We start from the raw sequence: 72,089 nt of genomic DNA, 5'->3' as shown, positions 1-72,089 counted from the left end.
GCTCAAGACACTAACCCTAATTTTTGCCTTTCATTTAATAAAATATTTCCCATGGCTTGGATGTGTTTGAGTTTATTCAGTGTAAGTCCCCTTTGCTCTGTTTTTCTCTTATAGTTGGCAATATCCATCAGATGATGACCTGCCAACCTAGCCTGACTTACTATGCAGAATAATCAAAGTAGGTGAATAGCAGCCTCTAGGAGAATCATATTTCCTGCTTCTCAGCTTAATGCATGTGTGTCATAGGAACTCCCTGCAAAATTGTGCCTAGGGGCTTTAGGATCCAAGTCAAAGCGATTCATAAAATGGATGCGTTGTAAATCTAGCTGTGGAAGATTGATGTTAAGGCTCCTTAAATGCTTGCTAAGTCCATTCACGAGCAGGGATGGTACAGTTATCTCCTTTTTAGTAGCCTGCCGTTTCATTGCTCTTTAAAGAAATCATTAAAGATATTTGAAGTTGTCAGAATCAGAGAGCTCGCATTTTGGAGGAATTCCAGGAAAGAAATGCCTTATACGGAAATGCTCCCAAGACGATTTAGGTATAGTAAAAGTCTATCCAGTAAAATAGACTAATTCAGGGTTTTTAAAATCACAAACATAATCGCATCGGTTTAACTCATTCATTTATCCATTCATGTATATATTTATTGTGCCTTATATAATTCAACTACAATTCTAGGTGCTTGGTTCTTTTTTTCTTTCTTTCTTTTTTTAAAATTAATTTATTTTATTTTTGGCTGCTTTGGGTCTTCGTTGCTGCGCGCAGGCCCTCTTTGGTTGCGGCGAGCGGGGGCTACTCTTCGTTGCGGTGCGCGGGCTGCTCACTGTGGTGGCCCCTCTTGTTGCGGAGCACGGGCTCCAGGCGCGCTCGCGGGCCCTAGAGCGCAGGCTCAGTAGTTGTGGTGCACAGGGCTTAGTTGCTCCGCAGCATGTGGGATCCTCCCGGACCAGGGCTCGAACCCACGTCCCCTGCATTGGCAGGTGGACTCCCAACCACTGCGCCACCAGGGAAGCCCCCTAGGTGCTTGGTTCTTAAGAGGGAACAAGACATACACTGCCTGCTTTCATGAAGCTTCTGGTACAATCAATGTATATCCTGTGGAAAAAGATGGTGATAATGTATCATGTCATTGGCAGCACATTATCATGTTGCACTTTTATGCATATTAGCACTGTTAAAACGCACGTCCTAAAATGGAAAGTGGTATCTCTGAAAAAATGTCACCAGAGTTAAGAGCAAATATTAGTAGTGAGAGGACTACAAAACAGTAATGTAGATTTAGTCAGAGAATTCAAGAAGTTCGTACATACCCTGACTATGCAGTAGGTCAGATTATTGCATGGAGGAATTTCTTAAGATGACTGTTAATGTTTTATTTACTGATTAAAAAACACATTTCATTCCAGTTCAGTAGAGTTGAAAAATGTATTGTCAGAATAATGGGGAATCCAGACCTCAAGGAAACTAGGGGGTATTGATGTTGGTGCCCCTCCACTTTCACTTCCACAACCCCCTAAGACCCTATTGCTGTCTGACTCCCAGGCTCCTTGGGCAAACCAAGTGGATAATTGATAGCTTTTAGGCTTTTAAGGAAAGGGGTATCCTCACCTATAAATTTTCCTGCTTAAATGCTTAAATCTCACCATTGGGCCACCATGCAAGCTTGCAAATGACGCTAGAAAATCACACAGACGTATACTGGTTGAGATCGTCCTAATGAAAATATATCGAGCTAGGCTTTGAAGGAAAAGAAAACAGATGCATTAGACAGTCTTTTACTCTTGAGATTCATATATTATGGCTCTTGAGATAAGAGAAACTATCAGGTTAAATGCTGATAAAAGATTGAAATAGCATTTTATGACTATAGATGCTTTTAAGTCACAGGATAGTAGCTGATGAATTGCCAAATGAATTGCCCAGCCAGGTCTTTGGCCCATTTTATTGGACATAGGAGGATGAATTCTATCATCCTTGTTGCTCAAGAGGGCTTCTTTTCATGAGTTAAAATAGCTGAGCTTCCTCTACACCCATTAAGAATTTGGTTTCCAGCTAACACAGCCCAGAGAAGGAAGAGCATTTTAATTATTTTCTCCATTTCTGCTTTACACTGCACATCTTTACAAAGCAAACATTCCTCTTTGGTAAAAGTTCCTTCCCACAGTTTGACAATTCATCACCCATCTCTGAGTGCTTCTCTCCTTTTTGCTTTTAAGCTGGATGTTCAGACATTTATCTTCACAGAGGTGAACAGAGAGAACATCTTTAAATATGGCATCGATATGTCCCAACCCAGATAAAAGCCTCTTAAGTCAGTTCCCCTCAATCCTGTTACTGCACATTAACTCTGAACAGGATTATCTACCAACCTGCCAGTCAAGGTGTTCTGAGGAAAGGGGAGGAAAAGGAGAGCAAGGAGCTTTTTTTGCTCATCAGTCTGCCGTGGGACCAGTGAGATGAAAATGTTTTTCTGACCTCACTTCATTCACATGGATACAAATTACAGTTACTGCTATAGATACTGCAGGAAAAAAATGATCAGAAACACACACACACTTCCTTCAGCTGACTTTCCAGAAAGTTAGACAGAAACTTAATCTTATTTATCTGCATATGTAATTCATAGCATATTTTTAATCAATAGTTTAAATACAGAAGAAATTCAGCAGTTGAGCTCTAAAGAAGTGACAATTTAGACTGGATTGGTTTGGAGTTAATGAAATAATTAGCACCATTTCAATGTGATTAATTTATAGCTGTATATTAAGTGCTCAATTAGTTTAAGAAATGTGAGCTCCCCACGTACTGGCTGAAGAAGGGAAATGACTCAGCAGTGCCAAAGTGTGATTGAAATTTGTCTTCCAAGTCATTGGAGTCAGCTATTGCCATATTTCCACCTTAACCACATTGACTCTAGGAAATGGCTTCTGGAGGGAGCTCTATAAGCAAACCTTGGAAGACCAGAGGGGTCCACTGTATAGTAACTGGATTGTGGAGCGAGAGAACAGGTGAGAAAGAGCTTTTCATGATATGATTCATGAGTATCCTATAGACAAACATAAAAGGCAAGATGTTTAGGAGCTTTTTAGTTACGGGTTATGGGGATAAAATATCATTGCTGTTTCGAAAGCCCTTCAAGTTTGTCTTAAATAATTGAAATAAAAATGCCCCTTTCACATCACAGAACATTCCATCTTTCCTTAATATATCCAATGATTCTGTTTTACTTTTTGCCAGATAGACTTTTTGACCACTATAACTCTGCTCCTTCTTTATACTTTATTTTTAAAGTGCTCAGATACAGTTTTAAGCTTCTCCAATTATATCTCGTTCAAAAATTTACAAGTTTGACATTTTTAGATTATAATCTCCTAGAGAATATGAACATATTTTCAACTCAGCTGTGTATATAATACCTGTCAGAAACTGGGAAAGGCCTGAGATTTTACCATACTTGCAAGCTCATTTGTTAGCTTCACAGTTTCATGGATGCTGGACCAGAGGTAAAGGACTACTAAAAGCAATAGTAGTAACCAGAATATCAGATTTTCTGGCAACTGTTTCCTAAGGCTGAGTTCCCACAAGGCAATGCAGAGAGGATCAGGTGACACCTGCACTTACAGTGGGTTGCTTTACAGGAGAAGAGCCCTAAGCTTAGGAACCCAAATCTTTTATAATGGGTAGTAGGGATGCTTGCCTTTTGTTGCAGAGAGAGACATTATTTATACCGTCTAAGACTTTTCATTGTACAACATTGTTGAAAAAATTGTCTGGAACAGTGGCAGTAAGTGCCTCTGCTCACCAGATGTGCAGAAATATTAGAGACCTCCAGAGAATTGGCTCCCAACAATACCCAGCAAAGTGTCTTGTGGAGGAACTGAGGCTGTCTATATAGAGAAGCAAAGACTGAGGAGAACTGGATCTCTGTTTTCATGCAACCAAATGGAAAGAGTTTCGGCTGTGCTCTTTAGAGCCCCTATGAGGTAAAACAAGGATATATGAGTGGAAAGTAAATGAAGTCAGATTTTGAATCACTTGTTATTTACTTATTTGAGTTACAAGCTCATATTGTCATTCAGAAAAATTCAATTAATATAGAAGTGAAAGCCCTCTTTACAACTCTTCCCCATCCCACCTCCCTAGTGGTAACTACTGTTAATTTTTTGGTTAAAGGAAAGAACTTCTAGTGATTAGATCTGTCCAATTATCATTGACTTTTCTGGGAAGTTTTTTCCTACCATAGACAAGTTGAACCACAACTTGCCAAGGTTTTTGGAGTGAACAAGATGCCCTTACAGCCCCTTCCAATGCGTAAATTCCACAACTCTAGTAAAAATTAAGATTTGATGCCATTATTCAGTTTATGAATTAGTTCTAGTATTATTTTAAGGAAAAATTAATGAGTGTGATATATGCCAGCTTAGCTATAAGCAAGTAATTATCATTTCTACTGGTGCAGAAACACCTGGGCAACAGAGAAATCTCGCATGGAAAGATTTCCATATCCTTTACTTGTTACCTTTCTTGTATCAGGGCAGAGACCACATGTCTAATGGTAAAGAGAAATTAGAACACTTTCTCGGTTTGTTCTATCGTGTAGACGGAATATGACGTTTCCACTTTCGTCAATGTTCCCCACTTGACAAAGATTGGTGGCTAGTGTCATGAAACAGAGGGCATTATCATATTCTTTCCTCTGAAAGGAGATTGTATATTGATTCTTTTTCTATGGCACTCTTCCCAGAAAGGAGAATGGAAGATTTTGAATATAAGCTATGGTTGCTCATAAGTGGAAGGGATGCCAGATAAGCAAAATAGGAATGAATTTCTTAAATACCAGTTTTCCAAAATTAGTTAGTTCTGGAGTTTTCTGGCAAAGTTAACTGAAATTACCGTATGTGCAAAGGGGCCTCAGCTTATTTTGAAGAATGGTACATTTTCCCACAACTTGGCATCACTGTGGAGAGGTGGGGATCTCAGGATGGGCTTGACAGCTGACTAAGACTGCAGGTGGGTGAAGGAGGTGTGGACAGCGCTGGACACTGAGTCTGACGCATGGTAATCCCACAATATGCATTCGTTGAATGTTGTTGGAGGGAGTGGAGCTGGGGAGTCGTTCTGCTGTATGTGGACTTGACCTTCTTCCCACTGATGAATGGCAGCTGAGGAGTTTGTTACAGCTGACTAGTGGCTTAGTAAAGCTTTGGGTATTAACAGTGTTTCCCAGTCTGTGAGATTGAATATACCTGATATTAAAAACAGTACCAACTCATAACCTAATGTGACCTTGTAATTTGGAATGCACAGCTTCAGGATCCTTTTTATGATCGTGTTTTTAATTTATCTTTAAAGTACTGTTTTGGGGCTTTGGCTATTTTGATTGAATTTTGAAAGGGAGTCATGTTTATAAGTGAGTCTGAACATGAACTTAGTGGCATCATCAACTCCAGGAATTTCTGTGGAGTAAGCTGGATGTAACTATTTCTACTACCCTGTCCTGAATGCTATGGAGTGGGCCACTTGAAATTTGTAATTTGTTTAATCATTATATCTGAGATGCTTATGTTCCCTCTTTCTCTCTCTCTATCTATATCTGTATCTCTATATATATATGTATATAACATATTTACTTCATATTTATACATGTATATGTATTTCCTCTTACTCTCATAGGTAGATAGGTAGATAGATCTTGACACTCTGTCTCCTTTTTTACTGATTCATAAAAACCCAGGTACTGAATTTTTATGTACATATAGGTTTTTCATTTCCTTTCACTATTTTTTTTCCATACCTTGAAATGTAAAGCACTTGTCTCCAACAGATGCACTCAGGATTTACTCATGAATCCATATTAACACATAATCCAGAAAAGCAGATGCAGATGATGTGAATTTCCTTTAAGCCTACTCCTTGATTTCCTTTAGCTCTCCTGTCCTGTGCTATGGACTCTGCAGAAGAACCAGTGTTTTCTTTGCTGCTTCAACAGTGGAATTAGGTGTTAAGTATGTTGACATCGGTGCCCAGTATCCTGGTGGTGAGCTCTATTTTCCTCAACTTTTTCTCATAATATAATCAAGGGAACTTGTAAAAAAATGTTTAAGGCTTGATGACTTAATTTAAATAATTAATTCAAAGAGGAAGTAGTTTTGACAACACAAGGGTTAAACAGGAGATAGGAAATTAACATATCTTAAAACTCCAGTGTCTGTCCAGATTTATTTTTCTTTTTAATGTAAATTCTGGTTAATATCCTGAAATCTGTATGAAGTCTTGTTCAAGTTTAATTTGGAGCATAAATGTGCTAAGTCAGCTTTTTAACAGGTGTTACGGGTGATTTATTTTAATATCTTTTATTCGTATGATCATATATATAGGAATATATGTAATATATGTTACATATATTCCTATTCAGAGTGTGCATGCATGACTTTCTATAACCCAGCTTAAATGGAAAATACCATTCTGGAATGTTTACCTCTCAGTAATTTGACACAAAAGCGTGGTGAGTCAAACATGACTGGTATAAATTATGCTCTGGTATTTTATTTTGTTAGTTGATTTTGGTCACAGGAGGCTGAGGGATAGATCTGTCATCACAAGCAGAGCTAAATGCAGTGGTCTCCGTTGTCTTGGGGCTGTCCTTTCTCTCACCATTCTCACAGACATTTGGCCAGCTTCTCCTTCGATCTCCTGGGCTGATACTCGCCTTCATCCAGCTTGATGTGCTTCACATTCATAGAGACATGTCCCGTGATGTCAGAGATTTAGAGCCTGCAGTGCCTTGCCATGTGTATGGATTGATTAACGGTGTTATGTGATATTTATTTGAGCAACCATGATGTGCTAGGTGCTGTAATACTGCCTGTGTGATGGGGTCCAGCTGTGAGCACAGTACAGCAAGACAAATTGACAGACTGGATTTTTTTCTAGCTTTAATTTCTCAGGCTGAGAAGGGAATATTGGCCCATTTTCCCCTCTCTCTGCAAGGAGCATTTAACTTTATTCTGTGTTGTGTTCCCTACATGCCTACTGACAATGTGAAGATAATATTACTTGGTGCTTGAAGCTAGAAATCCTTATTTGTTCTGATATTATATAATTTATGTTTGCAATTTCAGGCAGGTACAAATTTCTCAGAGTGTATGGTGTTTCTTGTATGAACATTCAGCAAATTCGTCTCAGCTTCTTTAAAACTAGAACTTAAAATCTCAAACGACTACATTTGGCTCGATAACCGCAGACAGTAATGACACCTCTAAGTAGCTAATGCAGGCGTGTAATATCCTCATAGCCCTGATTTAACTTTATTTACAGATTAAAATTGAATTGCAGTTGATTTATTGATATAATAGGCAGAAAGTGATTATCAAGCATCCGTCACTGATGGAGGAAAACCAATCAAATTATGCTTCACAGTTAGCTTTAACCTAACCTAACTCATCACCTTATAAAACTCAGAGGATTTGAGTCATACGCTCTCACTAAAGTCAATGAGCCACAACTTCCACTAAACTTATATCTGCTCCTTTCAAGGCATTCAGGAGTTATACTAATTTGCACAACTGCAAGTTATCATAAAAGAAAATGGCAATGGGCTGGAGATTTAGCGTCTGCACTTCTTCACTGTGCTTGCAGCCATGGGAATATTATTCTTTAATGTTTGTTGCAAATCCATAAAGGATTTGGTGCTGTGCTATCCGTGAAATGGTGTCAACCTGTGCTGGAAACTTGTGGGTAGTAGAGGCTGGTGGTGCCTTTGACAGTGACAAGCAGATTAGGAAAGGTGTCACTTTGAAGGGAGAACTGGGGTTAGTCTTTGTTTCAGAAAGCAATGAACACCTTGATTAGAAGCAGGTGACAATGATCACTTTGGTCTTGGACATTTATATCTCTCCTCTTTAGAAGTGGAAAAGGAATGGGGTGGAGAGAATATAGTGGAGCAGATTAATCTGTGCCATTTATTATTTCAGCATCTGCCCTTATAGCTTGTCCCTCAACCAGTGGCTGAGCAAGGTGCCCAGGGGGCGTATGGGTTTCCTTCCCTTCTGACCACTAAAAGCTGGCAAAATTAAGTTTTTAAAAACCCAGTGCCATCGTATTTCAGAGGGTGACTAATGTCATGTGGGAGCAGACAGCTGACGGCTGCACTTACTCTCATCACTTGGAGCATTCTTAAACAGAAAGCTTTAATGTTTATGCACTTGCATATCATATATCCTGAAATACATTTTTTAAAAAGCTATCATTCTGGGAAGCATCATGTGAAACTTTAAGATTTAATCTTTACATTTATCCTCATCTGTGTTGCTGCTAGTTATTTCTTATGTCTAAGATGGAAGATATTGATGTTGTCAGTAAGTACTGTTTTAATTGCACCTGAGGTTTGCAGAAAGGACATACTTATTAGAAATTGAAGGCCATATGATGGCAGATTCAAGTTTGTTTTTATTACACTGTTCATTTTTACCAGTTGTGTGGTATATTGTTAATTCTTAAGACATTCGTCTATACTTTAGAAAATGGAAGTCCTTTTGAGTGTTCTCAATATCATGTCCTCCATATCTGGTACACAGTGTTCATTGACTTCAAAGAATATTTCTTGTGTATGTAAGTGCCAAAAGGAATGGAGAAAGATGAAATACTTCCTCTAATTATATATAGGTACATATTCATTTTTATTCTCCCATCTAATATTGCTGATCCTATGTGATAACCTTTTTTTCTTAATGAGTATGTTTTTTACTCACATATAAACTTGTTCATCCTCTGCCATGTTATGCATATTTACTTTCCATGTCCAATATCCAAATATGCACAATTTAAAGAAAAGACAAGAAATGATATGATTTGAGTATTATTTTCAGGAGTTTCTGAGTTGGGAGTGGGGGTGCAGAGAAACACTAATTTGTCTCCTTTCATTTATAGAAGAATGCTATTCATTCAGGAGAATCCATAAGAGTTGTCTTGGTCAGCTCAGTTTGCTATAACAAAATACCATAGATTAGGCAGCTTAAGCAATAGACATTTATTTTTCACAGTTCTACAGGCTGGAAAATCCAAGATCAGGGTGCCAGCACGGTCAAGTTCTTGGTGCGAGGCATTTTCTTGCCTTGTAGATGGTCACCTTCTCTCTTGTGTCCCCACATAGGGAAGAGAAAGCAAGCTCTGGTTTTTTCCTCTTCTGATAAGGGCACAAATCACATCATGGGGGCTCCATCCTCATGGCAATGACTTCCCAAAGACCCCATCTTCAAATTCTATCATATTGGAGCTTAGGGCTTCAACATATGAATTTTGATGGGACACAAACATTCAGTCCATTACAAAATTTATAAGAGAGAAAGCTGCTATTCTCAAAATAAATATTTTCATTAAAAAACGGAGCCTGTGTATAGAGCACCCAGCCCATGCCCAGCGTATAGCTGAAGCATTGTCGTTCTTGGTTCCTAATCCCTCTATCCTTTTTTAATTAAATGTATTTCCCATTATGACATATGCCCCAGGAGGGCTATTCTCTCCCATTATATCCTATGGGTTTCCTTTGTTTTTATGCTTGTCCTCTCACCACAAATCTCTATTTTCATTCTTTTTACTGGAAAATCTGTGCCATTTATTATTTCAGCATCTGCCGTTATAGCTTGTCCCTGTAACCTCTCATTACACATTTCTTTGTGGCCCCTTTAAGACCTGGAATCCTCTGTGAGTTACCATAGTTCTCACTGTAACACTGTCACTAACATCTAGAGCAGTCTAAACAAACATCTGCAGCATTTAATCTTGGGAATTTAGAAAGCACAAGAAGTACTGCGGGGCATAAGATGCTCTATGTTAATTTGCATTAAAAAGATACTGGTTCTCCCTCAGTTTTACTTTGGGATGCTATCCAATGATTTGTTTATTTCGAGGTGGCTACATTTCATACCTTGCAGAATATTTCAGTAAGAAATCATATGAACTTTGACAAATATTCTTTTTTTACTGGGAGAATGTGGTAGTCAGGTTACTCTAAAAGAAAGGCGAAGGTCTAGCTTTAAATGCCGCTATCTGTGCACGCAATAGGATTTTAACTTTGGTGCAGTGCTTTCACAGATTACCATATCTCAGGGAACCTGGGGAGCATTAAGCACAGGCCATTGGCAGAATAAACCGTGCATGCTTTGTAGGCATGCACACCAAATACTCATATGAAAAAGCTCTCGCTTTATGTATTCAGTGATTGAGTTGTAAGCACCAGTACTTGAACTGCTTCGTGAGAAACTCATTTCATAATCTGTTTCATTCAACTAGTATTTTATTTAGCCCCTAGTATAATTCATTTATTGCTATAAGTCTTAGAAATATAAAGATGAATATGATAGACTTCTGGCCCTCAAGGAGTTTATGGTTTAGGGATGAGAAGAGCATCCATATAGCAGATATAGTGCAGTGAGATAAGTATTAGCCAATTAATATATATGAATGGACATTTATGCTGCACTAGGAAGAGCAAGTTAAGTTATGTTAGCAGGGAAGCTAGAAGGAAAGGGCCACCCATAAAGAGATCAGCATGATGACCAGCATGATTCAAAGGCAGGGATGAGAGAGCATGAGATTTCAGACTCATATAGCCAGGCTCCAGGGGGCCATCAGCTGGAAATATAAATTTGGGCAATTATTGGCTTTTGGTAGCTGCTGAAGCCATGGAAGAACATAACTGAAGGAAATAATGTAGAGACAGTGAGGAAACCCGCAATAATAATGGATAGTTAGAGGAAGAGAAGATAGTGAAGGGGACTAACAAAGAGAAATCAGAGAAGTTTAGAAGTGAGAACAGAGATGTTGATGTTAAGGGAAGAGCTTGAAGAAAAAATTGGTCAATATGTGTATTCTGGGGAAATATATCTAAAACAATATCTTAAAACCTTGGTTCTCCAGCACAATTTTTATTTTCATTTTTTTGTTATTGTTGTTAGTTCTAAGACATCACTAAAAATGTAGATGGTCTCATAAGAGATTTTGTTCCATGGAGATGCTGAATGTCAAATCAGTTTTTCCTCTTGAATGTTCAAGCCATGGCATAATTATAACTTTTTAAGAATGCTGAGATTTGAACTTTTTAAAAAAGTAGGCCTAGGGTTAGCCCTGACTGCACTGAGATGTGTATGAATCAGTTTTGGCACCCTTCCTTTATCCCCAGCCAAATTCTAGAAAAGATGGTCTGCTGGTACTTAAAAGAGAAAGTGCTAATAACTCACAGCTAAAGTGAAATTGCTCAGCATGGTCTTGCCAAATCCCTCTTTTGAATTTGATCAGGTTGTTACGCTGCAGATCAGGAATTTCAGGGAGCTGCTTTCCCACAGAGGACAGTACAATTAGGTGAGCCTTAGGTGATTAAGAAATGAATGTTGACCAAGTGATCATTGCATATCTGGAGGGAGGCCACTGACCCTGCCCTGTTCAATAGTTTCATCAGCAATTTGGATGAAGTCCCAGGGAATAAACCAATGAAGGGAAGCCACAGGGAGGCTGATATTGGTTCTGTGAAAGGTAGCACTTTCTCACAGTCACAGTTGTCCAAAACTGGCTTGGGTCTGTCGATGACAGAGAGCTCTTCATCACTGGAAATGTTGAGTGCTATAAAGTCCTGGATGTTTTCCAGTCATTCTCTGCTCATGGGAGGAATTAGATTAGGTGACCACTGCTTTCTTTTCCAATTTTCAGATTTTCTATTCTAAGGATATTCTCTATGTCTCTAAGTCGGGGTGTGCTTTCCTTACAATAAGAGTGAAACAAGAAGCTTGCTATAAGAATGGCTTTCCCTTTGACCTCTTTTCCCTAACTGAGCGTACCCCCCCTTCCCTACACACACACACCCTTTTTCTCCTTTGAGCCTGACTCTCTGAAGCAATCATAAATCACAGAGCACACTCCTGAAGAATTGTGGGAGAAAGTCTATGGCATATTTAGCATTTCTTTTCACTTATTATCTGGAGCAGATTATATCTCTGTGGCTCAACCTTTATCATTGTAGGAAAAAAACCCCTATTTTTGAAGCTCTGGAAAGCAGGCAAGTGTTAAGTAAATCATATATGCAGAGGGCTGAAACAGTGTCCTAGAAGTGATTCTTCTTAAGGTCAGGGACACATGCTTGTTTTATCTAACTTCTTTCCAGAATGTGTGTCTAGGGCACAGCCACTATTATGTAGCATCGGATCATAACCTACATGCTCCCATATTGTCAGGCTTTGAACTATCTGCATTAGGGCCACTAATTTACTTCACTCCACACCAATTAGTTAAATCAACTGTGGATCTAAATATATGCTTGCTCCTTGTGCAAAAAAAAATCCCTATTTCCTGACAATCCCTATGCTTCTCGCTTGATACATTTAGGGAAATATACTCATGCCAAGCTTCTGCACAAGAACTTCACTTTAGAATTTCAGACATTCTTGGATTCAGCAAATCAGAATACACTTCTTTCCTTTTCAGTTATATATTCAAGAAACCATATTAAGCTAAATAATCATATAATTATTGTGACAATTTAGAATTACTAAATACAGAATTTCAAACTTGCCTGATTGCCAGGGTTGTCTCTATGTCTTGTCTGACATGAATTTCTTGCAGAAGAGAATCAATGAAGAGCTAAATGAATTTTACAGGAATTCCATGGGTGTATTCTATTTCCATATTCCTTATTTTACTTCCAGGTGCATATAAAATGTCCAGTTAGTCTATTACCCCTTTAATCTACATGCTGTTTCTGGCAGCCACTTGGCATTGACATGTGTGATAGGTATTTGAAAAATTGGTGGCAAAGCAACTTTCTTGAAAGCCAGAACAAAAGAATTAGGAGGTTAGAGATCAGTCATCTTCTAATATCTTATACAATGGACAGTGATTTGTTCCTATTGTAGCTCTTCTCTGACCTTTTAGTGAAGGACAAAATTCTAAAGAAATGTTTAATTAACATGTGCATTTTGTATAACAAAAGCTCTTGCCTTAAAGTGCAGGCTGTATGGAGAGGCAGTCCCTGAAATAAAAAAGTATTTACCTCCTCCCGTAATTGTGGTGGCTTTTTGTACTAGTATCCTTCATCTTATTAACATCACTGTAGGATGGTATCTTTGACTGGTACTTGCAGGCACCCATCTGCCCTGCTCCCCGGGAGACTTTTCAAAGAGGTTCAGGGCTTCAAATACCATTTGTTTTCTCCTGTGAACTTTGTTCCATCATTTAAAAAAAAAAAAAGATCAAATTTACAAAACAGAAATGTTTCACTGATTGAGAGTCCTGGATTTGCTTCTTTTAAAACCACTTGGGCTTTACTATAATACATAAAGGCTTGTGTAGAAATTTTTGCGTTTATTGACACTTTATAAAAATCTTCATCAAATTTTTTGTTTCAGTTCAGACCAGAACTTAAACTCTGTCTATAACCCTCAAGTTCTCTCATAAAAATAATTTTTAAAATATCAAATGATTTGGTTTTGTTTCTTTTGTTTGCTTTTTAACAAAACTGTGGATCTCTTTAAATTGATGTATCATCAATGTATCTGTAAATTAAATGATTCTTTAACTATTTGAATGGTGTGAAATTAAAAAAGAAATTGTTATTCTCAAAGAAGATTGACTTTTTTTGCTTTGAAATATGGTCAGAGGAGTTTAGAAATTTTCTCACTGTGAAAACTGACTTCCTAAATACAATTTTGTAGCAGCATTTTAAAATGAGGAACTGAGACAGTTATACCATAATTTAGATAAAAATCATACTGTTGAGCAAGGAGGGAGCTTGGGCCTGAGTTACGTTTGATTATTTACATTAATTAAACAACTAGAGCACTTTAAAATTCTGCAGTTTTATAGCTAAGTATGAAGTTTTTATTTCATTAAATTATTATTTTTTCTGCTTCACAGGAAGGTGTAGCCCGAGTTTTACTCACAGTTTAATTGATTTGGGATATTAACCTTGACAGGGTGGATTTCTGGCTATGAATACTTACATAGGGACTGACCAATGCGTGATTCGAGCGCAGTGAGACAGTGAATAAAAAGTGACCTATTTAAAAAAAGCTTCATTCTTTTTTCATTGTAAAACATATACTTTTGAAGGGCATAGACAAATGTCCCTTATCACACCATGAAACACCATATGCACATTTACATTTCTCCTTAAAGTTAAAACTTTTCAAGAAATCGAAGAATTAAATTACTCGGTTCATTCACAATAGCCCTTTTCCTCTAGAAGGCTTTTCAATTAAAAATTCTTCTATAGACCTCTGAGTGGATAGTACAGGTGGAAGACAATGTGATAGAAGCAAAAGAATCACCCAATTTTAAGAAAGACTTAAAGCAGCTTCTTAAGATGAAAATGTTGGAGGTCCTTATAGGCACATGGAGGGCAGGTGAGCTGTAGAAAAGGTTAAGGGAGTTCTAGTGTAAGGGATTATTGCCTTCTCTGCATGCTGATGCTTTCCTTACCCTGTTTGGTAGTCGATTATCCCTTAATTTATCCTCTGCTCAAATAGCTTCTTTAGTCTTTATTTTATGATTATGTGTATTTGTTCCATTTGTCAGTCACTAAGGAGATGGAGAAACAACTAGGTCATGAGATCCAATATTGTTACCAGCAGTAGTTAATTGAACCTGACAGAACAGAATGGAGAATGCAGACATTTGAAGACAAACTCATTAGCTGTAAAAAGGTGAGAGATGTTGGGGAAAATGATACATACAAATACAGCAGCTATGTAGCAAACTCTGCAGTAATTAAGGGTGAGCAAACCTGGTTATGTAGAGGGGTGAGAGGAAAAGCATAAGCAGGATTAGGAAGACTTTATCTCACAAAGCATGGCAGGGTGCAAGTGTTATCGCTGAATTCTTAATTCCATCCTTAATTAATTTTTCTCATATAACACCTTATAAGCACATGTATAGGAGATACTGAGCTGGAGTTAGTTGAAAAATTTAGAAAATGTTGCACTGTCATTGAAGATATTTTACATTTCAACATTTTTTATTCATATCGTGTAATACATTCTTATTTTGATAATTAGATTGTAATTGTAGGAAGATTATATCATAGTGCTATGTATTGATATCCCCAAATATAGCATAGTTCTATGTACAGGTGATCAGTATATGTCAAGTGAATTAAACTTCAAAATTTTAGAGAGTTTATGCAGCGTCATTATTTAATCAATGAGCAGCGTACAGTGTTACAGAAAGCACTTGATTTTCTTGTTTTTTTTTTTGGAATCTTGTTAAATTATAGTTATAAGTTAAAAAAGCTTCAAGTTATAATTTTAACGCAATCTTGGAATAAACATGCAAGTAATATTAGAGCTTAATTTCTCCTTTGATACAACAAAGTATGAATACTAAGTTTAGTTTTACATTAATTAAATGATATTCTTGGAATGTACTTTTGGTTTATTTTCATAGTTTAGTGCACATTCATAGCTGCCATTATGCTTGATGCTGTTTGTTATGATACAGATTCTACAGTGAGCTATGCAGTAATTGGGTTGTTGGTTGGAGTTTGTATTTGTTTATTTCTATAGTCTAGCAGTTGTTCCACCCAGAGGGGATAATGTGTTTCGGTGCATGCTGGGAACAAAGGGAGTTCAAGCTTAGGGAGAGGGAGTTGTCAGGAAACAGAAAGATGCCAAAAACTTCAGTCCCTTGGGAAAGGGGTTATAGCCCGGTGATGCAGAATCAGTTCAATTGTAAGCTAGGCATCAAGACCTCAGGAATAAAAGAGGGTATAGGCTCTACTTCAGACTGCTAGAGTAAAGATGACTCTTGTGCTGGATAAAGCAGTAGATTCTTTCAGGAATTTTGTCTGAAATGAAGCAATGACACAGCTCAAGTCCCATAGATAGTAAAACAAATTACAAACATGGCTTCAAATATCTGATTATGACATAGAATAAGTAAGTTTCAATCAGTCCCTGGATGTGTCAGAAAAACTTTGTGCTCGGAAGTTCCAGATAGAATAGAACCATAGAGAGGATTTAGACATCTTGGAATTATTTAAGAGGAGGTCACTGCTTGGTACCACCATGGTGGCTTCAACATGATGGTTTCTACAGAGTAGCCTAAATTCATAGCTATTTAAAAATTCTTTAGTATAACCAATTTGGTTCCTTTTTCCAATCTAATTCACTTATGCATAATCTGGGTTGCCAGATTAAATGCGGGATACTCAGTCAAATTTGAATTTCAGATAAACAGTGAATTTACTTTAGCATAAGTATGTCCCAAATATTGTATAGAACATAGTTATACTAAAAAATTATGCTTTCTCCAGGAAAATAATTGGGTGATGAATATCCTGAATCTTTCAGATTTCAGAATGTCTTCCAGTTGCCTTTTTGAGGTAAGGGGCAGTTTAACTAGCATAAAATTAATCAGTAGAATACTCATTTTGAAATTGAAGGTTTTGTACATATAATTACATTCTGGAACTTATTTTTGCAGAGGAGAAGACTGAGGCTAGCAATATTTTAATTATTTTCCTTCAAGGATGCTTCTTGAATTACTTACTTATCCTTGAAATTTAAATTTTCATTGGGATATTTCTCGTTGTTGACTTCTGTTTTTAAATTTGCCTAGGCAAAAATTCAGTTTCTTTATTTTGTTCTAATCTGGAATGTTTCTATCTATGTCTTTGGCTATCACATCTGAATTATTTACTCTTGTAACTTCTCTAAGGAAGTGTATTATTTGCAGTTTGCATATCTGTTTTCTCTCCTCTCCATGCTGGGTATCTTCCTTCTCATTTTTTGACACCATTTAGTTTTCTCCTCCTAAGTCTTGGTTTGTTTTTCTCATACTGTTGATTTAATATTTTTTTTGTCATTTTATATCTAATTTTATTGTTCCTATAAGTGATTTCTTGTGTTTATTTTTATATTATTGAACACTATATTTTTTTATGTAATGAAAGTTTTTTTGTGTGTGTTGGGAGCTACTGCCATCTATTATTTTAAATATTGTGAAATAAATTCATTTCAGGGAAAAATGATCTTCCTTTTAAGTTCCTTTATTTTTCTGTGTTTATTTTTTATTTGCGAATGCTTTTCTGCTTGGTTACTATGACTCATAAAGAAGATATTTCAAAGAATGGTGATATTACATTGACTTAATTTACATTTTGGCTAAACACTTTGTGTGTGAACACTGCTTCAGACAGTTCAGGCAGTTATTTAAAGCAATTTTGATTTTAGTTCTATTGACTAACATATTAAAGACATATGGGAGGGGGATTAAAGTCACAGTTCTCTGCTCAAATGAAACCTGAAGAACAAAGACACTGTTTGAGTTCCTCCTCAATGCTTATTTCTATCATAAACCAGTGGTTGAAAATAAAACAAAAAAACTGGTGGATGGTTAAAAATTATACTTTCTTCATCAGATCATAGGTGCATGAGAGAAAATTTTTGTTTCAAGACTTAATTTTCTATGATGTTATCTTCATATTTGCCATATTCTTTCTTACACAGATTTCCTGAATTAAATCCATCATTATACTTCTATTGTGTCTTTACTTTTGGAGTTTTCAATAAGGGCAAACTAGATAAAATAGCTTTATTGCTATTATTCTCTTTTTCTTCATGGTTTGAATTCTGCTAGATTTCATAAAATCTCCCCTTGGCTTCAGAAGTTGAACTAATAGACTTGCTAAGTGGGAAAGGGTCTCTGACCCTCTTAGCTTTTCCTCCAATGAATCCGTGGCTTCCTATTCTCCACGCTGATCTTTGTCTCTATTGCAACCACTGCATTATTTATTTACTTATTAGAGCCCTGTTCTCCAAGAATCTCATTGCAAAAAGTAAAAACTGAAACAAGGATGCTTGAGTGTGAAATTTAAAACAGGTTCTAGAGAGGAAAGCAGGTGTACCAGGCATCACAAGCCATATTCTAATCCTCACCCCATTTCTCTGTGGGCTCTCTTCTGTGAACTGCCTTTCAGATGCCCACTGTTTATCCAAAGAATTTCTTTTGCTCAGAATCTTAGTAAGCTCCCTTTTTCTGTCTGTAACTGAACAACTTATTTGGACTCTGGTAATATCTCATTTCTATCAGAATCTTACTTTATCTTAAATACTTGTTGTCACCTATCAACTAGCAGCTCTGCCAGTGACAATGCCACTTTAATGTTCCCAAAGAAGGACTTGTCTTTTATCTGCTACTCTTATATCTAGTTCTTTAAGAACTACATTCTTAGTCTATGGTTCTATAGTCTTTTGGGGATGTATTTTTTTAAAACCTGGTAATGACATTACGATGGGTTCACTGATCTATTTATGGCCATTAACATCCTTTGGAAAGTGGGTTATACCACAAAAAATAGAATGTGAGCAGCCATTCCATGAACAAAAGCAAAGGAATTGGACTTTTAAGACGTAATCATTCTATATGGCACATATCTACCAACTTGATCATGACCCTTTACAGGAAAAAAAAAAGCTACCCAACCTAAAATCTAAAACATGACTTCATAAGAAATATAGTGGGGAAAAAATCTTCCTTTTCAAAGCTAATCTACCTCTTTCTTAGAAGCTCTTAGTTACTTTGAATCTCTTTTCCCATATCAATTAATATATATTTTTAATCTTTGTAAATTAAGGGGGTGCAGTATGATATCGTAGAAAAGCTTATCAACCAAAACTGAATTTTAGTCTCAGTTCTGCAACTAAATAAAATAGCTATGTGACATTAAGTGGCACTTCTTAATCTCTCTGGTCCTCAGTTTTCCTCATGTGTGGAACAAAGAGGATAAATTCTAAGACATCATCTGGAATCATTTTTAATTGTGGATATATATGCTACTTGGACTATCTGCTGTTATTGAATTTTCCCCTCTCCCTTACCACGTGAAAGTTCATCTAAAACAAATTATAGTAGTTGTTGGGTGGAAAAAATAATTCTAACTACTGACCAGAACCCTTTAAAGTAATTTGACCTATATCATTGGAAGCATAATTTCTATTTTACCATATTAAAAGAAACAACTCTATCATTTTAACCATACACATGGCATGGAACAAGCTGAAAAAGTACAAAGAAAATTATACTATCATGGTGAAGTTTAGACCAATGCAAATCTAAACTTATTCTAAAGCAATCTTCCAAAAATGGCAAATTTTATGTAATTGGTCTTTCTGAGATGTATACACAGTTAAAAATGTATAATTATGGTTGAATTATCATTTCAGTACTAGATTAGAATGGGTTTTCTGAAAATCTTGACTCTCTTAGAAACTTCCATATTTGAGGCATGGGAGGGGTCATCATTTTCATCACTGAAGAATTCATCTCTTCCTGATGAAACATGGTATTGAAGAAGCAGGGCGAGTTACTTTTTAGTTATTGTTCTTCTTTTTTCTCTTTAATAAGGGTTCAGATATATCAAAGAGAAGACTTTTAAAATTTTTCCATTGGCTAGCCTCCAATTTTGTTCAGGTCATTTTCTGTTTATCCTATTTTCACAGAGCACATGTTGACCCAGAGAAAAGACTAATTTTGTCATTTCCTCTCCCCTCTGAAACAACAGATACAAATTATTTATTTGCTTAAATACATCAGAATTTTCTGGGAACGTGATCAAAGAAAGATGAAAGTATGGCTTCAGCAATTTAAACAAAAAATGAGATCAAACTGTTTTGGGAAGAAGGTGCTGAGAAGTACTGTTTGCTTCATTCGCTACCAGTCATGGTATCTCTTGTCGGAGATCACATGCTGACCAGACTCTGTACTCATTATTAAGGAATACTCCCTATTAAAAAAGTAGGATGGGACTTCCCTGGTGGTGCAGTGGTTAAGAATCCACCTGCCAATGCAGGGGACACGGGTTCGATCCCTGGTTCAGGAAGATCCCACATGCCGAGGAGCAACTAAGCCCATGTGCCACAACTACTGAGCCTGTGCTCTAGAGCCCGCAAGCCACAACTACTGAAGCCTGCATGCCACAACTACTGAAGCTGCATGCCACAACTACTGAGACCGCGTCCTGCAACTACTGAAGCCCATGCGCCTAGAGCCCGTGCTCCGCAACAAGAGAAACCACCGCAATGAGAAGCCGGCGCACTGCAACAAAGAGTAACTCCCGCTCGCTGCAACTAGAGAAAGCCCGCGTGCAGCAATGAAGACCCAACACAGCCAAAAATTAAAAAAAAAAAAAAAAAAGTAGAATTATATGCTTTTTGACTCAAAACAAAGCACAACAAGACACCCTGTCACATACACAACTCTGAGGTGTTCTAAATTTTAAAAAAAATTCTGAATTCACAGACACTTGACACTTGACAGGCCCAATTCCCGTGGTGATATAATAGAAGACATTAACTTTCTTATGTTAACAGCTTGATATTTGTCATTTCATTGATTTACAATACCTCAGTGAATGACAGGCTTCTTAAGAATTTTGCTGATTTTTAGCCTATTAATTTATTATTTAAGCTGTGTATTCTTTCATATATGTTATATTAGTCCATTCATTAGAAACTATAACACTAAATTGTATTATGTGGATCATGTTCAAATTAATATAAACTCTGGACCTAAAGTATAAATATACTGGGGTTTTTTTAAGGAAATATATTCAAGTAAGATGAGATCAAAATGGTTCATGGTATTAAATACAGAATTGAGGATTCAAATTTATGTTCCTAATGCTGATTCACTGTAAGATGTGAGAAAATTTTTTTTCCTGATCTGTTGTGAGTAATTATAGTAATGAGGTACCTGGAAAATGTAAGCTGTTAATTAATAAGTCTATGTCTAATTGTAACTGCTTTATACCAGTGTCTGGCATTTTGAACAGTAATCAGATATTAATGTACCCTCACATATACAGAGTTTTAATCACTATTTCTCCATAATTTATTCTTTTTTTTCCCATAATTTATTCTTAACCCACCTCTCTGTTTAGCTCTCTGTATCTAGAGTCAATCAAATGCCTTCCATTTCTTGCAATAATTACTTTATTCTAATATTTTTATTCTCAATAAAGATGATATTTTTCCCCCAAGTAAGTTTAACCTATGTCACTGTCTTTTGCTGGCCACATTCCATCTTTGCCTGTTTCAGAAAATGAGACATTTCAGTTGTTTTTTGAGTTTGTCTATACTTCCTTTTCTTCTAGTTTTATTGAGATTTAATTGACATGCAGCACTGTGTAAGTTTAAGGTGTACAGCATAATGATTTGACTTACATACATCATGAAATGATTGCCACAATAAGTTTGGTGAACATCTGTAATCTCACGTAGGTACAAAATTAAAGAAATAGAAAGACAATTCTTTTTCTTGTGATGAGAACTCTTAGGATTTACTCTCCTTAACAACTTTCGGGTATATCGTGCAACAGTGTTAATTATATTTATCATGTTGTACATTACATCTCTAGAACTTCTTTATCATATAACTGGAAGTTTGTACCTTTTGACGTCCTTCATCCAGTTCTCCCTCCCCCATCCCCCCCCAAGTAACCTCAAATCTGATCTCTTTTTCTATGAGTTTGTTTGTTTTTGAAATATATTTGACCTACAATACTGTGTTAGTTCTTGTTACACAACACATTCAATATTTCTATACATTTCAAAATGATCACCACAATAGGTCTAGTTACAATCTGTGACCATACAAACATATTACATAGTTATTGACTATATTACCCACACTGTACATTTCATACCTGTGACTCATTTATTTTACAACTAGAAGTTTGTACCTCTTCATCTCCCTCACCCATGTCTTTCCCTTCCATATCCCCCTCCCCTCTGGCAACCACCTATTTGTTCTCTGTATCTATGACTCTGTTTCTATTTTATGTTTGTTCATCTGTTTTGTTTTTTTGATTCTACATATAAGTGAAATCATACAGTATTTATCTTTTGCTGTCTGACTTATTTCACTCAGCATAATACGCTCTAGGTCCATCCATGTTGTGGCAAATGACAAAATCTCATTCTTTTTTTATGGCTGAGTAGTATTCCTATATATCTATACCTATATATACCACATTTTCTTTATTCATTCATCTATTCTTAGGCACTTAGGTTGCTTTCATATCTTAGCTTTTGTAAATAATGCTGCAATGAACACAGGGGTGGATATATCTTTTCAAATTAGTGTTTTTGTTTTCTTCGGATAAATACCCAGGAGTGGAATTGCTGGATCATATGGTAGTTCTATTTTTATTTTTTTAGGAATCTTCATGCTGTTTTCCATAATGGCTGCACCAATTTATATTCCCACCAACAGTGCACAGGGGTTCCCTTTTCTCCACATTCTCACCAACACTTGTTATTTGTTGTATTTTTGATGATGGGTATTCTGACAGGTGTGAGGTGATAGCTCATTGTGGTTTTGATTTGCATTTTCCTGATGATTAGTGATGTTGAGCACCTTTTCATGTGCCTGTTGGCCATATGTAGGTCTTCTTTGGAAGAATGTCTATTACGGTCTTCTGCCCATTTCTTAATCAGGTTGGTTTTTTCATGTTGAGTTGTATGAGTTCTTTGTATAACTTGGTTATTAACCCATTGTTGAATGTATCATTTGCAAATATCTTCTCCCATTCAGTAGGTGGCCTTTTCATTTTGTTGATGGTTTTCTTCGCTGTGCAACCTTTCAAGCTTTTTTTTCAACATAATAAATTAAATCTAATATTTCAATCACAGTCATAACTAGATCTCATTCCCTGTCTGAAACAAAAAATTTTGATAGGGATTTTGTGGCAACTATGAAACTCAAATGTGAAAGGGGCACTGATTTAAGTCCAGGTGTTATGCCAATTAACATTAAAATTAATCAAGTAGTTGGAGGTTCAAGACCATAACTTGAGCATGTCAATCCATCTTCCTTCCTGCCAAAGATCTCATTGCAGTGATAGAAATTATATTTTTGAAAGAATGAAATCAAAATTGATTAGAAAACAAAACCTCATTTTGAGGAATTCCATGAAGATAGCGGATAGAATTGGAGTGATTCTATCACTGTGTAAGTGTATGATTTCATAATGATAACAATGATGAAAAAGAACTCATTTTAAAAAGAAAAAAAATCCATGTTCTTTGTCATAGGGTCAAAGAAAGCACTCTGCCTAACACAGGATAAGTATTCAATAGGATTAGCTATTACTATTCTGGTTAAAGGCTCAGGGACAGATGTCAGTAGCCTAGGTTCAAACCCAAGCATTGACATTTACCAGGGCATGGCTTAGTTACTTTATTTAATAGTAGCCACCTCACAGATTTACTCATGGATTTATATATTTATAAATAAATCTATGTATCTATCTATATAAATAAAAAGAGTTATCTCTTTTAAAAATTTTATAGATATTTCAGATTTTTCATAAACAATTGAAAGGGATCAAGGCAAATGATAAAAAGATGCATTATTAGGGAATGGAAATGGATAAACGCAAGGGGGGTTGGAGATTGAAATAATTACTCTAGATTAGAAGGAGTTAGAAACAAAATGGATTATGATCAGGCATCTGGTTCCTGCACCAAGGAGAATGTGACAAGCAGGCTAGGTTTTATAGCATAGGACCAGTGCAGTTGCTCAGGGCCCCATGCTCAGGAGCATCTTGTGCTTGGGGTTTAATGCTCCATGGCTGCAGTTTTAAAATGCTTAATCATTTTATTTTTGAATTTGTATTTTGTAAATGAAGTTCAATGCAATGATAGAGCGGGCCAGGAGCTCTGGGCCTTGGAGCCTTGGATTCTTGACTCAAGTGTGATCCCCTTTCTCTGCCTCCTCACGCCCTGGAATAGGTACTTGGCCTCCTGATCCTGGCCAGTAGGTGCTCTGGGCTACATTTGGCCTTCCCATTCCCTACCTCACCAAGACTGCTGCCCTCTGGGTCTTGTTGGTGGGAGATGTCTGCATTCTTCTGTTGCCCTCTGCTTCTGTGGGGGACTTGGGCATTGGTATGGGGAAGGTAGGGGTTCGGCAAATGCTTCCTGGTGTCTTAGAGTGGGCTAAAGGTATGACCACCTGTGTCCCAGGCTGGCAGTGCCTTGCTGTATTCTGCAGGCAACTTGGCAGGGGGACTGCAATGGACTGAATGTTTGTGTTACTCAAAATTCTTATGTTGAAGCCCTAAGGTGATGGCATTTTAAGGTGGGGCCTTTGGGAGGTAATTAGGTCATGAGGGTGGAGTCCTCATGAATGGAATTAGTACCCTTATAAGAAGCGACCAGGAGCTACCTAGTTCTCTTTCTACCATCTGAGGATGCAGCAGGAAGACAGCCTTCTGTAAACTAGGAAGAGGGCACTCACCAAGAACTTGACCTTGCTGGCTTCCTGATCTCAGACTTCCATCCTCCAGAACTGTAAAAAATAAATATTTGTTGTTGTTGTTGTTATTTTTAGTATGTACTTTATGTTTTATTAAAACTTTTATTTTATTTTTATTTATTTTTATTTTTCGCTGCTTTGGGTCTTCATTGCTGCGCTTGGGCTTTCTCTAGTTGTGGTGAGTGGGGGCTACTCTTCGTTGTGGTGCACGGACCTCTCATTGCGGTGGCTTCTCTTGTTGTGGACCACGGTCTCCAGGCACGCAGGCTTCAGTAGTTGCAGCACACGGGCTCAGTAGTTGTGGCGTGTGGGTTTCAGTAGTTGTGGCTCACGGGCTCTAGAGCTCAGGCTCAGTAGTTGTGGCACATGGGCTTAGTTGCTCCGTGGCCTGTGGGATCTTCCCAGACCAGGGATCGAACCCGTGCATTGGCAGGTGGATTCTTAACCACTGCGCCACCAGGGAATCCCATATTTGTTGTTTAAACCACTTAGTCTGTGGTAATTTATCATAGCAGCCCTTGACTAGAACAGAGCCTTTCCCATTCCCCATCCAGGTACCAAGTGCAGCACAGAATGAAAATTGCAATATGTTGGGGTACACCAATCTGCTGTGGCCTGGGGATGCAGGCCCAGGGGAAGGAAAAATCAACTTCCCTGTTCCCAGCACCACAAATTTTCATTTTGTACTAGGCCCTGCAAATTATGTAGCCATCCCTAGAAGTCAACTTCATGTAAAACAGTGACCAACATATCCTTGGATACTCTCCTATTTCTATTGAGGTCATGATTCTGTTTCCCTATTGCCAGGAGATGATGGAATGTCAGGAATTCTTGTTAATCTTCAGACTGGAACCCCTGGCACAACCGTAGTAACTTCCTGAGATTAATGTCTCCTTCTCATTCTCAATAATAGTTTCTTCTCTCAGAATAGTGACCATACTGCTGTAAGCTTCAAAAAGTCTTCCACTTATGTTTGTTGCCAGCCCCAATTCCAAATTACCCAGTGGATTCTTTCCTACCTAACTCATCTTTTTTGACATTTTTATTTCCATGCATTTTGCCTTCTGTTATAGGCTGCCCTCGCTTGTACTTTTCTGTCTCCCAGTTCCATTCTTTTATTCTTCGTACTTGCATAGTCTTTTCTTCCCCATTCCTACTCCAGTGGTAAGATTTAACCTTACCTTCTACAAGACCTAAAACTTGGTGGAATTTTAGTATTTATTCTTTCCCAAGCCATTTTTCATTTTGGCATTTTTCAACATGTCATTATTTGTTCATTGAGCTTATATTAGATGCTTTGCCTAAATCAAAATATAGGTCCCCTGAAATTTGGGAGTACATCTATTTTAATTCACTTTATTCCTGCTGATCTCAATTTTGGTTTCATTTGAAATAATTTCTGATTACCTACAGTCTATGAGGCCCAGCACTGGGGACTGGCAACATACATATAAAATTGTCTCTTTAGAATTTTTCAGAAGGGTCACCATAGAAGAAAAATATATAAGCTAGAAATACTTTCATTCAGTTTATGTTTCATTTTGATGTTCAGCTGACTATTAGGCATATTTCTTGCAAAATTAATATCAATGTTTCAAATATTATCACTAACGTTTCTTTTTTCTTCCATACTTTCTTACCAGCCACTAGAATGACCCAGTTCTCCTACTCTAGAAAACTACAATAGCAAATAGGAAAGACAGAAACAGTGAGGAAGGTGGTGTGGGAAGAAGAAAGTGTATTTATTAGAAGTCTTTGTCACGTCACTCTGACCTCCTAAGGCAGAGTTTGGAGAACACCTTGACAAACTTAAAAGTGTGTCTTGCTTTTATATTTTTCAATAAATATTAGTTGATAACAGACAATGCTATAAATAGATTCATAGTAAAGGGAGGAGAGAAGATATAAAAATATAATATTTACTGTATCTTCGATGTGCCAGGCATTATACTAGACACTTTACATATGTTGTATTATTTTATCTTCATGATCTCTCTGAGAGGTGGATGTTATCCACTGAGGGAACAGAGGCTCAAAAATGTTAATTTACCATTGTCTGACAATTGAAGAGTGATTGAGCTCAGCTTCATACGTAAGTCTGTCTGATTTTGTGATACTCCACTGTACTACTCTAAGAATTCTCTTCTTCCTTATTTATATTTGCTTCGTTTTTCTTAAAAACTCAGTGGACTAATATTCAACTTTAATTTTAACGAGACAGCCTGCTGCCTGACCTGTAAAAACCTCACCTTTTCTCTTAGGAGTCATCTTAATTTAAAGAGCTGCCAGTCTGTGAAGGGTCAGTAATCTCCTTCCTGTTGAATTATCATGCCTCATGCAGTTTGTTTTATGGCTTCAGATTAGAGCTAAAGTCCTCCCTTGTTATTCATTGCCTTGTTTCAATAAGGACAGAGTTGGTTAATGTTTTACTAGGAAGATCCCCAGTGGTCACATTCTGGCATGCGAGAAAAATTGGATTTATTTATCAATATATAACCAGCTGTGTGGGAGATGTCTTCCTCACCCCCTTTCTTCCTTATTAGTTGATTTGGGAGGAATGCGAATAATGAGAAAGGAGACTCAAATTTTGAGTTTTTGGTTCTTCAAAGAGAAGAGTCATTCCGGGGCCCACTTTCCCAGTCCTTCCCTTTATAACCCCAATTTTTAAACTCCTAATTCAAAAGATCATGGATAAAAGCTAAGCCCAAATCAAGGTAAGAGAGAAAATTGGGAACCATACCAACTGCTGGGACAGTTATTCTTTGCAGTATTCCATTGACCTCTTAAATTAATAAATGACACGGCCCTAGATGTAGGGTAGATTCTGAAGTAGCAAAGATGAGAATAATGATAACCTAACACTGCCAGCTACAACTGTACTGACAGTGTCTGGGGCATGGTACTTGAAAGGCCTACTCAGAAATTACATTTCTGTACTTTTTCTTTGAAACTTGTTGTAGTTCTCTGTCGCAGGGCCTTTGTTTCCACTCATTTTCTTCCCTTGGTTTTAAAATTTTACTCAAAAACATTTGTTGTGTTTATTATATGGAAAACTTTAATCCCATAAACAAAATACATCAGATCAAGAAAATCATAACAGAGTCTTTGCTATTATTTTGTATGTTTAGACAGTATGCTGCATCTCTGCCGTATAATCACTGTTTAAGTTAAAGAATTTTAACTAAAGGAAATGATGGAAAGAAAACCATATTCTCAATTCAAATTTACTCTTTCAGTTTTAGAACACCTAGACAGTTTCACTTTTCTGTCCCTTCACTGGGTTGCTCCCTGAATTAGTTTAGGGCTGCCATAACCAAGTACCACTGACTGGATGGCTTAAACAAAAGAAATTTATTTTCTCACATTCTGGAGGCTAGACATCTAAAATCAAGATGTCTGCAGGGTTGATTTCTTCTGAGGCCTTTTTCCTTGGCCTTTAGATGGCCAGTTTTCTCCCTGTGTCTTTGCATGGGCTTTCCTCTGCACGTGTTCTTCTGTGAGTGTTCTTCTGTGAGTGTTGGTGTCTAATCTCTCCTTATAAGGACACTAGTCATATTGGAGCAGGGTCCACCAATATGACCTCATTTACCTTACTTAACTCGTTCATTACCCCCTCATCAACTACAGTCATATTCTGAGGTACTGGGGTGTAGGAGAGGAAAAATAATTTTCCCTCTACCCTTCTAGGTCTTGGCTGAAACCCCCTCCCACCTTAATAAAAGATTAACTGGAGAAAAACAAACAGAAGTTTAATAACATGTATACCTCCTGTTTACATGGGAGATACCCAGAAAAACTGAGTAACTCCCCCAAATGGCCCAAACCATTACCTTAAATACCATCTTCAGTAATGACAAAAGAAAGATGGTGGGGGGAATGGGGAAAGACCACTTATGGGAGGAAATGCACAGTAACAAGTAACAAGGCTGTTATGCAGGTCTAAGTCCTTGCCTTCTCCACTGAGATAAGAGTTTGTAGAGATATAGTCATCCTTCTCTTCCTGGTACAGAGAGGGAGACATCCTTATTATTTATTTTTTTCTAATCCAGATTCCTAATTTATCCTTCCCCTTTGGTAACCATAAATTTGTCTTCTATGGCTGTGAGTCTGTTTCTGTTTTGTAAATAAATTCATTTGTATCATTTTTTTAGATTCTGCATATAAATGATATCATATGATATTTGTCTTTCTCTGTCTGACTTACTTCACTCAGTATGATAATCTCTAGGTCCAAGCATGTTGCTGCAAATGGCATTATTTCATTCTTTTTTTGTTTAGTTGATTCAGTTATACATGTACATGTGTCTATTCTTTTTCAAATTCTTTTCCCGATTAGGTTTTTACATAATATTGAGCAGAGTTCCCTGTGCTATACAGTAGGTCCTTGTTGGTTATCCATTTTATTTTATTTTTAATTAATTAATTAATTAATTAATTAATTTTTGGCTGTGTTGGGTCTTCATTGCTGCGCATGGGCTTTCTCTAGTTGCGGCCAGTGGGGGCTACTCTTTGTTGGGGTGTGCGGACTTCTCATTGGGGTGGCTTCTCTTGTTGCAGAGCACGGGCTCTAGGTGCGTGGGCTTCAGTAGTTGTGGCTCGTGGGCTCAGTAGTTGTGGCTCATGGGCTCTAGAGCACAGGCTCAGTAGTTGTGGCGCACGGGCTTAGTTGCTCCGCGGCATGTGGGATCTTTCTGGACCAGGGCTCGACCCTGTGTCCCCTGCCCTGGCAGGCGGATTCTTAACCACTGCACCACCAGGGAAGCCCGGTTATCCATTTTAAATATAGCAGTGTGTACATGCCAATCCCAAACTCCGTAACTCCCACCCTTACCCCTTGGTAACCATAAGTTTGTTCTCTAGGTCTGTGAGTCTGTTTCTGTTTTTGGTAATAAGTTCATTTGTATCATTTTTTTTTTAGATTCCACATATAAGCAATATCATATGATATTTCTCTTTGTCTGACTTACTTCACTCAGTATGACGGTCTCTAGGTCCATCCGTGTTGCTGCAGATGGCATTATTTCATTCTTTTTTATGGCTGAGTAATATTCACATATATATGAATTTCATATATTATATATAATATTCATAATATATTCATATAGAAAATTCATATATATATATACCATATCTTCTTTATCCCTTCATCTGTCAATGGACATTTAGGTTGCTTCCATGTCTTGGCTATTGTAAATAGTGCTGCAATGAACATTGGGGTGCATGTATCTTTTCAAATTTGAGTTTTCTTCAGATATATGCCCAGGAGTGGGATTGCTGGATTATATGGCAACTCTATTTTTAGTTTTTTAAGGAACCTCCGTACTGTTTTCCATAGTGGCTGCACCAATTTACATTCCCACCAACAGTTTAAGAGGGTTCCCTTTCCTCCATACCCTTTCCTGCATTTATTAGTTGTAGAGTTTTTGATGATGGGTATTCTGACAGGTGTGAGGTGATACCTCATTATAGTTTTGATTTGCATTGCTCTAATAATCAGTGGTGTTAAGCATCTTATCATGTGCCTATTGGCTGTCTGTATGTCTTATTTGGAGAAATGTCTATATAGGTCTTCTGCCCATTTTTTGATTGAGTTTTTTTTTTTTGGTTATTGAGTTGTATGAGCTATTTGTATATTTTGGAAATTAAGTCCTTGTTAGTCACATTGTTTGCAAACATTTTCTCCCATTCTGTAAGTTGTCTTTTCATTTTGTTAATGGTTTTCTTTGCTGTGAAAAAGCAAATAAGTTTGATTAGGTTCCATTTGTTTATTTTTGCTTTTATTTCTATTTCCTTAGGAGACTGACCTAAGAAAATATTGCTACGATTTATGTCAGAGAATGTTTTGCCTATGTTCTCTTCCAGGAGTTTTATGGTGTCATTCCTTATATTTAAGTCCTTAAGCCGTTTTGAGTTTATTTCTGTGCATGGTGTGAGGGAATGTTCTAACTTCATTGATTTACATGCAGCTGTCCAGCTTCCCCAACACCACTTGCTGAAGAGACTGTCTTTTCCCCCATTGTGTATTCTTGTCTCCTTTCTTGAGATTAATTGACCGTAGGTGTATGGGTTTGTTTCTGGGCTCTCTATTCTGTTCTATTGATTCATGTGTCTGTTTTTATGCCAGTACCATGCTACTTTGATTACTGTAGCTTTGTAGTACCGTCTGAAGTCTGGGAAGGTTATGCCTCCAGCTTAGTTTTTTTTCCTCAGGATTGCTTTGGCAATTCTGGGTCTTTTATCGTTCCATATAAATTTTAGGATTATTTGTTCTAGTTCTGTGAAAAATGTCATGGGTAATTTGGTAGGGATTGAATTAAACCCTTATAAACAGAGATTTCCCATATAAATATAAATTTCTCTTGCAAAAGGGTAACTTCTACTCAGAGCTCCTGTGTCTGCTATTTCTTAAAATAATCAGCACAAAATAATATGCCAAAGAAGAATATTTTGGGGTGGCAAATTCTTCTTCCCTTCAGGGAATTAGGATTGCAACATATGGATTTCAGGGGGATGCAGTTTAGCTCATATTACCCCCTAAAACCTATTCACAAGCCAGTAATCAGAGTGATCCTTGCTGAAACACAAGTCAGATTGAATCACTTCTCAGCTCACAGTTGTCTTCTTGCACGTTCCCATCTGGTGCCTGGCATAGAGGAAGCACTCAATTCATATTTCTTGAATGAATGTATGTTTTAAGTGTGGTTTCAAAATTTCAAATTGTTGTACCATCTGTTTAATAAAATATAGCTCTGTCCACTTTTTCCATCTAATGAATGTAATAACCATGTGTTTTGGTATTCCAGGGCTCTTGGTTTACCTTGATGCAGGTATATTCTGTATGTTTAATGCGTCCTAAATAGAATTTGAATGGCACATAAAGATCAAAGATCAAGAAATTCACAATTATGTCCATTAGTCCAGTACAAGTTATCCTACATATTGTGGGCAGCATATTTCTCAAAACCACATGTAATTGATGCAACATTCAATTCTAAATACCCATAAAAAGTAGAGCAGGCTTTCTATTTGATGTAATTCTTTTGCTATCAGAAGAAATGTACATCAAACTTTATATTCATAGTATAACTTGGTGCTTTTAACAGCAGGCTCAGTAATTAGTTGAGCAATTAAGGGACTGTAAATTATAATTTTAACTCAGAGAGACATCCTCTCTAACACCTTGGGAAGTCCATTTGCCATTACTTCCTCTATTTTTCCAACTATAAAATAAGCCTAAAAATAGATTTTCCATAAACTTGCTGACGAACTAAAGAAGATAGGTTTAGAAATGGAAGAAACCTTGCAAGGTTATCTGGTTAAGTCTCCAGCTTTCAGGCACATTAATTTCATAAGGATAGAAAGTCACCTTCTCTATTTTATTCTTGAAAATCTAAAAATGTTTAATGCGTTATAATGTTATTTTTATAGAATTTTATACGAAAAACAGTATAAAGTGATTTCCATGTATTATATGTGCATCATATGGGAAGAATGCAACACTAGCTAATGTGTGTCACAGAGGTGAATGTATTTAGTGGTGCAGCTTGGTTGCATCTTAAATTTCAAAGTCAATCGTTAATATATTTAACGTTGGGTAATCCACTTTCATTAAAGCTGTTAGTACCTGTATGTCCTGATTCATGAATCTGTCACCTGGCTTCCTCTCCACAGATCATATTCTGGATTTGGAACTGAGCTTTAATATTCCTTTCCCTTTCTGAAATTGTATTCTCTTAAAAGTGCTGGCTTGTATTTCTTTTTCTTATTTTGTTGCCTCTTTTTTTTCTCTCTCTTTAATACATACCTTGTTACTAAAAAAACCATCAATCAAACCATTTATACATTTTTAAAGTTCTGCATTTCTGTTATCCCAAAGGGATTTTATTTCTACAATATTTACTGCTGAGCCACATGTATTCAGCTTATCTTTTTTGAGGAGAAAATCACATATCCTTTCTTTATATACACAGTTTTCTACTGCACTCTTCCCTTGGGACCTGAAGCTGAAGTTTGTAATACTCGAGTGGTAGCCCATTTTAGAGTGGTGTCACCTCAGTGGTCTCCTGGAGTGGTTCCCAATTTGGGCGTAGGAGGAGGAAACCCTCGAATGTCATGTGTTAAAGAAAAACACATTCTGACACTTGCTGAAGTGGCAAGGAAACTTTATTCGACTGTCTTGATAGGTGTCAAGACTATTGCAATAGGGGAGAGAGAGATGAAACTCAACTTCAAATACAAGAACAAGTGGGGATTTTTTAGCCAAAGAGTAGATTAGTTGGGGGAATTGGTGGATAGAAAATTACTAAGAGGAGACATCAAATATAGGGGAACTTCTTGGTAAACTGACCTGTCGATTCTTACTGAAGGCAGGCGGGGGTGATCAGAGAGCAAGGGCGATCAGATATTGAACATGGGCAGATTCTCTGAACTGGCTTAACAGGATTCCTGATAAAATTGGGCTATGCAGGCCCAGCAGAGGCCAAGGTCAAGGCCTAGTCAAGAAGAGGGCTCAAAAAAAAAAAAAAAAAAAGAGGGCTCAGAGTTAGCCTGACTGATGTTTAGTCAAAGAGAGAGTCTTTGTCAAAATGTTATGTTATGGTCTTAGATGAGAGGTATGGGAAAGTGGGCCTGTCCTGTGTATTTCAGAACAGCTCTTCAGATTAATTTGAGGCTAGTGGATGACCTGGGTTTAAGAAAACTGGTCAAAAATGTCTTCCTTAATTCCCTAAAAATATCAGCTGGTTTCAACTCTGTAAATATTCTCTAATTCATTTGTTCTCAACCTTATCTACACATTGGAAACATCTAGAGAGATTTTAAAAACTATAGATGCCTGAGCACGTCTCATTTTCACAGAATTATGGTAAGTCTATGGGAATGGGCTTTAGGGCAGGGGTGTTTTAAATCTCCCTGACAGTCTGATGTGCTGCCAGGGTTGAGAAGCATGCCTCTAATTTAATACTATGAAGTTAAGAAAAATTAGTCAGCAATGCCCCTTCCCTCTCCCAGAAATTAAAATGACTTCTATGCTTAAATTTGGCAAATTCTTAACATTTTCTTCTCTCAGCTGAACACCAAAATTCTCTTAAATTTTTCCCACAGGAAGTATTTTTTGCATTTTAGCCATTCATCTGTGGACCAATGAGACCTTCCTCATATCATTTTTAGTCTGAACACTCTACTTCAACAAAGGTCTGACTTCTGATATGGTAAAAAATAAGTATTTCCTGGTCCTTGCTTGACTTATTCAAATAAATGAGTTTCTGAAGTTCAGATTACTATTTCTAAGTCATCCTTGTATCAGATAGCCTTTTTTTCCCCAAAAGGAATTGTATGAGTAAGGGGTGAAGGGGATACTAAGGCATTAGGAGATAAGGGCCTGTGGTAATCTGCAGTTGTTTGTTGGGTGAGGCAGAAACTTTGTCTGGTGAACTTGTACTATGGGAAATTATGTAGTCTGCTCTGAAGAAGCTGTCACCCTTGGCTGTGAGTTACCAGTGAGGTTCTTTGGTCATAAGAACAATTATAAGAGTTGTCCTTTTGTTCTTGTTGTGAATATTTAACATCATCAGTGAGTCACCTTCTCAGGAAATTTTATAGCTTTTCACAGATCCGTTCCTTTTCCCTTTTTTCTGTAAATAGTTATGAAACAAATCTTTATTAATAAATTATATTTCTATAACCCCTTTTATTCTGCTAGGGCTCCCAGGTGGCAGCATATACAGAAATAAAAACGTAAATAAAATTATTTCTTATGCCTTTTTAACTCTGCCTGTTGTGTGAAGCTATCATTGTTAATCCCAAGCATTTCACAAGTATTTTGAATAAAGTTCTTAAAATCCTCCAGTCTTGGAGGATGGCAACCTATTCCGATGAACTATTTCTAAGATAAAGAGCTTTAAACTTTAAAAACAGCTAAGAGATGTATAAAATCTGACTTTTTGGACAGAATAGAACCTTGGAAGAAAGTGAAAAATCAAAATATATGTTATATATTTTGGGGAAAATTTTTATAAAAAGTTAGCCATATCTTATCCTAGAAGATTACTAACTTGGTATAAGTAACCAGTCACTTTAAAATTTAAAGTGTTTTAAAAGACTAGGTTAGAATCTTAGCCAAAGAGTATGACTAATTATAAGTTTTTGGTAAAGTTTGCATGACTGTGTTGAAAATGGCTAGGGTTTGTACTTGTAGCAATTAGTTTAAAAATTTGTCTTAATCCTCAACACAAAAAGCTAAGAACGGGAAATCAGATGAAAACTAAATACACAGCATATAGCACAAAAGTGTCATGTGAGGAAAGTATCATGAATATATGGGATTATTTCAAAGACAGATGCATATTGGATATGGAAGAATGGTAAAGTTCTCATAGAGTGCACTTGAACTTTTAGAATTCCATAGACATAAAACGTGCTGTGTTTTTGTTTTTTTAGTCTTATACCTCAGTACATTTAAAATAAGCTTCATTTTCTTTTTTTTGCTTACACACCGACATCAGAAACTGTCATGTCTGCATTACTTAGATTATAAACAAGAGTCATTGTCTGAGGTCAGGCACTTTGTATACTCTTTAGAATAAACTCATGTCACCGGAGACTACCCAAGAGTTTAGGCACTTCCCTGATTTGCATCACTCTGGGAATTAGACTGTAGCTCACAGTAACTGAGTCCTCGGAGGTCACTTGTTAGACCTGATAACTTTTTCAAAAAATCAGTAATCACGACCGCAGCTTGCCTGAAACCAATTGATGATATTAGTCTGTTTGTTTTCAGAGAATCCTGCATACTGACATGGTTCTCAAAATCAGTGGGGCAATGATGAAGTGGTTAATCATTTGTTCTCTAGCCTTACACATATCTGAACTTATCATTAATCACCAGTGTCTGTGGGTGTGCTTGCAGTTTTTTGGACTGGTGAGTTATAAAAATATATATATAACTGGTGAATAATGATTAACAGAAAGTGTGTAGAGAAATATCAGCTCTGTCAGTTCATTGTTTTGTGCTTAACTTGTGCCAGTATTCACTACTACAGAAGAACATTGGAATGACTTCATGTCAGCACTGTGACAAGCAGTTCAAATCTTTAGAAATCTTCATAAAATACTTTGAAGCCATGAACATTTTTTAAAATGTTTATTTATTTATTTATTTTCTTCTTAGTCATCCATTTTATACACATCACTGTATACATGTCAATCCCAATCTCCCAATTCATCCCACCACCACCACCGCCCCCCGCCGCTTTCCCCCCTTGGTGTCCATACGTTTGTTCTCTACATCTGTGTCTCAATTTCTGCTCTGCAAACTGATTCATCTGTACCATTTTCTAGGTTCCACATAATATGCATTAATATAGGATTTTTGTTTTTCTCTTTCTGACTTACTTCACTCCATATGACAGTCTCTAGATGCAGCCACGTCTCTACAAATGACCCAATTTCTTTCCTTTTTATGGCTCAGTAATATTCCATTGTATATATGTACCACATTTTTTTATACATTCGTCTGTCGATGGACATTTAGGTTGCTTCCATGACCTGGCTATTGTAAATAGTGCTGCAGTGAACATTGGGGTGTATGTGTCTTTTTGAATTATGGTTTTCTCTGGGTATATGCTCAGTAGTGGGATTGCTGGGTCATATGGTAATTCTATTTTTAGTTCTTTAGCAAACCTCCATACTGTTCTCCATATTGGCTGTACCAATTTACATTCCCACCAGCAGTGCAAGAGGGATCCCTTTACTCCACACCCTCTCCAGCAATTGTTTGCAGATTTTCTGATGATGCCCATTCTAACTGGTGTGAGGTGATACCTCATTGTAGTTTTGATTTGTATTCCTCTAATAATTAGTGATGTTGAGCAGCTTTTCATGTGCTTCTTGGCCATCTGTGTGTCTTCTATGGAGAAATGTCTATTTAGGTCTTCTGCCCATTTTTGTATTGGGTTGTTTATTTTTTTAATATTGAGCTGAATGAGCTGTTTATATATTTTGGAGATTAATCCTTTGTCCGATGATTCATTTACAAATATTTTCTCCCATTCTGAGGGTTGTCTTTTCGTCTTGTTTATGGTTTCCTTTGCTGTGAAAAATCTTTTAAGTTTCATTAGGTCCCATTTGTTTATTTTTGTTTTTATTTCCATTACTCTAGGAGGTGGATCAAAAAAGATCTTGCTGTGATTTATGTCAAAGAGTGTTCTTCCTATGTTTTCCTCTAAGAGTTTTATAGTGTCCGGTCTTACATTTAGGTCTGTAATCCATTTTGAGTTTATTTTTGTGTATGGTGTTAGGGAGTGTTCTAATTTCATTCTTTTACATGTAGCTGTCCAGTTTCCCCAGCACCACTTACTGAAGAGACTGTCTTTTCTCCATTGTATATCCTTGTCTCCTTTGTCATAGATTAGTTGACCATAGGTGTGTGGGTTTATCTCTGGGCTTTCTATCCTGTTCCATTGATCTATATTTCTGTTTTTGTGCCAGTACCATATTGTCTTGATGACTGTAGCTTTGTAGTATAGTCTGAAGTCAGGGCGTCTGATTCCTCCAGCTCCGTTTTTTTCCCTCAAGACTGCTTTGGCTATTCAGGGTCTTTTATGTCTCCATACAAATTTTAAGATTTTTTGTTCTAGTTCCGTAAAAAATGCCATTGGTAATTTGTTAGGGATTGCATTGAATCTGTAGATTGCTTTGGGTAGTATAGTCATTTTTGCAATATTCATTCTTCCAATCCAAGAACATGGTATATCTCTCCATCTGTTTGTATCATCTTTAATTTCTTTCATCAGTGTCTTATAGTTTTCTGCATACAGGTCTTTTGTCTTCCTAGGTAGGTTTATTCCTAGGTATTCTTTTTGTTGCAATGGTAAATGGGAGTGTTTCCTTAATTTCTCATTCAGATTTTTCATCATTAGTGTATAAGAATGCAAGAGATTTCTGTGCATTAATTTTGTATCTTGCAACTTTACCAAATTCATTGATTAGCTCTAGTAGTTTTCTGGTGGCATCTTTAGTATTCTCTATGTATAGTATCATGTCATCTGCAAACAGTGACAGTTTTACTTCTTCTTTTCCAATTTGTATGCCTTTTATTTCTTTTTCTTCTCTGATTGCCGTGGCTAGGACTTCCAAAACTATGTTGAATAATAGTGGTGAGAGTGGACAACCTTGTGTTGTTCCTGATCTTAGAGGAAATGCTTTCAGTTTTTCACCATTGAGAATGATGTTTGCTGTGGGTTTGTCGTATATGGCCTTTATTATGTTGAAGTAGGTTCCCTGTATGCCCACTTTCTGGAGAGTTTTTATCATAAATGGGTGTTGAATTTTGTCAAAAGCTTTTTCTGCATCTATTGAGATGATCATATGGGTTTTATTCTTCAATTTGTTAATATGGTGTATCACATTGATTGATTTGCATATACTGAAGAAGCCTTGCATCTCTGGGATAAATCCCACATGATCATGGTGTATGATCCTTTTCATGTGTTGTTGGATTCTGTTTGCTAGTATTTTGTTGAGGATTTTTGTATCTATATTCATCAGTGATATTGGTCTGTAATTTTCTTTTTTTTATAGTATCTTTGTCTGGTTATGGTATTAGGGTGATAGTGGCCTCGTAGAATGAGTTGGGGAGTGTTCCTCCCTCTGCAATTTTTTGGAAGAGTTTGAGAAGGATGGGTGTTAGCTCCTCTCTAAATGTTTGATAGAATTCACCTGTGAAGCCATCTGGTCCTGGACTTTTGTTTGTTGGAAGGTTTTTAATCACAGTTTCAATTTCATTACTTGTGATTGGTCTGTTCATATTTTCTGTTTCTTCCTGGTTCAGTCTTGGAAGTTTATACCTTTCTAAGAATTTGTCCATTTCTTCCAGGTTGTCCATTTTATTGGCATAGAGTTGCTTGTAGTAGTCTCTTAGGATGCTTTGTATTTCTGCAGTGTCTGTTGTAACTTCTCCTTTTTCATTTCTAATTTTATTGATTTGAGTCCTCTCCCTCTTTTTCTTGATGAGTCTGGCTAATGGTTTATCAATTTTGTTTATCTTCTCAAAGAACCAGCTTTTAGTTTTATTGATATTTGCTATTGTTTTCTTTGTTTCTATTTCATTTATTTCTGCTCTGATCTTTATGATTTCTTTCCTTCTGCTAACTTTGGGTTTTGTTTGTTCTTCTTTCTCTAGTTCCTTTAGGTGTAAGGTTAGATTGTTTACTTGAGATTTTTCTTGTTTCTTTAAGTAGGCTTGTATAGCTATAAACTTCCCTCTTAGAACTGCTTTTGCTGTATCCCATAGGTTTTGGATCGTCGTGTTTTCATTGTCATTTGTCTCTAGGTATTTTTTGATTTCCTCTTTGATTTCTTCAGTGATCTCTTGGTTATTTAGTAATGCATTGTTTAGCCTCCATGTGTTTGTGCTTTTCATATTTTTTTCCCTGTAATTGATTTCTAATCTCATAGCATTGTGGTCAGAAAAGATGCTTGATATGATTTCAATTTTCTTAAATTTACTGAGGCTTGATTTGTGACCCAAGATGTGATCTATCCTGGAGAATGTTCCGTGCGCACATGAGAAGAAAGTGTAATCTGCTGTTTTTGGATGGAATGTCCTATAAATATCAATTAAATCTATCTGGTCTATTGTGTCATTTAAAGCTTCTGTTTCCTTATTTATTTTCATTTTGCATGATCTGTCCATTGGTGTAAGTGAGGTGTTAAAGTCCCCCACTATTATTGTGTTACTGTCGATTTCCTCATTTATAGCTGTTAGCAGTTGCCTTATGTATTGAGGTGCTCCTATGTTGGGTGCATATATGTTTATAATTGTTATATCGTCTTCTTGGATTGATCCCTTGATCATTATGTAGTGTCCTTCCTTGTCTCTTGTCTCTTGTCTTCTTTCTTTTTAAGTCTCTTTTATCTGATACGAGTATTGCTACTTCAGCTTTCTTTTGATTTCCATTTGCATGGAATATCTTTTTCCATCCCCTCACTTTCAGTCTGTATGTGTCCCTAGGTCTGAAGTGGGTCTCTTGTAGACAGCATATATATAGGTCATGTTTTTGTATCCAGTCAGCAAGCCTATGTCTTTTAGTTGGAGCATTTAATCCATTCTCATTTAAGGTAATTATTGAAATGTATGTTCCTATGACCATTTTCTTAATTGTTTTAGGTTTGTGTTTGTAGGTCCTTTTCTTCTCTTGTGTTTCCCACTTAGAGAAGTTCCTTTAGCATTTGTGGTAGAGCTGGTTTGGTGGTGCTGAATTCTCTCAGCTTTTGCTTGTCTGTAAAGCTTTTGATTTCTCCATCGAATCTGAATGAGATCCTTGCTGGGTAGAGTAATCTTGGTTGTAGGTTCTTCCCTTTCATCACTTTAAATATATCATGCCACTCCCTTCTGGCTTGTAGAGTTTCTGCTGAGAACTCAGCTGTTAACCTTATGGGAGTTCCCTTGTATGTTATTTGTCATTTTTCCCTCGCTGCTTTCAATAATTTTTCTTTGTCTCTAATTTTTGCCAATTTGATTACTATGTATCTCGGTGTGTTTCTCCTTGGATTTATCCTGTATGGGACTCTTTGTGCTTCCTGGACTTGGGTGGCTATTTCCTTTCCCATGTTAGGGAAGTTTTCGACTATAAACTCTTCAAATATTTTCTTGGATCCTTGCTCTCTCTCTTCTCCTTCTAGGACCCCTATAATGCTAATGTTGTTGCGTTTAATGTTGTCCCAGAGGTCACTTAGGCTGTGTTCATTTCTTTTCATTCTTTTCTCTTTATTCTGTTCCACAGCAGTGAATTCCACCATTCTGTCTTCAGGTCACTTATCCGTTCTTCTGCCTCAGTTATTCTGCTACTGATTTCTTCTAGTGTATTTTTCATTTCAGTTATTGTATTGTTCATCTCTGTTTGTTTGTTCTTTAATTCTTCTAGATCTTTGTTAAACATTTCTTGCATCTTCTCGATCTTTGCCTCCATTCTTATTCCGAGGTCCTGGATCATCCTCACTATCAGTATTCTGAATTCTTTTTCTGGAAGATTGCCTATGCCTATCTCCATTTCATTTAGTTGTTTTTCTGGGGTTTTATCTTGTTCCTTCATCTGGTACATAGACCTCTGCCTTTTCATCTTTTCTATCTTTCTGTGAATGTGGTTTCTGTTCCATAGGCTGCAGGATTGTAGTTCTTCTTGCTTCTGCTGTCTGCCCTCTGGTGGATGAGGCTATTTAAGAGGCTTGTGCAAGTTTCCTGATGGGAATGAATGGTGGCGGCTAGAGCCGGCTGTTGCTCTGGTGGGCAGAGGTCAGTAAAACTTTAATCTGCTTGTCTACTGATGGGTGGGGCTGGGTTCCCTCCCTGTTGGTTGTTTGGCCTGAGGCGACCCAATACTGGAGCCTACCCGGCTCTTTGTTGGGTTAGTGGCGGACTCTGGGAGGGCTCATGCCAAGGAGTACTTCCCAGAACCTCTGCTGCCAGTGTCCTTGTCCTCACGGTAAGCCACAGCCACCCCCCACCTCTGCAGGAGACCCTCCAACACTAGCAGGTAGGTCTGGTTCAGTCTCCTATGAGACTCCTCCCCTGCTCCTTCCCCTGGGTCTTGGTGCGCACTCTACTTTGTGTGTGCCCTCCAAGAGTGGAGTTTCTGTTTCCCCCAGTCCTGCGGAAGTCCTGCAATCAAATCCCGCTAGGCTTCAAAGTCTGATTCTCTAGGAATTCCTCCTCCCGTTGCCAGGCCCCCAGGTTGGGACGCCTGACGTGGGGCTCAGAACCTTCACTCCAGTGGGTGGACTTCTGTGGTATATGTATTCTCCTGTTTGTGAGTCACCCACCCAGCAGTTATGGGATTTGACTTTATTGTGATAGTGCCCCTCGTAACGTCTCATTGCAGCTTCTCCTTTGTCTTTGCATGTGGGGTATCTTTTTTGGTGAGTTCCAGTGTCTTCCTGTCAATGATTGTTCAGCAGTTAGTTGTGATTCCAGTGTTCTCGAAAGAGGGAGTGAGAGCGTGTCCTTCTACTCCACCATCTTGAACCCTGAAGCCATGAACATGTTCACTGTGGCATATAATGACAGATAATCTTTCTTTATCATTCTCTGTGTATTGCCTAGGTTCAGACTTGGGAGAGGATGTCCCACAACTGAAGAATATTTTATTTGTGGGTTTTTTAGCGGTCTTGGTTAAATTTTTACTCCCTCGCTGTTTATATCCACATAGTTTAAAAATTATTTACATTCTTTCTCTAAGCCCAAATGTATTCTTACAAATTTAGATTTATCTCAGTTTTATTTCAGGAAAATTGTTAGACCTGAAATGGGTGAATTCTCCCTATACTCTCTGGCACCAGACATTAAACCATTTGGGGTTTGCTCTTGCCTTGAGGCCAGACAACCACCCACATAGTAGTCTCAGTAGGTGGAGTTGCTCAATTATGTTTTGGTTTGGTGAATCTGAGGTTTATTCTCTTCTGTGAATTTATCATTCTTGATTGGTCTTTTCAAGGACAATTCTTTGTTAGCTTTTAGAATGTGAGGCATATAAGCCATGGCTCCTTGAAATCCCTATTATGTCTCTGGTCAATTATCTAGTTGCACTTCTAGTACTTAGCATTGGCCAATCAGAGGCATACATGAATAAAGTTCCAAATTGGTCAGATATGGCTATCAGAACCAAAGCAATGGCCATGTGAGTTTGTGAGTGCACACACATAATCACTGAGAATCTCAGGCAGATTTCTTTGACAAACATAGTCTTTGTTGTCCTTGTGTCATTTGCTTCTTGAATCTCCAGTGCCTTACTAACTCCTTTGTTTTTGAGTGCACTATATTTACTCCCTGCTGTTTCCACTTCTGCTAAATCCCAGTCTTATAGAGTGTTTTCAAGAAATACCTATAGCATTTCTTTTTGGATAGAGAAATTAGAATGCAGAGGATTGACTTGACTTTCAAGATTTGAAATAGAGGTATTTCAGGCATTTGGCTCATGAGCCACCTTTTTAAACCTTGTCTGGTATGTAGGAGACACTCAATAAATATTTCTTAAGTGAATGATTGAACATTGAATTAATCTTTAATTGTGCCAGCCAACCTCGCACCTTATCATATGTCTTCTCTTTGCTGGTCAAATATTTTAGAGGTTTTTCACTGTGATACAGTCTCAAATTCAAACTCCTTATCTTGTCAGTCAAGTTTCAAAATGATTTGCATCATATGTATTTTCAATCTTATCTTGCATTTTGTCCTTGCAAGAGAGAAAATTAAATCATTAATGCTAATACTAAGTCACATACTTATTACACAGGAATAATATACATATAACACACTGTTTGTGGGGTTTTTTTGAATGATGGTGTAGGTATTTGAACATAATATATTAAATATTTGAACGTTATAAAAGATCTATATGCTGAAAACTATAAAACATTGATGAAGGAATTTGAAAATGATACAAAGAAATGGAAAGATATCCTGTGTTCTTGGATTAGAAGAATTAATATTGTTAAAATGTCCATACTACCCAAAGCAATCTACTGATTTAATGTAATCCCTATCAAAATACCCATGACAGTTTTCACAGAACTAGAACAAATAATCCTAAAATTTATATGGAACAACAAAAGACCCCAAATAACCAAAGCAGTCTTGATAAAGAAGAACAAAGCTGGGGTCATCATACTCCCTGACTTCAGACTATTCTACAAAGCTACAGTGATCAACACATTATGGTACTGGCACAGAAATGGACACATAGATCAATGGAACAGAATAGAGAGACCAGAAATAAACCCAGGCACTCATGGTTAATTAATCTATGACAAAGGAGGCAAGGTATACAATGGGTAAAAGACAGTCTCTTCAATAAGTGGTGCTGGGAAGACTGAACAGCTACATGTAAAAGAGTGAAATTAGAACATTCTCTAACACCACATACAAAAATAAGCTCAAAATGGATTGAAGACCTAAATGTATGACCTTAAAACATAAAACTCCTAGAGGAAAACATAGGCAAAGCACATTTTGACATAAATTACAGCAATATTTTTTTGGATCTGCCTTCTGAAGTAAAGGAAATAAAAGCAAAAATAAACAAATGAGATCTATTTAAATTAAAATGTTTTTCACAGCAAAGGAAACCGTCAACAAAACGAAAACACAACCTACTGAGTGGGAGAAAACATTTGCAAATGATATGACCAATAAGGGATTAATATCCAACATATATAAATAACCCATACAACTCAATATCAAAAAAGCAAACAACTTGATTTAAAAATGGGCAGAAAAATTGAATAGATATTTTTCCTCCAAAGAGGAAATGCAGATGGCCAATAGGCATATGAAAAGATGCTGAACATTGCTAATCATCAGAGAAATGCAAATGAAAACCACAGTGAGATAGCACCTCACACCTGTCAGAATGGCTATCATCAAAAAGACCACAAACAACAAATGTGGATTTGGAGAAAAGGGATCCCTTGTACACTGTTGGTGGGAATGTAAATTGGTGCAGCCACTATGGAAAACTATATGGAGGCTTCTAAAAAAATTGAAAATAAAACTACTATATTATTCAGCAATTTTACTCCTGTGTATATATTCAAAAATGAAAAAAGTAATTCAAAATGAACATGCACCCCAATGTTCATAGCAGCATTATTTACAATAGCCAAGATATGGAAGCATCCTAAGTCTCCATCAACAGATGAATGGTTAATGAAGATGTTTCATACACACACACACACACACACACACACAAGTATATTTCATTAGTCATGAGAAAGAATGAAAATCTGCCATTTGCAACAACGTGGATGGACCTAAACAGTATTATTCTTTTTAATTTTTTAATTTTTTTAAATTTTTAAATTTTTGGCTGTGTTGGGTCTTCATTGCTGCATGCGGGCTTTCTCTAGCTGCGGCGAGTGGGGGCTACTCTTCGTTGCGGTGTGCGGGCTTCTCTTAACAGTATTATTCTTAGTGAAGCATGTGAAGCCAGAGAAAGGCAAATACTCTGTTATCACTGATATGTGAAATATAAAAAAATAGAATAAATGAATGTATGTAACAAAACAGAAACACTCACAGATATAGAAAACAAACTACTGGTTACTAGTGGGTGCAGGGAAGCGGGGAGGGGAAAGATAGGGGTATGGGATTAAGAGAGACAAACTACTACGTATAAAACAGGTAAGCAACAGGATATATTGTACAGCACAGAGAAACGTAGCAATTATTTTGTAATAACTTTAAATGAACTTTAATCTATAAAAATATTGAATCATTATGCTGTATATCCGAAAATAATATAATATTGTAAATCAACTATACTTCAATAAAAAGTTACCAATTTTCCTCATAGAAATTAACATATTTTGTAAAAATATCCTGCTACTATTCAGAAATAAAGCATTTGAAAAACAAAATAAATAAATAAATAAATATTTGTATATTATCTCTTTTCAGACTACATTTAATGCTGAGAACCAACTGAATAAGATCTTCTTTCTCATTGATTTTGCTATTCATTTTTAGTCATATTAACCAAAAATCCATTATGAAGATGTAGTGACTATATCTATGAACTGATATAGTTTTTAGTTCAAATTTCTTTGGTGAAAACTGCTGGCTGAAATATATTTAGAATTTTTTCCCTTTTTTTTTTTTCTGTAATTTTCAATGGTTTAAAAGGAAAGAAAAAGTCAAAGTGAATGCAATTTTAAATAAAATTTCACCATATTAAATGAATACATAATGTTAAATATTATGAAGAAATTGCTAAAGAAAAGGAGAATCTAGGAAGTAGAAACTATACATATATAATAATTATGTATGTATATATAATTATAGTACATATTGAATGTGAACATTTTTCACTTAATTTGTTAGAATATTTTGAAAAGATGAAGAAAATTAAATCACTACAATGATGAAAACAAATAGGAATTTGTGATATATGAAATATGGTTTTGTCTAGATTTTGTGTATACTCAGTATAAATAATTGCTAAGGTTATTAGACAATGACAAGACTGAAAAAAATAAATTTATACTTGATATCAGTAAAAGACCTTTGCCTTAATTTCTCTAGTCATATATTCTGATGCTTCTTCTCAGCATTTAAACATGCTTAAATATCTTCCTCTTCAAAGCCATAATAAAGCACCAAACAGAACCAACCCAAAAACACTGTCTCAGAATCAATTTCTCTTCTAGCTTCTACCTTTTTCAATTTTATCCTCAGATCCAAAATTCTCACAAGACTTGTCGACCCAAGTGGCAACATTTCGTCACTTCCCATTCACTCCTTAGTCCATTGTAATCTGGCCTTTTCTCTCTGCTTCAGCTAATTAGTTCTCCTTTAAGACCACTGGTAAAATCCTTATCCCTAAATCTATTTATGTACTTCACTTCTTAGTAGCAGCTGACACTTTTGATTGCTCTCCTTGAAATACTTCCTTGACTTCAGCTATGTGGATCTCCCTTTTACCTTTTGGGCCACACCTTTCCTTTACAGGCTCATTTTCCTCTACCTGGGCATTAAATGCTGAAATTCCTCAAGACTATCCTTTGCTCCCTTCCGTTTTCTGTGTATTCTCTCTAGGGTATATAATTCACACCCACAGTTTAATTTACCGTCTGTATGATAAGGGCTCTGAAATTGGTATTTTGATTTCAGACTTCTCTTAGCTCCAGTTTTGCATATACATACTGTGCCTACTTAAAATCTCTTTTTAGATGTTTCAAAGGTGCCTTAAACTCAACATGTCTAAAATTTCATCCATTGCCTTCTGTTCTAAACTCATTATCCTCCTGTATTTCCTATCACAGTGAATTCTACCACATTTCATCCAACCTTCTTCTGTGCTGTGCTCCAACTACACTGGCCTGCCTGCCAGTCTTTGAAAAAACCAAGATAATTTCTATCAGAGGACCTCTGCATTTGCTTTTCCTTCTGCCTGGAATGTCCTGCCTCTAGAGCTTTCCGTGACTCTATCTTACTCTTTACTTATTTATTTTAATAAAGGCACCTTATTTTTTTTTTAATATTTATTTATTTATTTGGCTGTGCTGCGTCTTAGTTGCGGCACGCAGGATCTTCATTGCTGCGTGCAGGGTCTTTGCTACAGCATGCGGGATCTTTTAGCTGCGGCAGGATCTTTCGTTGGGGCATGCGGGCTCTTAATTGCGGCATGTGGGATCTAGTTCCCTGCCTAGGGATCAAACACGGGCCCCTTGCTTTGGGAGCACAGAGTCTTAACCACTGGGCCACCAGGGAAGTCCCTATCTTATTCTTTATTCACTTCTCATTTTAATAGTACCTCCTCAAAGAAGCTCTCCCTTGAGCATCCTATCTAAAGGAGTGGCTCACCTACTCCTGTTGTTCTCTGTGTATTTCTGTTTTTCTTTTTTGTGCTTATAAGTATCTATTATGACGTTATATTTTATATGTGTATTGCATTTTCTCCAAACTAGAATCTAAGCTCTTTAAGGGAAGTTAACTTTGTTGTGTTGTTCATAGTGTCTGCAACAAGTCAATTTTACTTACTAGTCCCCAAATTCCTTCCTTTCTCTTTATCCCCATTGCCACTGTCCTAGTCTGAGCAACCATCGTCTCTTGCCTGCGATAGCTTCCTAACCACATCCATTTAGTTACCTTTTAATCCGCATATTTTCTGCCCTGCAACTAGAGTGGTATTTTTACAGAAGCAAATCTAATAATGCATCTTTACTCTTTAAAAACATTCAAGCATTTCCCATTATTCTCAAGATAGTGATCAAAATCTTTAACATGAGCTGTAAAGCCAAGCATGATCCCCTTCATCTCTTATTGCTTTTCCCCTTGCTCTTTCTTCCAACTACTCTGGTGTTCTGAAGTTCCCTCAAATGCATCATTTCCCTCCCATCTTGGAATCTTTCATATGTTTCTTTGGCTTGGAAGTTTCTTCAACTGCTCCTACCCCCAGCTCTAGATTTAACCTGGTTAATCCCTACCTACTCTTCAAATTTTTCAGTCCAAAGTCCAATATACTGTGTGCCTGGCACTGTGCTGTGATCTAAAATATAATGGTGATCTGAAAAGACAAGACTCTACTCTCTTACCCTTTAAGTCTAGAGCAGAAACCTGATATAAAGTAACTTGGCTCCCAGTACTAACTCTTTCTAACCCTGTAACCCTTTCACAATTTGTAACTATACATATTTATGAATTTATGAGATTGGTTTTTACCTCCCTCCCTAAGCAGTAAGCTTCATGATTTGCAGTATGTATCTGTGAAATAAATCAAAAAAAATACATCCATATAGTATATACTTCTTGAACACTAACTGTGGTACATATTTGAACCCAAACTTGACTTCAATAATAATATCTTGTAAATCTATCAAATATCTTCAATGAAGAGAATTCCATGGTTAAAATTTGAAGCTTCTGTTATTACACACTCAGCTCAAGCTTTACATTCTCTCTTTTGTATAATCTAAGTTTTATTTCTAAGCATACCTGTAATTATGTTTAATAGGAATTTTGCTTGTGCTCTTGTTTACAGTATCCTTTGATGAAATTGCAACTTTGGTCAAATATAATCCTGATTGAATGGGTTCAGTGGTCTTCACCACAAGCATTTAACTTAATCTGTTGGCAACATGGAGAGAACACATTTCTTTCTATTTGGCAGGATATTAACTCATTTCAGCCACGGAAGCTGTAATTTTCTGAATGGTATCCTAGTGGCTGGCAAAAGTTAATGCAGGTTTCCAGTCCCTTTCTCATGCCAATGGTACGATTTACACACTGAGAATCTGCTAGATGTATGTTGTATCAAACCAATGCATGATGTAAAACATGATGAGTTTAATTCAGCAAGTGTGTTTTGAATTCTAATCTGTGAAAACGCTTTTTTCAGCACTAGTTGGGGGGATAGACTAAAAAGTATGAGAGAGTCAGAACTTTCAATAACACTGAAGTCTTATTAGGGTGATAAAACTTACACACATTTCCATGGGGACTTCTTGCTATCATCCAATAGCATTATTTATTCTTGACTTTTTCCAAACACTAACTGCCTTTTCCAAATCCCCTCTCTGTAAGAAGCCCACTATTTGTGTGGTTATGCAATTTTGAAATCTTGGAATTCTATGAGGCTAACCTCTTTTCTTTTATAGCCTGAGTCTACTAGGTCTTCAAGTGGTATCTCTCCCTGTTCAAAACTCACTCTTTTTTTAAACCCTATCATTTTCATTCCTGTGACTCACATTGCCTTTCTCTTTTTACCCAACAAAGACATAAGTTTCTAAACTATTTTATAGAGCTGGGCCAGTGGGATGTCATTCAGCCAGAAAAGAAAAATGTGAATGGCACCCTATGGGCTATGCAAAGAGGTGGCTCTCCTATAGAGGATCATCTAACCAAATATTTTAAAATTGGTTCTCAAGTGCTTAAAACCTTCAGATGAAAAGGAATTCACTATTTAATTAATTTTGAGGTTGGATATTTCTAATGGTGGTAATTTCAGTATACTAAAATCTATCCTTTCTTTTTTGGTTCTTACTTCTTCTTCCACTTAATGCTCTAAATATTTGGAGAAACCATAGTGCCCTATAAGATCTGAACATCATCAGATATGTTCAACTTTTCTCTAATTATTTCTCACATGGTAAGGTATCTAGACCCCCTAAAAGGCCCTTGAGCCGAGACAGAGCTGGAATGTACTTCTCTAGATTTTAAGCTAATAGGTTTTTTAAAAAAGCTTCTGTTTTCTCATAACTGGATTTATTTTTACCCAAGAGACTACAAAATTCTGTTGAATGTGATATTGTAATGATACTATATTTCAACATATTTGTTTCTGAATGTGATAAAGGGGAAATACACATTCTGGGCAGAGATGTACTTTAAGAGCTTTAACCCACAGATCGTACATAGCATAGGCATTCCTTAAGACAGTTAGTTGACAGAGTTTCCATTTTAGCTGCTATTTGAGGCTAAAGAAACCAATACTCTACATTTGATAAAATTTAATTGACTCAAAATTGGGGGAGATATTTGAGCCTCTGTACTGAAGTGAAATCTGAAAAAACAAGTTTACTTTTAACTCTAACATGAAACTTTAGTAGGATTTCTAGGTGCAAAATATACTTGAAGTGGCAAATTGGACTTTGAATAATTGGTTAACATAGCAAGTATTCTGTGCTTTGGAAGCTAGGACACTTTATGCAGGATAACTTGAATAAAATTAATATAATATTTCTGCATATTTTCTCCTTGTTAAAAGATTGCTCATTTTCCACCAAAGGAGATGTTAAAATACTCAAAAGCATATTTTTTTGTTCCCTGTATGCTCTCAGGAGCTAAGAGTGATACTGTCTCAATGCCTTTTACTTTAGAATATGATAAAAAAAATTCAAATAATTATTTAGGATACAAAGTATGAGAGCTAGTTGAAACAGAATGTGCACTTTGTAAAAGCAGCCTATTTGATCTGTTGACCACCTGCCTTGCAATTGTAGCTGTTAATATGATTTCTATAATCCAGAGGCAAAGAGATGAGAACACGGCCACGGAATACGTAATTGATAGACAGAGACCCTCTTCTCATTCTGTCATTGCAGTAGATGGTAATACTACTTTAGGGACAATAAATTGTAAAGGAAACAAGAGCCTTCTTTATTTTCTCTTATCAGCCCTGTAAAGCAGGGACCATTTTGATAAACTTAGGTAGAGTAGCCCAGGGAGCATCACATCAGACTCTCTCTGGATGAACCATAAAGTTATTTTTGCCAGTACTGCTAGGATAAACTATCACCTTAACCTCTTTGTACATCTTTCCGTCAGGAATACTAATACTGTTTATTTTAATGCCCACAGTTTTAGATGCACTAAATTGTTTGAATTCTTCCCTTATCAGGATAGTTCCATTTATATTCAGACATCCCTAGTGATATCCTGATTGTGAAATGCAGTGGGTGTGTTTCTGTCATTGTCTTATTGGATCTTGAGGCTGCATTTGACGTTTCTGTGATATTCTACTTTCACATGCTTCTTGTAATGCTCCTCTCTACTCCCTTCATGTTTTCCTATCTCACTATCCATTCCTCAAATGTATGTGTTTCTCATGGTGGCAGATCCTACTAATTACTCAATATCCATTCTTTTCTTTTTCTCTACTAGTGGGTTCCTGATTTTAATGGGGCCAAACCATACTACAGGTAAATGTAGTCACTTTTCCAGACTCTTCTGAGAGCAGTTCTGGGCAATGAGATGGAATAAAAAATTCTCAAAGGTGGGCTTCTGGAAAAACTATTGTTTTCTAGATAGAAAGGGGCATTTGCCTTTTCCCTTTCCCCCTATTCTTGCCAAGAATTCAAAGCATGCATATTAGATTCCTGAAGGTAGACAAGCTCGCTTATGACCTTGAGGGCGAAAAGCAAAGCCAAGGAGACTTGGAAAAGCAAAGCCAGACAGATCTTGGTTCTTTATTTCTTTTTTGATCTACCTCCCTCTGGACTTCTCGTTTTGTCATAGAAATAAATCTCTCTTTGGTTAAGCTACTATGATTTTTGCTTACTTGCAGCCTGAAGCATATCATGCCAATCTTTGCTTAAGTATTGTGTTTTTTAAGTGTTTAAAATCTTTTAGTATTTTTGTGTTTTTTTATATTTTACTTTGTTTTTGTATTGTTTTAACTATTAGTTAACACAATTTCTCACTTTAATGATAACTCCTTAAATGCAGATGTTGTGTTCTTCACTCCTGTACCCAAACTACCTTACACACATTGGGAAAAAAGCAAGAACTCATTCTCTGATTTGTTATACATGAATAAGAAACAGAGTTGGGAATTACAGAATCCATGGAAATGTTTGCTATTTTTGTACTATTCAAACTTTTCATTATGTTATCGTTTTTTGGTAAAAAGTATAATAATTTTTAGTGAAGCCCTAAAAAATAGTAATTGAGTGCAAGTTTCCTGATAACCAGGAGTTGCAGAGAACCCATCAAGGTAGGGAGGTCAGCATTAAACAGACTGACTTCTATAATTTAATAGAAAGGAAGGAGGAGAGGATGGCTGTAGGTGGATGATGGTGTGAATAATCAAGCATTCAGAAAGAGAAGAGACTATGGTCTGAGAGTGGCAATCTTCTGGTTTTACTTCTTTGCTAGTTTTCTCGTTTGTCTACCGCCACCGTCATACTTTAGAAATGTATCCGTCTCCTGGACAACTTCTATGGCCTCCAGCTTTGTTTTTTCAAATTAATCCACAATCATCAGGATCCCATCTAAAATGAAAACTTGGCCTTGTCAGTCCATTGTCTAAAAGCCCTTCAAAGCCCCTTTTGCCACAGGTAAAAATCTAGGCATGGCACACTGTTCGCTCCTGGTCCGCTTGCCTTGTTCCTTCCCACTCCACGCCTTGTACTTCAGTGCCTCATCTGAACGTTTGCACTGTTCTGCGTGGCCCGTGTTCCTGTTTGACCGCACACACCTTCACAGGTTGTCTTCATTGCCCATGCTCCTGGTCACTTACCTGGTTGCTTGGCTAATGCCTCTTCAAATTTTACGACTAAGCTCTACTCTGTCTACTAAGGAAGCTTCAAACACTTAATTGCTATGCAACCTTAAATAACTTGCTAAACACTTTACTTTCCTTATTAGTAAAGTGGGGATAATAATGGAACCGACCTTGTGGAGTTGTTGTGAGGTTGGAATGGGTCAACACACGAAACTACTTAGAACATAGTAAATAAGCACACTCTGTATTAGTACTGTATATATTAATTATCATTAAAATAACTTTTCCAATCCTTTTCCGACAAATCTGAATTAAATATATCTGCAATATGTTCCCATAATACCGTGTCATATTTGTAATTTTTGACTTAATCCTTGACAGGCAGTATAGCATTGTGGAGCCAGAATATATGGGTTTAAATTTTAGTTCTGCTACTTACTAGCTGTACGGCCTTGAGAATGTTAATAACCTCTCTGTGCCTCATTTTCCTCACTAGTAAAATAGGAATAATACAGGATCTATTTCACAGATTGTTGTGAGGAATGAATGAGTTAATATATGATAAGCTCTTAGGACAGTGCCTGGAACATATGTTTTTAACCACCAGAAAGTAAGCTTTCTTTTTTTCCCCAGCTTTATTGAGATATAATTGACATATAACATTATGTAAGTTTAAAGTGTACAACATAATGATTTGATATATGTATATTGAGAAATATTACTACAAAATGTTAGTTAAAACATCCATCACCTCACATAGCTACAATTGTGTGTGTGTGTGTGTGTGTGTGTGTGTGTGGTGAGAACTTTTAAGATCTATTCTCTTAGCAACTTTCAAATACGCAGTATAGTATTGTTAACTATGGTCACCATGTTGCAAATTACATCCTTAGAACTTATTCATCTTATAACTTGAAGTTTATATCCTCTGACCAACTTTACCAATTCTTCTCCCCCCAACCCCCCTACACGCACACCCCAATAATATGTACACAGACCACCCCAGGTGACCACCAATCTGTTGTTCCTATGAGTTTGATTTCTTTAGATTCATATAAGTTGCATTGTACCATATTTATCTTTCTCTGTCTATTTCACTTGGCATAATGCCCTCAAGTTCCAAAGGTCCATCCGTGTTGCAAATGGCAGGATTTCCTTCTTTTTTATGGCTGAAATGTATATATCACATTATTTTTATCCATACATTCATCAGTGGACACTTACGTTGTTTTCACGTTTTGGCTCTTGCAAACAATGCTGCAGTGAACGGCTGGAGGGGTGCAGATATCTCTTTGAGGCAGTGATTTCATTTCCTTCAGATATATACCCCAAAGTGGAATTGCTGGATTATATGGTAGTTCTATTTTTAAGTTCTTCTTTGATCCATTTGTTGTTCAGGAATGTGTGGTTTAATTTCCATATTTTTGTTAATTTTCCAGCTTTTCTCCTGTTATTGGTTTTAGTTTCACACCAATGTGGTCATAAAAAATACTTGGTATAATTCCTATCTTCTCGAATTTGTTGAGACTTGTTTTGTATTCTAACATATGATCTATCCTGGTGAATGTTATGTCTGCACTAACGAAGAAACCCTGGTTGTCTTGTCTATGGGTAGTTGCTAGTTGGTCTTCTTGTGAGGGGGACTGAAGTCAGGAACCACCCATGTCATTATCTTGATGACCAAAAGTGAGCTTTCTGAAGGCAGGGGTTGTGACATTCATTTTATAAATTTATAGTTGGCATGCATCAAATCTTTCTTGAATGAATAGATGACTTTTTTCTTTTTGTTTCACAAAGGACAAAATTAAAAGTAAAAACTGATGAAGTTTTATTTAAACATTTCTAAGTTTACTGTTCTGAGTGAGATCATTGGCACACAGTGGGTTTCACCATTCCTCTGCTAGTATTTCTTTATTCCTGTCAGATTTAATAAGGACCATAATAAAACTTAGAGAAAACATTAAACTGCTGACACTTGAAATATCTAGTTAGAAAATCTCATGTTCTCACTGTTTTCACTCCCCTGGTTCCTGACTGTATTAAGCAGGTTTATTTAAGGGCAACTTAGCTCATGAGAGAACTTATTCTGGATGACAGATTATACTGAGCCTGTGCTGTGTATGTTTCCATCACACCGCACTGTAATGGATGAAGTATTTGTTGAACTTCCTTCTATTTTATCACTGGGTTACCAGATCACTTGGGTCAGATGCGTTCCTCTTAGAGCCACACACTCACTGCTGGAGCTTGGCCCCTCTGGAAACAATCTCCTAAATCAGCTTGAAGATTTTAAGCAAGCATGTAATGTGATAAAGTGTGTATTCTGAAAACATCAAAATCGAGTCCATGGGGAGAAAGACTGGGGAGGGGCAAGCCAGGGTAGGAGACCAGTTAGAAGACTGATGGTGTAGCCCAGGCCAGAAACCAAGATAGAAACAACCATGGCGTAGAGAGAAAGGGATAGATTTGGGAAATGTTGAGGATTTATAACAGGCAATTATTGTTACTGACTAAAGGTGATGAAGGATATTAGAATGGCTCCCATTTATCTATATTATATTACTGGATGTAGAGGGACTGTTAATCAGTGTAGAGAGAAAAGGAGAAAAAGTAAGTTTTATTAGGGAAAAGTAATAACTTCTGTTTATAGGGGTGTCTGTGGCCAGATGGATGTGCCTGGCAGACAGTTGTTACAAGGGTCTGGATCTCAGGAGAGTATCCAAGGCTGGAGATACAGGTTCAGGAGTCATTACTATATGAGTTTTCATGGAGACCATTGTTGAGGACATCACAGCTGAAGTATATACAGTGGGGCAATAAACAGAGAATGAACTGTAACTTGGCACAGTGGCAAACTGGTTTATTTTTTAGAGATAAGGAACAAAAGATCTTGGAACATTTAAAGAATCTTCTTCTGGAAAGTCCATGCTTAAGGTCATGGAAAAAGTCTGGTGTCTTTTCTCAGAGATCTTAAAAACCGGAGTTTCTGATTTGTATTTATACTGATGATTCAACAAAAGAGTATATGTGTAAAATATAAAACACAAAACAAAGCAAGCAAACCACCAAAAACCAAAATTCTTAGGTATAGTCTTAGTTGTAAACAACCTCCATTTATCCTTTTTAATCAGAGAAGGCTGTAGGGCAGTCCTGCACTTTGAATTTATAGGTTTTTTTTTCCAGTGTGGAAAGTAGGTTTTTAGTACATGCACACATGTGCATACACCATTGACACAAAAGTTTTATAAAACAACACTCACTCTTAATTCTTGTGATGCACTCAGTATTTTTCATTTCATTCCATTCCATTTATTCCATTTCATTCTGTTCCTTTTATTCCATCTGTTCCACTGTAAAAATAAATAAATTTTGATTTAATGACCCCTCAAGTTGTTTTTGCAAACTACTAAGAGGGCACAATCCATAGTTTGAAAATCTGCCTTTATAATTCTTCTGAATCTTATATAAAGATGAATTCTACTAGTAATACCTTTATTGAAAGTAGGCTGGGTATGAAAGAGTTTTTAGGAGACTAATTAGGACCCTTGTGGATCTTGTCACAGGAATCTTGCTGAGGAGTTCTAAACCAGTAAGTTGATCATTTATTCATTTCCCATTCAGCCAATTGATATTTATGGACTACCTACTCCAGCCGGGCAAGGCACCATGCTAGTTGTTGGGGATAAAGCATTCAACACCAGGCAGATCCAGAGTTTGTGGGATTGAAACTTACATAATTTAGGTACCCGTTTTAAGAAAAAGAATGTAAGATTGCAAATACAAAATTAGGTGCCAAAGTGATTATTTACGATGAAAAACTATCACATCGTATTCTTCAAGCTTCAGGTCCCTTTTGTGTATGATCCCTTTAGGCAATTCGCCAAAAATGTTCACACAATAATTCTCACTGATTGCAGCCTTAGTTGCCACCTCACCTAGAACACTCTGTAACTTTCTGCAACTTCCACCACTCACAGTGACCTCTGTAAGCAAATGGACAACAACCTGATATTTTATTAGCTTCAAAGTAAATCTACCTTTGTTTACATTTGTATAAACAATGTCAACCCACTTGTATCCTCTGGGCAAGGCAGACACAATTAAGGGACTAGTCATGTAACACATTATTCAATTATACTGTGTGGTGGAGAAATACAAAAAACTAGGAGAACATATAGCAGGAAAATCAGACCTAATCTGCGGGAGAGGGAAGACTTTCCTGAGGAAAGGTTCACTGGAGAGAGTCAAGCTCATGAGCTGTAATCATAGGCCAGATCCAGGAACTGGTATTGGTTTGCAAACTGTCTGCACCAGACCATGACAAGACACATTCAGTAACTTAGAGTAAGTGTTCAGAACCTTTTAAAATAATTTGAAGGAACAATTTTATATCCATGAAATTCAATAAATGGCTTATGCTTGTATTTTGCATACTCTTTTATTTTTTATTTTGTTTTCCCAGAAATTCATTTTTCTTGTAGTAACAAAAATATGAATTTGCACAGATTGGGGGAAAAGCCTGGTCTTTCCCTATTGATAGACTAAGAGTGCTGTCAGAGACTTTCCTTGCAGCTGAACCCCATACCCCTCTACTTTCTGCTTGCCATACTTAGAGTAAATAAAATTAAAGTGAAAATAAAGCAACATTTGGAATAAGGACTAAACATCAAGAAGTATTATCATTACCTTAAAATAAAAAATTGTATGGTTAATAAGAAACAATAATGATGTTAAAAAATAGGATATGAGAGTTAAAAAAAATTCAAAGCAGGCCATGAAAAATTAGGAGGTGGTAACTTTTTAAAAACATATCAAACCATTAAAAGGATAAATCCTTACATAATATAAACTAATATTAAGAGAGTGCAAATGACAATGAAACTTCATTTAGGAGCTAAAACGCAAACGGGTACACATGTACTCCCAACACCAGGCATGTTCTTTGGCTGAGAGCCAATGGGTAGAGCTAGATCCCTTGGTCTTGTTCTGGGTACCTGATGGTCCTAGCATCCGTGCAGGGAGGAGACAGTGCATTCTTTGCAGTGCATGGTGTGTCTGTCTCTATGTTTCTAGTGTGCAATCCAGCAGCTCTACTGGATTATCAGAAATCCCCATGTAAAGTTGATCAAATGGAGATGTGGTGATCACATTCCCAAGTGAGTCAATAGAACACCTGTTGGAAACAAAAGGGCAGTATATTTCACTTTTCAAAATCCAGAGAAAATTTAACTTTTTGACATTTATGAACTAAGAAAGAGTTTGCTTCTAAACATTTAATTTCATTTCACGGCAGTCAGTAAAAGAATGTTTAAGCCTTAAAGGAAGAGGTATGCATTTTACCTTAAACACCAGACTTTAACTCACTTTAAAAATAATTTCTAAAAAAAAAAAAAAAAAAATTTCTAAGTATTCAGGAGAATTTAACCTTTTCACAGTATTTTTATTAGGTTCATGGACAGAAAAAGTAAGAAACAAGTATCATATTTATATTGTAAATCTCCCCCCACCCCCCTTTTCTCATTATTCTCTGTTTTAAACTCACTCATCACACGTTTTCTACTTTAAAAATAATGTTGTTTTAACATGATCCCTGATTTCTCAAGTAAAATTTATATAATTCCTTCCACCAATAAATAATAAAAATTTGGTTAAGAGAGGCTTTATTAATGCGGTACAAAACACACTATTTTTTATAACTTGCTTATCATAAAAGATATTCCAAGTATGACTTCTTTCAGTCGAGTTAAATTAGCAGACTGCTCACTGTTTGGTCATGTGTTTACCTCTGTAAGCTCCCATTATTGCAAAGGATGTGACATTATTTTAAAACTAATTCATAATTTTGTCACTTGTTTTTCTTGACAGATTTAGAACATTGTATATTGGGTGGATTTAAAAGCGTTCCCATGTTTACGAAATAGCAGGAATGAATGACTTTTTTAGTATAGCATTCTTTAGCCATTATATCATAGTTGCTTAATTTAGATAAAGTAATGCTATGTCACACTGGTAATTTTGCAAAGATAGATCACATTTTTGTTAGGTTGTTTTCCCTCTACATAGTTAGAATTATTCACTCTTATTGAGTTGGTGAAATTTACCAGTGGGATCTACTTTGAACTGAATTTGAAGGAAAAATAATGTTAACTGAGATTAATGCAGAAAAGATTGGCGTTCACCTGAATTTTTTGTTTTTGTTATTATAGTTTGTGTAAGTCATTTAAGTTTCAGCAAATTGGGAAAGGTTTAAAGAAATGTCCTGTACCCAAACTGGGGCACATAGATTGCAAATCATTTATTAAATAATTGAAAATATACCTGGCAACAGGAAGGAAACACATGTTGAAAGGGGACGGGGTCTCCGTTGGGTGGATTTTTTTTTTACAAGAGTTTTCTCTGTTCGTTTTGTACCATAACAGAGAAACATAAACTTCTCTTAGATAAATTCATGGTGATGACATCTTCACAAGTCATGCTTCAATGAATGCTCTATGATCACACTATTTGGATAGTGTGATAACTGGAGACAGTTTTGAGTTGGTTAGAACACTGCATAACCATTCTTCTAACAGCATCAAGGAATGAATGAATGACTAACAGTGGCTAATACTTGGAACATCAATTAGAAATCATCAAACCCCTTGAAACTTTTAAAGATTTTCTAGAAATTTAGCCTATTCATGGACATAATTGGGTACTGTGAAAAATTGGTCAAGCCCATTTCCCAGATTCCTGGAGGAATTTTATCAAAGCAATGGCAAAACATGCTTGTATACTTTCTTTAATTTTCAGTGTATTATTTATTCTTCTGAAGACACATTTCAAAGGGGAAAGTATGTGTTGCAGATTGCTGTGGATCTAATTACAGAAACACACAGATGTCATAAAAAAATTTACCTTCAGGGCCCAGGATATAAGTTCAGGATTTGAAGCCCAGGAGTTTGTTGAGGTAAGAGCTATTGTTCTGTAGCAAACAAACATTAAAATTTCTGAAAATGAGAGTCATGATGGCGTCTGATGGTGCTTTCCTCCTATATTGGTGATATAGTTCATCTGGGCCCAGCTGTGCAAAATAGTTAGATTGAAATTCAATCTTATTTTAGTTGCCTTATTAGGGCTAGTTCTGATATACAGTTGTCAAATTAGATATGTATAATGAAGGAAATACAATTATTTAACAAATTACAAGTGGAATTAAATTGCTTGTAAATAAGAAAATTAGGAGGAGGAGAGTAATTTATTGGAGTGAAAAAAAGTGTATTTTGGATGATATATGTCAGAATTAAAATGGTATTACTATATCATGCTTATAAAATATCCATTGTAAAATATAGATGAAGTTATCCATTTACTCCCTTAAAAGTAATATTTTCCACCCAGACATGGGTGTGAGAATTTAGCTTTCCTTTAGCCCAAACATGTTATTAAGACAGCAAACAAAAAGAAGAGATTAAGGGGAAAAGCTACTCAGTAGAGGCCAGAAGCCTCTCCAAACTGAATTTTAAGTACTGCTTCTGATGTAGGTTTCTTCTTTTTCATTAAAAAAGGATATTAAGGAAGTTACACAAGCATAATAACTGTTCACACAGCCCCTTTAACGATATATTCTTAGTGGCTTGCATTTTTCTGGGCCTCGTGTCAGATAGTGGAATGGAACTGGTGCAGATGGTAGAGAAACAAATTCGGTGGAAGTGGCAGCAATGAGCAATATGGCATAATCTTGGATACAATGTTTTCATTGTGTTTGATGCATTCATTCATTTGCAGAGGCATTCATTTGCAAATTACCCCCAGCTCATATCCCTTTGCAAACTAAGAATATGTCATTCCAGGAAGGCCAGCACATCCATGACCCACTAGATTCTTGAAAACCCTGCACTTATTCTGATTTTCCCCACCCCCTTTTATTTTCTTTGAGAGGCTGGAAGAGACCCAGTGAAGAGGCTCATGCAGAATATGAAGGTAGCTCCCCAACTACACAGGCCTGTATATTTCCCCTGCAAGTACTTCATTGCACATCTATTTGAAGATAAATTTAAATTGGTGAAATTAACCGTAAATTGATGGAGAAATCTTGGGAGATAAACTACTCTGGTTAAATTTGTTTTACCATAATGGAGGTGCAATAAGCAGAGAGAAGACATAATTAAGTGGATACCTATTTTATTTAGTGGGAGAACATATCTTACATATTCTTGTGTTGGGTCAAGTTTATCTATAATGCTTGTAAGAATAAAACAAATAGAGAGCAAAGAGATTATAATAGAGGAAGAAAAAACCACAAAAGGAAATATTGGAGAAATAGAATAAAATTCTCCAGTAGTAAGGAATCAGTGCTTGGCATTTTACCAGTGCCTCACAAAGTTTCAGTGTAGATTGGCCAAGATAAATCTGTTGCCTGCTGTGTGCCAATGCTAGACCTTGTGTTTTAGAGATAAATGAAACAGTCTCCACCTGCAAGGAGCTCACAGTTGACAAAGGCATCTGGGCAGAGTGAAGTCGGGTTGTGCAAGAAACCCATCCTTGATAATGAAATCTCTGAGTTGAAACTCAAAGAATGATGATTGTCAACTAAGTGCCTACAGAGGGAAAGAACAAAGACTTGTCCATATGGGGAACTCAGAAAAATCGAGTGTGTGAGATGAACAGGTAGTTACCACACGGCTGCATATGGCCTCCATTCCAGCACTCCACCCTCTTATCACACTCTCTCTTTGAATTCATTGAAGGCTCACCTATGCATTAATTCAGGTGTATCATTAACTTGGCTTGGACCTCATGTTTTGAATGCTGTTCAAGATATTATTATTAATGATAGGAATGATTGAAATAATTTCTGTTCCCTTCCCATAGGCTCTCTAATTTTTGACATGCATCCTGAGAAAGGTATTTGAACAGATCAATAGAGATAGTTTGTGAGGAACTATGAAAATTAACATTGATCACTGGAAACAACTACTGTTTGCCCCAAATAAAAAAACTCCATTTTTCTTTTTGTTTTTTGAAATTAGACAATGCATTTGTAACTTTAAAATATAATATATAATAGTTCTCATGATATTGGGAAATATCGAGGAGGGTGCTAGATGGATAAGTAATTGTTTGCAAAGGTCATTAGTGGCTCAGTTATTGTCACTCTGCAGGGAAGTGTCTAGTTACTTGCCTCTTGACTGTCGTCACTCCTGCACCATCAACATTGAACTGAAAGGTTGAAAATATTGTTGCCAATGTTGCAGTGTTATAGTACATTTTTCTTCCCTTCTCTCTCTACAAGTAATGCCAAAAATAACCAGCATCTATATGTACTTGGCAATAATATACATTTTCTTTAATCTCCCTTGTATCCTTTCCATATAGGCATATTATATTCCAGTCTTATAGACGAAAGAACTGAACGAAGTAAAATAACCCACTTGAAAAGTCACAGTCTGTAATGTGGAGCGAAGATCGCAGAGATGGCTCTTCTGGCTTGCAAATCTGGGCTTTGTCCATTGTTTTCAACTACCTGTGCAGTTCCTCTTTTGAATATACATATATGTCATCCAAAATATTTGCACATTGTAATCTTGCCACTATCTCAAGTTTGCCTCCCTTATAGAAGGAAACACCTCCATTGAATAAAGAGAGAGGGTAAATATCCTCCATTACTCTAATTAGAACAGATCATCTTTATAAGTTGACAACTTGATAACTTTGCATGTGATGAAAGAGCATAAATGCCATTATTATTTTTTTTTCTAAATAAACTTTTAAAAAAATTTGGAAAATATTTAGATTTACATTAAAGTTGCAAAGATAGTACAGAGAGTTCATATATACCTCTCACCCAATTTCCTATCATATTAACATCTCTCATGGTACATTTGTCAAAACTAAGAAAGTAACATTAATAGCATTGCTATTAATTACACTCCAGACTTTATTTGGATTTCACTAGTTTCTTCACGAATGTCCTTTTTCTGTTTCAGGATCCAATCCAGGGTTCCACATTGCCTTTAGTCTCCATGTCTCCATAGTCTCCTTTGGTCTGTGATGGTTTCTAAATATTTCCTTTTTTTTTTCATGACCCTGACAGCTTGGAAGAGTGCTAGTCAGGTGCTTTGTAGAATGAATGTCCCTCAGTTTAATTCTGTGAGGTATTTGTCATGATTAGCCTAGGGTTTTGGGTTTTGGGGAAGAAAACCACAGATGTGAAGTGCCTTCTCATCACATCTCATCAGGGAGTGCATGATATTGTAAGAGGAGAAAAAAAATCTTTCTTTTACCCATTTTAGGTTCTTGGCTGGGTCTCTGTAACAAAAAGCAGATTAAAGAGAGAAAAGCATACACATTTATTTCACATAAATTTTAAATGACATGGTAGCCAAGGAAATGAAGATCTGACCATTTTTATGCTAGGTTTGAGGAAGAGTGGAAGGTTGTGGGAAAATGTGATAGAGGACAAAAGGGGTATGAGTTACATGTAGTAAACTGGAGGAAACTTAGCAAGGCCTGTTCGTTCAGATTTCTCTCAGCATCCTTCCATCTTCAGAGATAAGGATGCTCCTCTGAGTATAGGGAGGGCACCTCTCACATGAGGGATTTATGACTTGCTTCAGGAGAAGGTCCAAGAATCCTTCCTGCACTTGCCGTTTCTCAAATTCCTTTAGCTTAAAATATCCAACATGCCAAGGTGCCATATTTTGGGGTAGTGTATCTTGAATCCTGTCACTATCAACATGACTAACAAATAGTGATATTATATTGATTACTTGGTTAAAGTTGTGTTTGCCACGTTTTTTTACTGAAAAGTTGCTGTTTGTTACAGGTTGAATTGTGTTCTTCAAAAAAGATAATTTGAAATCCTAGCCCCCATACCTGGAAATGTGATCTTATTTGGAAATAGGGTCTTTGCATATTTAATCAAGTTAAGATGAGATGATTAGGATGGGCCCTAATTCAATATGACAGGTGTCCTTATAAGATTAGGAAAATGCCATGTGAAGGATCTGTGAACACACAGAGACACACATGTGACAACAGAGGCAGAGTTTGGGGTGCTGCAGCTGCAAGCCATGGCTCAAGGGCCAACCCAGAAGCTAGGAAGAGGCAAGGAAGGGTTCTCCTCTAGAGAGTCAGAGGGAGCATGGCCTTACCAGCAACTTGATTTAGGACTTTTAGACTCCAGAGCAATGAGACAATAAATTTCTGTTGTTTTAAACTACCTAATTTGTGGTACTTTGTTATGACAGCCCTAGGAAACGAATACACTGTTCGTCATTTTCCATCCTCTGTACTTTATAAGCAAGCTGCCAAATCTAGGTCACACTCAAAGGTATTTAGTTTGCTCTTGTGTGTACATTTTGAAAACTTTGGACAGAGCTTGCCACTATCTCTTTTATTTTTTTTAAAAACACCTTTATTGGAGTATAATTGCTTTACAATGGTGTGTTAGTTTCTGCTGTATAACAAAGTGAATCAGCTATACATATACATGTATCCCCATATCTCCTCCCTCTTGCATGTCCCTCCCACCCTCCCTATCCCACCCCTCTAGGTGGTCACAAAGCACCGAGCTGATCTCCCTGTGCTATGCGGCTGCTTCCCACTAGCTATCTGTTTGACATTTGGTAGTGTTTATATGTCCATGCCACTCTCTCACTTCGTCCCAGCTTACCCTTCCCCCTCCCCATGTCCTCAAGTCCATTCTCTATGTCTGTGTCTTTATACCTGTCCTGCTCCTAGATTCTTCAGAAGCATTTTTTTTTTTTTTAGATTCCATATATATGTGTTAGCATACGGTATTTGTTTTTCTCTTTCTGAATTACTTCACTCTGTATGACAGTCTCTAGGTCCATCCACCTCACTACAAATAACTCAATTTCATTTCTTTTTATGGCTGAGTAATATTCCATGTATATATGTGCCACATCTTCTTTATCCATTCATCTGTTGATGGACACTTAGGTTGCTTCCATGTCCTGGCTATTGTACATAGAGCTGCAATGAACATTGTGGTACATGACTCTTTTTGAATTATAGTTTTCTCAGGGTGTATGCCCAGAAGTGGGATTGCTGGGTCATATGGTAGTTCTATTTTTACTTTTTTAAGGAAACTCTGTACAGTTCTCCATAGTGGCTGTATCAATTTACTTTCCCACCAACAGTGCAAGAGGGTTCCCTCTCCAGTGTTTATTGTTTGTAGATTTCTTGATGATGGCCATTCTGACTGGTGTGAGGTGATACCTCATTGTAGTTTTGATTTGCATTTCTCTAATGATTAGTGATGTTGAGCATCCTTTCATGTGTTTGTTGGCAGTCTCTATATCTTCTTTGGAGAAATGTCTATTTAGGTCTACTGCCCATTTTTGGATTGGGTTGTTTGTTTTTTGGATATTGAGCTGCATGAGCTGCTTGTAAATTTTGGAGATTAATCCTTTGTCAGTTGCTTCGTTTGCAAATATTTTCTCCCATTCTGAGGGTTGTCTTTTTGTCTTATTTATGTGTTCCTTTGCTGTGCAAAAGCTTTTAAGTTTGATTAGGTCCCATTTGTTTATTTTTGTTTTTATTTCCATTTCTCTAGGTGGTGGGTCAAAAAGGGTCTTGCTGTGATTTATGTCATAGAGGGTTCTGCCTATGTTTTCCTCCAAGAGTCTTATAGTGTCTGGCCTTACATTTAGGTCTGTAATCCATTTTGAGTTTATTTTTGTGTATGGTGTTAGGGAGTGTTCTAATTTCATTCTTTTACATGTAGCTGTCCAGTATTCCCAGCACCACTTATTGAAGAGGCTGTCTTTTCTCCATTGTATATTCTTGCCTCCTTTATCGAACATAAAGAGACGATATGTGTGTGGGTTTATCTCTGGGCTTTCTATCCTGATCCATTGATCTACATTTCTGTTTTTGTGCCAGTACCATACTGTCTTGATTACTGTAGCTTTGTAGTACAGTCTGAAGTCTGGGAGCCTGATTCCTCCAGCTCAATTTTTCTTTCTCATGATTGCTTTGGCTATTTGGGGTCTTTTGTGTTTCCACACAAATTGTGAATTTTTTTGTTCTAGTTCTGTAAAAAATGCCATTGCTAGTTTGATAGGGATTGCATTGAATCTGTAGATTGCTTTGGGTAGTATAGTCATTTTCACAGTATGATTCTTCCAATCCAAGAACATGGTCTATCTCTCCATCTGTTTGTATCATCTTTAATTTCTTTCATCAGTGTCCTATAGTTTTCTGCATACAGGTCTTTTGTCTCCTTAGGTAGGCTTATTCCTAGGTATTTTATTCTTTTTGCTGCAATGGTAAATGGGAGTGTTTCCTTAATTTCCCTTTCAGATTTTTCATCATTAGTGTATAGGAATGCAAGAGATTTCTGTGCATTAATTTTGTATCCTTCTCCTTTACCAAATTCATTAATTAGCTGTAGTAGTTTTCTGGTAGCATCTTTAGGATTCTCTATGTATAGTATCATGTCATCTGCAAGCAGTGACAGCTTTACTTCTTCTTTTCCAATTTGGATTCCTTTTATTTCTTTTCCTTCTCTGATTGCTGTGGCTAAAACTTCCAAAACTATGTTGAATAATAGTGGTGAGAGTGGACAACCTTGTCTTGTTCCTGATCTTAGAGGAAATGGTTTCAGTTTTTCACCATTGAGAACGATGTTGGCGGTGGGTTTGTCATATATGGCCTTTATTGTGTTGAGGTAAGTTCCCTCTATGCCAACTTTATGGAGGGTTTTTGTTATAAATGGGTGTTGAATTTTGTCAGAAGCTTTTTCTGCATCTATTGAGATGATCATATGGTTTTTCTCCTTCTATTTGTTAATATGGTTTATCACATTGATTGATTTGCGTATATTGAAGAATCCTTGCATTCCTGGGATAAACCCCACTTAATCATGGTGTATGATCCTTTTAATGTGCTGTTGGATTCTGTTTGCTAGTATTTTGTTGAGGATTTTTGCATCTATGTTCATCAGTGATATTGGCCTGTAGTTTTCTTTCTTTGTGACATCTTTGTCTGGTTTTTGTATCAGGGTGATGGTGGCCTCGTCAAATGAGTTTGGGAATGTTCCTCCCAAACTGTATTTCGGAAGAGTTTGAGAAGGATAGGTGTTAGCTCTTCTCTAAATGTTGATAGAATTCGCCTGTGAAGCCATCTGGTCCTGGGCTTTTGTTTGTTGGAAGATTTTTAATCACAGTTTCACTTTCAGTGCTTGTGATTGGTCTGTTTATATTTTCTATTTCTTCCTGGTTCAGTCTCAGAAGGTTGTGCTTTTCTAAGAATTTGTCCATTTCTTGCAGGTTGTCCATTTTATTGGCATATAGTTGCTTGTAGTAATCTCTCATGATCCTTTGTATTTCTGCAGTGTCAATTGTTACTTCTCCTTTTTCATTTCTAATTCTATTAATTTGAGTCTTCTCCCTTTTTTTCTTGATGAGTCTGGCTAATGGTTTATCAGTTTTGTTTATCTTCTCAAAGAACCAGCTTTTAGTTTTATTCATCTTTGTTATTGTTTCCTTCATTTCTTTTTCATTTATTTCTGATCTGATATTTATGATTTCTTTCCTTCTGCTAACTTTGGGGTCTTTTTTGTTCTTCTTTCTCTAATTGCTTTAGGTGTGAGGTTAGGTTGTTTATTTGAGATGTTTCTTGTTTCTTGAGGTAGGATTGTATTGCTATAAACTTCCCTGTTAGAACTGCTTTTGCTGCATCCCATAAGTTTTGGGTCGTCGTGTTGTCATTGTCATTTGTTTCTAGGTATTTTTTGATTTCCTCTTTGATTTCTTCAGTGATCTCTTGGTTATTTAGTAGTGTATTGTTTAACCTCCATGTGTTTGTCTTTTTTACAGATTTTTTTTCCATAATTAATATCTAGTCTCATAATGTTGTAGTCGGAAAAGGTACTTGAAGCGATTTCAGTTTTCTTAAATTTACCAAGGCTTGATTTGTGACCCAAGATATGATCTATCCTGGAAAATGTTCCATAAGCACTTGAGAATAAAGTGTATTCTGTTTTTTGTGGATGGACTGTCCTATAAATATCAATTAAGTCCATCTTGTTTAATGTCTCATTTAAAGCTTGTGTTTCCTTATTTATTTTCATTTTGGATGATCTGTCCATTGGTGAAAGTGGGGTGTTAAAGTCCCCTACTGTGATTGTGTTACTGTCAATTTCCCCTTTTGTGGCTGTTAGCATTTGCCTTATGTATTGAGGTGCTCCTGTGTTGGGTGCATAAATATTTACAATTGTTTTATCTTCTTCTTGGATTGATCCCTTGATCATTATGTAGTGTCCTTCTTTGTCTCTTGTAATAGTCTTTATTTTAAAGTCTATTTTGTCTGATATGAGTTTTGCTACTCCAGCTTTCTTCTTATTTGCATGGAATATCTTTTTGCATCCCCTCACTTTCAGTCTGTATGTGTCCCTAGGTCTGAACTGGGTCTCTTGTAGACAGCATATGTATGGGTCTTGTTTTTGTATCCATGCAGCCAGTCTATGTCTTTTGGTGGGAGCATTTAATCCATTTACATTTAAGGTAGTTATTGATATGTATGTTCCTATTACCATTTTCCTAATTGTTTTGGGTTTGTTAATGTAGGTCTTTTCCTTCTCTTGTGTTTCCCAGTTAGAGAAGTTCCTTTAGCATTTGTTGTAAAGCTGGTTTGGTGGTGCTGAATTCTCTTAGCTTTTGCTTCTCTGTAAAACTTTTAATTTCTCTGTCAAATCTGAATGAGATCCTTTCTCAGTAGAGTAATCTTGGTTGTAGGTTTTTCCCTTTCATGACTTTAAATATGTCCTGCCACTCCCTTCTGGCTTGCAGGGTTTCTGCTGAAAGATCAGCTGTTAAGCTTATGGGGATTCCCTTGTGTGTCATTTGTTGCTTTTCCCTTGCTGCTTTTAATATTTTTTCTCTGTATTTAATTTTTGATAGTTTGATTAATATGTGTCTTGGCATGTTTCTCCTTGGATTTATCCTGTATATGACTCTGTGTGCTTCCTGGACTTGATTGACTATTTCCTTTCCCATATTAGGGAAGTTTTCAACTGTAATCTCTTCAAATATTTTCTCAGTCCCTTTCTTTTTCTCTTCTTCTTCTGGGACCCCTGTAATTCGAATGTTGGTGCATTTAATGTTGTCCCAGAGGTCTCTGAGACTGTCCTCAATTCTTTTCATTGTTTTTTCTTTATTCTGCTCTGTGGTAGTTATTTCCACTATTTTATCTTCCAGGTCACTTATCCATTCTTCTGCCTGAGTTATTCTGCTGTTGATTCCTTCTAGAGAATTTGTAATTTCATTTGTTGTGTTGTTCATCATTGTTTGTTTGCTCTTTAGTTCTTCTAGTTCCTTATTAAACATTTCTTGTATTTCCTCCATTTTTTCCCCAAGATTTTGGATCATCTTTACTATCATTACTCTGAATTCTTTCTCAGGTAGACTACCTATTTCCTCTTCATTTGTTTGGTGTGGTGGGTTTTTACCTTGCTCCTTTATCTTCTGTGTGTTTCTATGTCTTCTCATTTTGCTTAACTTACTGTGTTTGGGGTCTCCTTTACGCAGGCTGCAGGTTCGTAGTTCCCGTTGTTTCTGGTGTCTGCTCACAGTGGATAAGGTTGTTTCAGTGGTTTGTGTAGACTTCCTGGTGGACGGGACTGGTGCCTCTGTTCTGGTGGATGAAGCTGGATCTTGTCTTTCTGGTGGGCAGGACCACGCCCAGTGGTGTGTTTTGGTGTGTCTGTTACCTTATTATGATAGGACAGTTTGGTTAAACCACTTGAAGTTCAAGCTTTTTATAACAGTTTAAAGTAGAGTTTGAGTTCTTCTCCTTTCCAGGAGGAAAGAAGGAATATTATATTAAATCTACTTATGTGTAAAAGTCCCCCAAATAAGCTGTGTTTGAGGAAGTTAATACATTTTATTTTTCCTTGATCTTTCTTTCTTCTTTCTTTCTCTTTCTTTCTTTCTTTCTTTCTTTCTTTCTTTCTTTCTTTCTTTCTTTCTTTCTTTCTTTCTTTCTTTCTTTCTTTCTTCCTTCCTTCCTTCCTTCCTTCCTTCCTTCCTTCCTTCCCTTCTTTCAGTCCTTCTTTCCTTCCTCCCATCCTTTCTCCCTCCCTCTCTCCCTTCCTCCCTCCCTCCCTTCCTTCCTTCTCTCTCTTTCTTCCTTTCCCTTCCTTCCTTTACTTCCCTCCCTTCCTCTCTCCCTCCCTTCCTTCCTTCCTTGTTTTCTTTTATTTATAAGAGAGGTCACTTTCTGTGGAACTTAGTGTATATATGTTTGCTTTAAGTACACATTAAGTCTGGCTTTTAGACGGAAGACAGAAGAAACATGTGAAAATTCATTTTTGCTCCCCTGTTTGCAGTAATAACACCTATTTTCTGAGATTCTTGAGCATATCATTAAATTTACTTTAAAATTTAATTATGTAAAACCAGTGCATTAGAGCTTGTGAAATCATCATGGCTTGGAAGATGATCTCTCAAGAGTTGCACACCCAGGGGAGCTGGGAGGTTGCATTACCAGTTACCAAAATATGCTTAATGCAAGGCCATTCTTCTTCCTACATAGTTCAGCATTTATTGGGAACATTCCAAAGCCTTATGAATATGTATGCCCCAAATTGTCCATTTAGCTTAGCAACAAAGAAATATTTTCTATTACCTTATACAATATTGACCATCAATTACTTTAAAAACGTGTGCTGCTGAAGGTTTTGAATAAGCATGAAGTTAGAAACTACAATAACCCACGCCTTTGTTATATATTAAAAATATTAGAAGATAGCTCCTGACACACACACACGCACGTGCGCACACACACACACACAGAGTATATACATATTGGGTTTCCTCCATAGAAATATACATGATTAAAACAGCTTTTATTCTAGATATGGTGTGTATTGACCTTACTGCTTTTATATGGATCTACCAGTTTAATCATTTTTATGAGTACATCTCTTTGACCATGACTCATGAACTTAATCCCCAAATCATGTCAGTGAATTTGTTAGAGATAGTTTTAGGCAAGGGAAAGGTCTGGAAGAGTGAGGCAGAAAGACTGTGATGATGTTATTCTAAGCGACAGAAAGAAGCATTTTGTTTTCTGTAATTCTATCTTATTGTTCAGCATCACATTCCCAGGAGGCTTACTGAAGTGAGCAAGTGTAATATTCTCTGTTTGCTAAGTATGTATCCATTTTGTTACTCAATAATTATTGGCAGTTAATGATTACTAAATGCAGCTTTAACAATCAATCACATAAGCCATACCTGGGGACATGAGGAGAAGACATGTAAAAATCAGAGTCTAACGCAAATGATGTGTCATGGATCTGGTTGATAACCTACCCTCCAAGTTTTTTTTATGTTTGGTTTGAATTAGATTAATTGTGCAGGGAAAATACTGAGTGCTTTTGTAGTAAGATGCTTGTCATGTGCTGGCTATCACATGCAGGTAGTTTGGCACCAAGGAGAAAATACTCCTTCAGTTTTTTTACTTCCTTAAGGAAAAACAATTAGATGTTACCTTTTGATGAAGGAAGAGAAATCATCTAGCAGAACTGAATGGCCTCCCCAAAAAAATCCCCAAACATACTGAGAATAAATGAAGATTTATGAAATCACTTATTTTAAAAAGTGTTTCTTTTTTTAGCAGTTTTAGCAGTTGGGCCCATTTGTTTAAGATTGGCATTCTAAGGAATACATTTTCAAAATCTACCAGGTATCCAGCCATATTCCTACCAAGTCATATATCTTAAAAGTCTGGCTACTGAAAGTTTGGACAGATTATTTGGAAACATGACATATATTTCTACATAGTAAATAGGAGTCGTAAAAAATGGGGAAAACAAAGCAAGAGATAATCTTCCTTCAAACTTCCCCAAATTAAGTTCCAAACATTTTTAAATATTTGTAGTTTTCTAGGGAAGAAATTGTGTTACCTACCTGAAAAGATAATTTCCAGAATGTTGCTTTTGAACATGCCAAGTACTTGCTCAGATTGGAATGGGATTTATTGGTACATATATGAATATTTTTAAATGTAATTTCTTATATTTTAAAGAGAGACCAGGTTACTCAGTTTTCTCTTTGGGCCATTAGGAATTCAGCTTGACAAAGATTTGAAGACATTTGCTTTAAATCCCTTGCTTTCCTGGCTCCTGTCCTCTGCCAACCTCAGTCTTCAACCCTTCAGGCTATAGTTTTCAGAAACTATTAAATCCTTTTGATTTCATCTTCTAATATTTAACAATTCCCTCTTGTTTCAGTAACAAATCATCCCCAAACTCAACGAGCATAAAATAACAGTGGGACAGCTAATCTCTGCTTGGTGGTACCTGGGCCTCAGCTAGAAAGACTGGAAGAATGGGGTTTGAAATCATCAGAAGGCATCTTCATTCACATCTGGCAGTTGATGGTGTAGCATGGCTGGGACCTCAACTGAGCTGTGGGCTGGCATTTACATGAGGGCTTTCCATATGGTTTTTTCGTGTGGGGCCAGTTTGGGCTTCCACACAGGATGGCAGCTGGATTCTAAGAGCAAGTATTTTAAGAGGATCAGGTGGAAGCTATATCACATTTTATGACCTAACCTCAGATGTCACATCGTGTCTCTTCTGCTGTAATTACAAGGGAAGGAACTACTGACCCCACCTCTTGATGGGAGGAGTCTGCAAGTCACATTGGGAGTTGGAGTTGTGGGATGGGAGTTGTGGCAGGCACTTTGGGACATTACAATCTGCCACATTTTCCCTCTTCTCCTTACCTACAATCATAATTTTAGATCTGTGTCTCATCATCTTTTTCTGGGACATTACTGCTGATGGCCTCCTATCTGGTCTCCCTGCCTGAGCTCTAATTCTCTTCATATCTGCTCTCCACGCAGCATAAGGGTGACCTATTTATTTATTTATGTAAACATCTTTATTGGAGTATAATTGCTTTACAATGGTGTGTTAGTTTCTGCTGTATAACAAAGTGAATCAGCTATACGTATACATGTATCCCCCTACCCCTCCCTCTTGCATCTCCCTCCCACCCTCCCTATTCCACCCCTCTAGGTGGTCACAAAGCATCGAGCTGATCTCCCTGTGCTATGTGGCTGCTTCCCACTAGCTATCTATTTTACATTTGGTAGTGTATATATGTCTATGCCACTCTCTCGCTTCATCCCAGCTTACCCTTCCCCCTCCCTGTGTCCTCAAGTCCATTCTCTATGTCTGCATCTTTATTCCTGTCCTGCCCCTAGGTTCTTCAGAACCATTTTTTTTTTTAGATTCCATATGTATGTGTTAGCACGGTATTTGTGTTT

Source organism: Eubalaena glacialis, chromosome 4, assembly GCF_028564815.1.
Source record: "Eubalaena glacialis isolate mEubGla1 chromosome 4, mEubGla1.1.hap2.+ XY, whole genome shotgun sequence".
NCBI classification, from domain to species: Eukaryota; Metazoa; Chordata; class Mammalia; order Artiodactyla; family Balaenidae; genus Eubalaena; species Eubalaena glacialis.
Note: the sequence above shows the minus strand (reverse complement) of the source record.